This window comes from Hordeum vulgare, chromosome 7H (genome assembly GCF_904849725.1).
Source record: "Hordeum vulgare subsp. vulgare chromosome 7H, MorexV3_pseudomolecules_assembly, whole genome shotgun sequence".
NCBI lineage: Eukaryota > Viridiplantae > Streptophyta > Magnoliopsida > Poales > Poaceae > Hordeum > Hordeum vulgare.
The window spans coordinates 545626818-545698906 of NC_058524.1; the positions used below are offsets into that span (position 1 = coordinate 545626818).

General features: G+C 43.2%; 1 protein-coding gene across 1 annotated transcript; it reads left to right on the top strand.

The window, feature by feature from the left end:
- Positions 1-22069: 22069 nt before the first annotated feature.
- On the top strand, positions 22070-25172 carry LOC123409257 (uncharacterized protein DKFZp434B061-like). Its single transcript, XM_045102206.1, is given in 4 exon segments — positions 22070-22076; positions 23496-23575; positions 23577-24145; positions 25142-25172. Coding segments are annotated over 4 exon segments (687 nt in total).
- Positions 25173-72089: the final 46917 nt, after the last annotated feature.

A 72089-nucleotide genomic window follows, 5' to 3' on the forward strand; every position in this document is an offset into this window, starting at 1 on the left:
ACTTCGTATACCTCTGATATCTGTGGGGAAGGCATTTTTTCGATTGCATCAACCTTAGCCTTATCAACTTCAATGCCTCTTTCAGAAATTCTGTGTCCTAAGACGATATCTTCATTAACCATAAAGTGGCACTTCTCCCAGTTCAAGACGAGGTTGGTATCTTCGCATCTCTGTAAGACTCGATCAAGGTTGCTGAGGCAATCATCAAAGGAAGACCCGTAAATGGAGAAGTCATCCATGAAAACCTCGACAATCTTTTCACAAAAATCAGAGAATATAGCCATCATACATCTTTGAAAAGTGGCATGTGCATTGCATAAGCCAAAAGGCATACGTCTATAGGCAAAGGTACCAAAGGGGCAGGTGAAAGTGGTTTTCTCTTTATCAGATTGTGCAACACGTATTTGCGAGAAACCTGAATAGCCGTCTAGAAAGCAGATGTGTGTGTGCTTTGATAGCCTTTCTAGCATTTGGTCGATAAACGGCAAAGGATAATGAGCTTTCCTAGTTGCCTTGTTTAGTTTCCGGAAGTCTATCACCATCCTATAGCCGGTAATAATCCTTTGTGAGATTAGTTCATCCTTATCATTAGGAACGACGGTGATACCTCCCTTCTTAGGTACGCAATGTACTGGACTTACCCAATCACTATGAGGAACAGGATAAATGATTCCTGCTTCCATAAGCTTTAATATTCCCTTTCTTACGACCTTTTTCATCTTAGGATTTAATCTCCTTTGATGATCATCAACTGGTTTGAAGTCAGGATTAGTTTTAATCTTGTGCTGGCATAGAGTGGGACTAATACACTTAAGATCATCAAGTGTATTCCAATAGCAGCACAATGCTTCCTCAGAGTTCTTAGTAACTTCTTGTCTTCGTGCTCTTAGAGGAGAGCACTAATAATAACAGGATAAATCTCCTTCTCATCAAGATAGGCATACTTAAGAGTATGAGGCAACTATTTAAGCTCGAACACAGGATCACCCTTTGGTGGGGGAGGATCCCCAAGCAGTTCAACTGGCAGATTATTCTTGAGAATAGGATATTGTTCTAAGACAATTTTATCTATCTCATCTCTCTTCTCCATATGCATATCATTTTCATGCTCAAGCAGATATTGCTCTAAAGGATCCGTAGGAGGTACGGCAATAGAGGCAAGAGCAATGATTTCATCTCTACCAGACGACTCTCTTTCATGGGGTTGTCTTCCAAACTTGGAGAAGTTAAATTCATGAGACACACCCTCGAAACTAACAACGACGGTCTGCTTAATGCAATCAATGTGAGCATTGATAGTGTTGAGAAAGGGTGTACCAAATATGATGGAACAAAAGCTATCTTGTGCAGTACCAAGGACGAGGAAATCAGTAGGATACTTCGTCTTACCACATAGGACTTCTACGTCTCTCACAATTCCCAGAGGGCAGATAGTGTCTCTATTAGCTAGCGTAATAGTGACATCAATGGGTTCTAACTCAGCAGGTGCAATCTCATCTTTGATTTCATCATATAAGGAACGGGGTATTGCACTAATACTAGCTCCCTATCACATAAACCATGGTAACAATGATCTCCTATCTTGACAGAAACAACGGGCAGGCCAACTACAGGTCCGTATTTGTATTTCGCGTGAGATTTAGCAATTCTAGCAGAGTCCTCACATAATTTGATAACATGCCCGTCTACGTCTTTGGCTAAGAGACCTTTGATAATAGCAACACTAGGTTCAACTTTAATCTCCTCAGGGGGTGCAAGTGGTCTAATGTAACCCCTACGTATCATAGTTGGACCTTTAGAATAATCCTTTATCCTAGCAGGGTTTGGTGGTTTCTCAGTGTAAGCACAAGGAACAACAGGATCACTAAAAGCAATGACTTTCTCCTCAACTAGATTGGTTTTGGCTATGTTGCTTTCTACATGAGGATGATATTTAAACCACTTCTCTTTGGGAAGATCAACATGAGCAGCAAAAGATTCACATAGAGAAGCTACTATCTCAGAGTCAAGTCCATACTTAGCGCTAAAGTCTCTAAAAGTGTTTGTCTCAACAAAACATTTAACGCAATCAAACTGGAAATTCATACCTGACTCCTTACCTTGCTCCAGCTCCCAATCTTCAGAGTTGCGTTTGATTCTTTTCAATAAATTCCACTTGTGATCAATATCCTTCTTCATAAAAGAACCGGTACAAGAAGTGTCAAGCATGGTATGATCTTAATGAGAAAGTCGAGAATAAAAGTTTTGAGTGATGATTTCTCTCAAGAGCCCATGATTGGGGAATGAATATAGCATTGATTTAAGCCTCCCCCAAGCTTGAGCTATGCTTTCCCTGTCACGAGGCCAAAAGTTATAAATAAAGTTCCGATCACGATGTACTAAATGCATAGGATAAAACTTTTGATGAAATTCCAATTCTAACCGATTGTAGTCCCATGATCCAGGATCATCACATAGCCTATACCATGTCAATGCCTTATCCTTCAAAGATAAAGGAAAGACTTTCTTCTTTACCTCATCCTCGGGCAAACCTGCAAGCTTAAATAAACCACAAACTTCATCTACATAGATCAGATGCAAGTCTGGATGTGAAGATCCATCTCCTGTAAAAGGATTAGCTAGCAGTTTCTCAAGCATACCCGAAGGAATTTCATAAAAGATATTTTTAGTAGGTACCTCAGGTTGAGGAACAACTCCTCGTTCTCCCGTTCGCGGTGAAGATACCCCGAACAAACTCCCCAAAGGAACAGTTTCCATAGTGACAAGTGACAATAAATTTCAGCACAGTATAAAAGTGTTTCCTTACCAATTTCCACTTACCAAAGGCGCTTCACTCCCCGGCAACGGCGCCAGAAAAGAGTCTTGATGACCCACAAGTATAGGGGATCAATCGTAGTCCTTTCGATAAGTAAGAGTGTCGAACCCAACGAGGAGCAGAAGGCTTTGATAAACGGATTTCAGCAAGGTAATAACTGCAAGCACTGAAAGTAGCGGTAACAAGTGATGGTGTAGTGAGGTGAAATGTAGCAAGCGAAAAGTAACAAGTAACAAGTAGTAGCAATGGTGCAGCAAGTGGCCCAATCCCTTTTGTAGCAAGGGACAAGCCTGAATAGTGTCTTATAGGAGGAAAAACGCTCCCGAGGACACACGGGAATTTCTGTCATGCTAGTTTCATCATGTTCATATGATTCGCGTTCGTTACTTTGATAGTTTGATATGTGGGTGGACCGGCGCTTGGGTACTTCCCTTACTTGGACAAGCATCCCGATTATGATTAACCTCTATCGCAAGCATACACAACTACAAAAGAAGAATTAAGACAACGTCTAACCATAGCATTAAACTAGTGGATCCAAATCATCCCCTCACGAAGCAACGCATAGACTGGGGTTTAAGCTTTTGTCACTCCAGCAACCCATCATCTACTTACTACTCCCCAATGCCTTCCTCTAGGCCCAAATATGGTGAAGTTTTATGTAGTCGATGTTCACATAACACCACTAGAGGAAAAACAACATACAACATATCAAAATACCGAACGAATATCAAATTCACATGACTATTATCAGCATGACTTATCCCATGTCCTCCGGAACAAAAGTAACTACTCACAAAGCATAATCATAATCATGATCATAGGTGTAATGAATAGCATCAAGGATCTGAACATAGACTCTTCCACCAAGTAATCCAACTAGCTTCAACTACAAAGAGTAATCAACACTACTAGCAACCTTACAAGTACCAATCGGAGTCGTGAGACGGAGATTGGTTACAAGAGATGAACTAGGGATTGGAGAGGCGATGGTGCTGATGAAGATGTTGATGAAGATGCCTCCCCTCCGATGAGAGGAGTGTTGGTGATGAAAATGGCGACGATTTCCCCCTCCGGGAGGGAAGTTTCCCCGGCAGGATCGTCCTGCCGGAGCTCTAGATTGGCTCTGCTCAAGTTCCGCCTCGTGGTTGCGGCGAAACCAAGAAAAAGCTCCCGATTGATTTTTTCTGGAATGAAACCCTTCATACAGCAAAAGAGGGGAGCTAGTGGGCCGTCACGGAGCCCGCAAGCTTGCCCTCCGCCACCAGGGGGGTAGGGGGCAGTGGCAGGGCTTGTGGCGCCCTGGTGGCCCCCCTCTGGTACTTCTTTGACCCAATATTTTTTATATAATCCCAAAAAATTCCACGTAACTTTTCAGGGCATTTGGAGATGTGCAGAATAGTGGACTAAGATTTGCTCCTTTTCCAGTCCAGAATTCCAGCTACCTGAATTCTCCCTGTTCAAATGAACCTTGCAAAATAAGAGATAAAAGGCATAAATATGGTACCAAAAAGTAATATAACAGCCCATAAAGCAATAAATATCAACATGAAAGCATGATGCAAAATGGACGTATCAGGCCACACCACTTGGCTTGTCGCCTCCTCGTGCACGCTTCGGACTACTCTAAATTTTACTAATTTTTTAAATATTCCAAAACTGACAAAAACTGCCATTGAAAACATTTTGGAGTCGGTTTGCTTACCGTAGCACATACCTATTCCTTTTCGAGGTCCGAGACGTTCTCATAGGTCTCCCTAATGTACTCTTCCAGAGTTATGGTATTGATAATATTAGTTTCAACATTTATGGGAGTACATGAGATATAACGTTTGATTCATTGCCTATTTACCACGTTCGGATTTGTACCTTCAGCGTTGTTGATCTTGATGGCACCGGAACGATATAGTTCCTCAATAATGTAAGGACCTTCCCATTTAGAGAGAAGTTTTCATGCAAAAAATATTAAACGATAGTTGTATAGCAATACATGATCACCTACATTGAATTCACGCTTTTGTATCTTTCTATCGTGCCATCTCTTAAGCTTTCTTTAAACATCTTAGCATTCTCATAGGCCTGGGTTTTCCATTCATCAATTGAGCTAATGTCAAATAACCTCTTTTCACCAACAAGTTTGAAATCATAGTTAAGCTCTTTAATTGCCAAATAAGCTTTATGTTCTAACTCTAGAGGTAAGTGACATGCTTAATCATAACCATTTTATAAGGAGACGTACCCATAGGGTTTTTGTAAGCGTTTTTATAAGCCCATAATGCATCGTCAAGTTTCTTAGAACAATTCTCTCTAGATCTATTAACGGTCTTTTGCAAGATCAATTTAATTTCTCTATTGCTCAATTTTACTTGCCCACTAGATTGAGGATGATAAGGAGATGCAACTCTTTGATTAAAATCATACCTAGCAAGCAATTTACGGAAAGCACCATGAACAAAGTGTTAACCACCATAAGTCATTAAATATCTAGGGACTCCAAATCTAGGGAAAATAACTTCTTTCAGCATTTTAATAGAAGTCTTATGATCAACACTACTGGTTGGAATAGTTTCTACCCACTTAGTAACATAATCAACTGTTGGAAATATGCCCTAGAGGCAATAATAAAGTGGTTATTATTATATTTCCTAGTTCGTGATAATTTTCTATTATTCATGCTATAATTGTATTAACCGAAAACCGTAATACATGTGTGAATATATAGACCACAACACGTCCCTAGGGAGCCTCTAGTTGGCTAGCTCGTTGATCAATAAATGGTCATGGTTTCTTGATCATGGACATTGGATGTCATTGATAACGAGATCACATCATTAGGAGAATGATGTGATGGACAAGACCCAATCCTAAGCATAACAAAAGATTGTGTAGTTTGTCTGCTAATGCTTTTCTAATGTCAAGTATCATTTCCTTAGACCATGAGATTGTGCAACTCCGGGATACCGTAGGAGTGCTTTGGGTGTATCAAATGTCACAACATAACTGGGTGATTATAAAGGTACACTACAGGTATCTCCGAAAGTGTATGTTGGATTTGTGCGAATCAAGACTGGGATTTGTCACTCCGTGTGATGGAGAGGTATCTCCGGGCCCACTCGGTAATGCATCATCATAATGAGCTCAACGTGACTAAGTAGTTAGCCACGGGATAATATGTTACGGAACGAGTAGAGAGACTTTCCGGTAATGAGATTGAACAAGGTATAGGGATACCGACAATCGAATCTCGGGCAAGTTTCATACCGGTAGACAAAGGGAATTGCATACGGGATTGATTGAATCCCCGACATTGTCGTTCATCCAATGAGATCATTGTGCAACATGTGGGAGACAACATGGATATCTAGATCCCGCTGTTGATTATTGACCAGAGAGGTGTCTCGGTCGTGTCTGCATGGTTCCCGAACCCGTAGGGTCTACACACTTAAGGTTCAATGATACTAGAGTTGAAATGGGAATAGTATGTGGTTACTAAAAGTTGTTTGAAGCCCCGGATGAGATCCCAGACGTCACGAGGAGCTCCGGAATGGTCCGGAGGTAAAGATTCATATATAGGAAGTGGAGATTTGATTGTCGGAAATGTTTTGGGGGATCATCGGTATTGTACCGGGACCATCGAAAGGGTTCCGGGGGTCCACTAGGAGGGGCCACCAGCCCTGGAGGTTTGCGTGGGCCAAAAGTGGATGGTAACCAGCCCCTAGATGGGCTGGTGCGCCACCCACCAAGGCCCAAGGCTCCTAGGAAGCAAACCCTAGGGCATGATCGCTGCCTTGGGTGGCAAGCCACCCCCTAGGGCGCCGCCCCTCCTCATCTTGGCTGCGGCACCACATAGGGGAAACCCTAGGGTGGCCGGCCCTCCTCCTCCTCCTCCTCGTGTATATATGTAAGGGTTTGGGGCTGCAAGACACACAAGTTTCTTCCTCCCTCGGCGCAGCCCTGCTCTTCTTCCTCCTCCTCCTCCATTGCGCTTGGCGAAGCCTTGCTGGAGAATTGCATCGCTCCACCGTCACCAAGCCGTCGTGCTGTCGGAGCTCTCCCTCAACTTCTCCTCTCTCCTTGTTGGATCAAGGTGAAGGATACATCACTGGGCTGCATGTGTGTTGAACGCGGAGGCGCTATTGTTCGATGCTTAGATCGGAATCTTCCGCGATCTGAGTTGCTACGAGTATGACTCCATTAACTGCGTTCATAGTAACTCTTCCACTTAGCGATCTTCAAAGGTATGAAGATCCTCTACAACCTCTCTCGTTTCTGGTTTCTCCTAGATAGATCTTGGTATGATGTAGGGATTTTTTTTTGAATTACTACTACGTTACCCAATAGTGGCATCCGAGCAAGGTTCTATGCGTAGATTCTATGCACGAGTAGAACACGAGAGTTGTGGGCAATGATTTTGTCAATTGGTTGCCGTTACTAGTCCAAACTTTTTTCAGTGGTATTGTGGGATGAAGCGGCTCGGACCGACTTTACACGTATTCTTTCGTGAGACTGGTTCCACCGCCTGACATCCACTTGTTGCATATGGTGGCTAGCGGATGTCTGTCTCTCCCACTTTAGTTGAATTGGATTCGATGAAAAGGGTCCTTATGAAGGGTATAGTTTTGGCATATCAACATTTTGGCTATCACGTAGGTAAGAAGCATTCTTGCTAAAAACCCAAATCAGCCATGTAAAACTTGCAACAACAATTAGAGGACGTCTAACTTGCTTTTGCAGGGTATGCCATGTGATGTGATATGGCCAAAAGGATGTGATGATATATATGTGATGTATGAGATTGATCATGTTCTTGTAATAGGATTCACGACTTGTATGTCGATGAGTATGACAACTGACAGGAGCCATAGGAGTTGTCATAATTTATTGTATGAGATGCAACGCCATGTGATTACTTCATTTTATTGCTAACCGTTAGCCGTAGTAGTAGAAGTAATAGTTGGCGAGACGACTTCATGGAGACACAATGATGGAGATCATGGTGACATGCCGGTGACAATGATGATCATGCTGCACCCGAAGATGGATGATACATCTCCAACGTATCTATAATTTTTGATGGTTTCATGCTATTATCTTGTAAAACTTTGGATGTTTTGTATGCCTTATATATATTTTTTGGGACTAACCTATTAACTCAGTGCCAAGTGCCTGTTCCTGTTTTGCCATGTTTTTGACCCCATTCAGAGGAGGATTTTGAACGGAGTCCAAACGGAATAAAACTTCGGAAAAGATTTTTTCCGGAACAGAAGATCGGGAGACTTGAGAGCCAAGGCAGGGGGTCCTTAGGGACCCCACAAGCCCATATGGCGCGGCCAGGGGGGTGCCACCCAGGCTTGTGGGCTCCCTGGGCCACCTCTGCCCTAGGTTTTGCGCCTATATATTCCCTAAAATCCCAGAAAAAATCAAGAGATCATCGAAAGTACTTTTCCGCCGCCACAAGCTTCTGTCTCCGCAAGATCCCATATGGGCACGTTTTGGTGCCCTGCCGGAGGGGGAATTCGGACACGGAGGGCTTCTTCATCAACACCATGACCTCGCCGATGATGCGTGACTAGTTCACCATAGACCTACGGGTCCATAGCTAGTAGCTAGATGGCTTCTTCTCTCTCTTGGATCTTCAATACAAAGTTCTCCATGATCTTCATGGAGATATATCCAATGTAATCTTCTTTTGCGGTGTGTTTGTCGAGATCCGATGAATTGTGGATTTATGATCAGATTATCTATGAATCTTATTTGAGTTTCTTCTCATCTCTCTTATGCATGATTTCATATCCTTGTAATTCTCTTTGAGTTGTGGGTTTTGTCTGGCTAACTAGATCTATGATTCTTGCAATGGGAGAAGTGCTTGGTTTTGGGTTCATACCATGCGGTGAACTAACCCAGTGACAGAACTGGTAGTGAGGCACGCATCATGTTGTTGCCATCAAGGGTAAAAAGATGGGGTTTTCATCATTGGTTCGAGATTATCCCTCTACATCATGTCATCTTGCTTAAGGCGTTACTCTATTCATCATGAACTCAATACACTAGATGCATGCTGGATAGTGGTCGATTTGTGGAGTAATAGTAGTAGATGCAGAAAGTATTGGTCTACTTGTCTCGGACGTGATGCCTATATGTATTATCATTGCCTTAGATATCGTCATGACTTTGCGCGGTTCTATCAATTGCTCGACAGTAATTTGTTTACCCACCGTGATATTTGCTATTTTGAGAGAAGCCTCTAGTGAACACTATGCCCCCCGGGTCTACTCCACACCATATTTTCAGCCTTACACTTTTTACTTCGTTGCACTTTCCGCCTTCAGATCTCACTTTGCAATCAATCTTGAAGGGATTGACAACCCCTTTATAACGTTGGGTGCAAGCTCTTTTGTGTTTGCGCAGGTACTCTGGACTTGACGAGATTCTCCTACTGGATTGATACCATGGTTCTCAAACTGAGGGAAATACTTACTGCTCCTGTGCTGCATCACCCGTTCATCTTCAAGGGAAAAACGGACGCAAGCAAGAGAAGTAGCAAGAAGAATTCCTGGCGTTGCCGGGGAAGGACTTTTGTTGCTGTAGCAGAAGAATTTCTAGCGCTGTTGCCGGGGAGGATCAAGTCAAGAACTCATCCAAGTAGGTGTCACAAACTCATCTCTTGCATTTACTTTGTTTGCGAGTTGCCTCTCGTTTTACTCTCCCCCACTTCACCAATTTGCCTTTTTTGTTTGCCTTTTCGTTCGTCCTTTTTTCTCGCTCGCTTTTTGTCCGTCTGTGTGATATAGTCTACCTGTCCTCATGGCTAGATCCACCACTTCGAACGATACTCCCGAGAGCGAAGTCCTCAGTTTCAAACAAATTGAGGAAGAAAACTTAAAGGACGCTGGGTATAGGATTTGCAATGCTCAGAGTAGATCCACTCATAAGCAATCCACTACCGTCATGCTTCACAGTTTTTATGTGGGTGTTTCTCCTTGGAATAGGTATATTCTTGACACCATCTTAGGTGGAAATTTCTTGGGTAGCCATACCGTTGATTCTTATGAAGCTGTGATAAATTTGGTAGGCTCACCCCCACTCATGGTTAATGGAACTACCTTAACTCTGGAACATGTGATGCGTAGGCTCGACGTCATTGAAAATAAAGTTGCTAGGATCGTACTCATTGAGAATTTGGATAAAAAGATCCACAATCAAATCACTCAGTACGGATCCAAGGTGGGAATGGTTTTGAAAAATTTAAAGGCGAAGGAACCCACAGTTAAGGAAAAACTAGGTCATGATTCCGCTAGGATTGGCAAACTAGAGGATGTTATAACCAACTTGGGTTCCGCTTTTGCCGCTGTGCATAATACTCCAAATTTTGCCCACAATAAAATCACCAAGTCAGTTTTTGTTCCTAAAAGTAGTGATGAATCATCCAGCAAGAAAGATGAAAACCTTAAGATGATAGGTGATCATGCTACTTATGGTTTGAGCACCAAAGACGACGATACGTGATTCTATCGCTTTTATGCCTAGCTAGGGGCGTTAAACAATAGCGCTTGTTGGGAGGCAACCCAATGAATTTATATTTTTCTCTCTGTTTTGTTGCGTCCACACTTTCATAATTCTGTTGTGATTGTGTTTTTTGTGTTTCTTTTTGTGTTTGAGCCAAGCAAAACCTTTATGACTAGTCTTGGTAATGATTGTTTGATCGTGCTGGAAAAAGACAGAAACTTTTCGCTCACGAGATGATTTTTAATTTTTATTCAGAAAGAGATTTTGAGTTGACTCTTTTTGCTGCTGGTTGATATGCCTTTTTCCCAGGCATTCTTAATTGTTCAGAATTTTTGAGGTACCAGAAGTATATGAAGTATACAGATTGCTACAGACTGGTCTGTTTTTGACAGATTTTGTTTTTGTTGAGTTGGTTGCTTGTTTTGATGAAACTATGGTTAGTATCGGGGGGGTACTAGCCTTGGAAAAGTGAGAATACAGTAGCCCAACACCAATATAGATAGAATTCATGTTTGCTACAGTACCAAAAGAGGTGGTAGTTTGTTTTCTTGTGCTAATGTTATCACGAGTTTCTGTTTAAGTTTTGTGTTGTGAAGTTTTCAAGTTTTGGGTGATGTTCACATGGAAAAAGATATAAGGAGTGGAAAGAGCTCAAGCTTGGGGATGCCAAAGGCATCCCAAGCCAAATTCAAGGACACCAAAAGGCCTAAGCTTGGGGATCACCCGGGAAGGCATCCCCTTTTTCGTCTTCAATCCATCGGTAACATTACTCGGAGCTATATTTTTATTCACCACATGATATGTGTTTTGCTTGGAGCGTCTTGTATCGTAGGAGTCTTTTCTTTTTGTTGTGTCACAATAATCCTTACTGCACACCTTTTTGAGAGAGAGAGAGACATGCACTCATCGTGATTTTGCTAGAATGCTCATAGTGCTTCACTTATATCTTTTGAGCTAGATAATTTTGCTCTATGTGCTTCACTTAGATCTTTTAGAGCACGGCGGTGTGTGACTTGGTAGTTGGCTTATGCTATGAAAGTAGTCCCAAAGATGATAGGTACCCAAAGAGGATACAAAAACCTCCATCTTCATGTGCGTTGAGTAGAAAGAGAAGTTTTGATTCCTCTCAATTAGTTTTGATACGTGGATTTGGTAATATTAAGAGCTATGTTAGTAGGGTGTTGTGAATCTAGAAATACTTGTTTTGAAGTTAGTGATTCCCGTAATATGCACGTATGGTGAACTGCTATGTTAGGAAGTCTGAGCATAATAGATCTATTGATTGTCATCCTTTGTGTTGAGGTCGGGATCGCGCGATGGTTAACACCTACCAACCCTTCCCCTCGGAGTATGCGTTTAGCACTTTGTTTCGATTACTAATAAAAACTTTCGCAATAAGTATGTGAGTTCTTCATGACTAATGTGAGTCCGTGGTATAGATGCACTTTCACCTTTCACCATTGCTCGCCTCTCTAGTGCCGCGCAATTGTTTCCGGTACACAAACCCACCATATGCCTTCCTCAAAACAGCCACCATACCTACCTACTATGGCATTTTCATAGCCATTCCGAGATATATTGCCATGCAACTACCACCGTTCCATCTCATGACTTGTGCCGTCACTCTCATATTGCCATTGCATGATTGTAAGATAGCTAGCGAGATGTTTCAACGTCATATGCCAAGCTAAATCGTTGCGCATCCTGGTACACTGCCGGAGGCATTTCCTATAGAGTCATCATTGTTCTAAGCTTTGAGGTGTTAGTAAATAAAAGTGTGATGATCATCATTATTAGAGCATTGTCCCGTGTGAGTAATAAAAAAAATAGGCCAAAGAGCCCAAAAAAAGAGAAAAGAAAAAAAAAGAGGCCTAAGAGCCCAAATAAAAAAAGGAGAGAGAAAAGGAGAGAAGGGACAATGCTACTATCTTTTTCCACACTTGTGCTTCATAATAGCACCATGTTCTTCATGATTGAGAGCTTCTTTCTTTGTCACCACCATATTCTCGTGGGGATCTTTATCATATAACTTGGCTTGTATATTCCAATGATGGGCTTCCTCAAAATTGCCCTAGGTCTTCGTGAGCAAGCAAGTTGGATGCACACCCACTAGCTCTCCTTTTGAGCTTTCACACACTTATAGCTCTAGTGCATCCTTTGTATGGCAATCCCTACTCATTCACATTGATATCTATTAATGGGCATCTCCATAGCCTTTTGATACGCCGAGTCAATGTGACCATCTCCTCCTTTTTGTCTCACCACCACCACCACACTCTATTCCACCTATAGTGCTATATCCATGGCTCATGCTCATGTATTGCGTGATACTTATGGAAAGTTTGAGAAAGTAAGAGTGCGAAAACAATTACTTGGCTAATACCGGGGTTGTTCATGATTTACATTAGTTGTGTGAGGATGATGGAGCATAGCCAGACTCTATGATTTTGTAGGGATAACTTTCCTTGGCCTTGTTATTTTGAAAGTTCATGATTACCTTGCTAGTTTGCTTGAAGTATTATTGTTTTCATTTCAATAGCAAACTACTGTTTTGAATCTTACGGATCTAAACATTCATGTCACGTGAAAGAAGTTGCAAAGGACAACTATGCTAGGTAGCATTCCACATCAAAAATTCAGTCTTTATCACTTCCCTACTCGAGGACGAGTAGGAGTTAAGCTTGGGGATGCTTGATACGTCTCCAACGTATCTATAGTTTTTGATGGTTTCATGCTTTTATCTTGTCAAACTTTGGATGTTTTGTATGCTTTATATGTATTTTTTGGGACTAACCTATTAACTCGCTGCCAAGTGCCAGTTCATGTTTTTTCCATGTTTTTGACCCCTTTCAGAGGAGGATTTTGAACGGAGTCCAAACGGAATAAAACTTCCGAAAAGATTTTTTCCGGAACAGAAAAAGATCGGGAGACTTGAGATCCAAGGAAGGTGGTCCTCACGGACCCCACAAGCCCTCATGGCGCGGCCCGGGGGGGGGGTGGGTGGGCGCCACCCAGGCTTGTGGGATCCCTGGACCACCTCTGCCCTAGGTTTTGCGCCTATATATTCCCTAAAATCCCAGAAAAAATCAGGAGATCATCGAAAGTACTTTTCCGCCACCGCAAGCTTCTGTCTCCGCAAGATCCCATCTGGGGCATGTTCTGGTGCCCTGCCGTATGGGGGATTCGGACACGGAGGGCTTCTTCATCAACACCAGGACCTCTGTGATGATGCGTGAGTAGTTCACCATAGACATACGGGTCCATAGCTAGTAGTTAGATGGCTTCTGCTCTCTCTTGGATCTTCAATACGAAGTTCTCCATGATCTTCGTGGAGATCTATCCGATGTAATCTTCTTTTGCGGTGTGATTGTCGAGATCCGATGAATTGTGGATTTATGATTATATTATCTATGAGTCTTATTTGAGTTTCTTCTGATCTCTCTTATGCATGATTTCATATCCTTGTAATTATCTTCGAGTTGTGGGTTTTGTCTGGCCAACTAGATCTATGATTCTTGCAATGGGAGAAGTGCTTGGTTTTGGGTTCATACCATGCGGTGACCTCACCCAGTGACAGAAGGGGTAGCGAGGAATGTATCGTGTTGTTGCCATCAAGGTTAAAAAGATGGGGTTTTCATCATTGGTTTGATATTATCCCTCTACATCATGACATCTTGCTTCAGGCGTTACCCTGTTCGTCATGAACTCAATACACTAGATGCATGTTGGATAGCGGTCGATGTGTGGAGTAATAATAGTAGATGCAGAAAGTATCGGTCTACTTGTCTCGGACGTGATGCCTATATGTATGATGATTGCCTTAGATATTGTCTTGACTTTGCGCGATTCTATCAATTGCTCGACAGTAATTTGTTTACCCACCGTGATATTTGCTATTTTGAGAGAAGCCTCTAGTGAACACTATGGCCCCCGGGTCTACTCCACACCATATTTTCAGCCTTACACTTTTTACTTCGTTGCACTTTCCGCCTTCAGATCTCACTTTGCAATCAACCTTGAAGGGATTGACAACCCCTTTATAGCGTTGGGTGCAAGCTCTTTTGTGTTTGCGCAGGTACTCTCGACTTGACGAGATTCTCCTACTGGATTGATACCTTGGTTCTCAAATTGAGGGAAATACTTACTGCTCCTGTGCTGCATCACCCTTTCAACTTCAAGGGAAAAATCGACGCAAGCAAGAGAAGTAGCAAGAAGAATTCCTGGTGTTGCCGGGGAAGGATTTTTGTTGCCGTAGCAATGGAGATGAAAGGCGCAAGATGATAAGGGCCATATCATGTCACTATATGATTGCATGTGATGTTTATCATGTTTTTATATCTTATTTGCTTAGAACGACGGTAGTAAATAAGATGATCCCTTCACTAAGATTTCAGGAAAAGCGGTTCCCAGGATCGTTGTCTCGAAGCACCACGTGATGATCGGGTGTGATAGATTCTAACGTTTGCATACAATGGGTGTAAGCCAGATTTACACACGCAAAACACTTAGGTTGACTTGACGAGCCTAGCCTGTACAGACATGGCCTCGGAACACGAGAGACCAAAAGGTCGAACATGAGTTGTATGGAGATACGATCAACATGGAGATGTTCACCATTGGATACTAGTCCGTCTCACGTGATGATCGGACACGGGCTAGTCGATGTGGATCATGTATCACTTGGATGACTAGAGGGATGTCTATCTAAGTGGGAGTTCATTATGTAAATTTGATTAGATGAACTTAATTAGTATGAACTTAGTCTAAGAATGTGTTTACAAATATTGCAGATCCAATGGCCAACGCTCATGTCAACTTCAACTTCAACGCGTTCCTAGAGAAAACCAAGCTGAAACACGATGGTAGCAACTATGTGGACTGGGCTCATAATTTAAAGCTCATCCTCACTGCTTCCAAGAAGGCATATGTCCTTGATGCACCGCTAGGTGACCCTCCCGTTCCCACTGCAGCCTAGGACGTTATGAACGCCCGGCAGTCGCGTAGTGATGACTACTCTCTGGTTCAGTGCGGCATGCTTTACAGTTTAGAACCGGGGCTTCAAAGGTGTTTGGAGCAAAATGGAGCATATGAGATGTCCCAAGAGTTGAAACTTGTTTTCCAATCTCATGCCCGGGTCGAGAGATAGGAGGTCTCTCACAAGTTCTTCAGCTGTAAGATGAAGGAAAATAGTTCTGTCAGTGAGCACATACTCAGAATGTCTGGGTTGCACAACCGCTTGTCTTAGCTAGGAGTTGAACTTCCGGATGACGCGGTTATTGACAGAGTCCTCGAGTCGCTTCCACCTAGCTATAAGGGCTTTGTGATGAACTACAACATGCAAGGGATGGAGAAGGCCATTCCCAAGTTGTATTCAATGCTGAAATCAGCAGAGGTGGAAATCAAGAAAGAACATCAAGTGTTGATGGTGAATAAGACCACCAGTTTCAAGAAGGGCAAGGATAAAAAAAACTTCAAGAAGGACATCAAAGCAGTTGCCTCGCCTGGTAAACCAGTTTCCAGGAAGAAGGCAAAGAGAGGACCCAAGCATGAGACCGGGTGCTATTATTGTAAGGGAACCGGTCACTTGAAGCGGAACTGCCCCCAGTACTTGGCAGATAAGAAGGCCGACAACGTCCAAGGTATATATGATATACATGTTATTTATGTGTACCTTAACATCGCTTGTAGTAGCTCTTGGCTATTTGATACCGGTGCTGTCGCTCACATTTGCAACTCGAAACAGGAACTATGGAATAAGCGGAGAGTGGCCAAGGACGAGGTGACGATGCGCGTCGGGAATGGTTCCAAGGTCGATGTGATCGTCGTCGGCATGCTACCTCTACATATACCTTCGGGATTAGTTTTAAACCTTAATAATTATTACTTAGTACCAGCTTTGAGCATGAACATTGTGTCTGGATCTCGTTTAATGCGAGATGGCTACTCATTTAAATATGAGAATAATGGTTGTTCCATTTATATGAGTAATATGTTTTATGGTCATGCCCCGCTGGTCAATGTTTTATTCTTAATGAATCCAAACGTGATGTTACACATATTCATAGTGTGAGTACCAATAGATGTAAGGTTGATAATGATAGTCCCACATACTTGTGGCACTGCCGCCTTGGTCATATCAGTGTAAAACACATGAAGAAACTACATACAGATGTACTTTTGGAGTCTCTTGATTTTGAATCATTTGATACATGCGAACCGTGCCTCATGGGCAAGATGACAAAGACTCCGTTCTCCGGAACAATGGAGCGAGCAACCAACTTGTTGGAAATAATACATACCGATGTATGCGGTCCAATGAGTGTTGAGGCTCGTGGTGGCTATCTTTATGTTCTCACCCTCACTGATGACTTAAGAAGATAAGGGTATGTCTACTAAATGAAACCCAAGTTTGAAACCTTTGAAAGGTTTAAGGAATTTCAGAGTGAGGTAGAGAATCAACGTAAAAAGAAAATAAAGTTCCTATGATCTGATCGTGGAGGAGAATATTTGAGTCACGAGTTTGGCACGCACTTAAGAAAATGTGGAATTGTTTCACAACTCACGTCGTGTGGCACACCTCAGCGTAATGGTGTGTCTGAACGTCGTAATCACACTCTATTGGATATGGTGCGATCCATGATGTCTCTTACAGATTTACCGCTATCATTTTGGGGATATGCATTGGAAACTGCCGCATTCACTTTAAATAGGGCACCGTCTAAATCCTTTGAGACGACACCGTATGAATTATGGTTTGGAAAGAAACCTAAGAAGTCGTTTCTGAAAGTTTGGGGCTGCGATGCTTATGTGAAGAAACTTCAACCAGAGAAGCTTGAACCCAAAGCGGAAAAATGCGTCTTCATAGGATACCCCAAGGAAACTATTGGGTATACCTTCTATCTTAGATCCGAAGGCAAAATCTTTGTTGCCAAGAACGGATCCTTTCTAGACAAAGAGTTTCTCTTGAAAGAAGTAAGTGGGAGGAGAGTAGAACTTGATGAGGTAATTGTACCTCCTCTCGAACTGGAGAGTAGCGCTGAGCAGGAAAATGTTTCTATGGTGCCTACACCGACTAGAGAGGAAGTTAACGATGAGGATCATGAAACTTCGGATCAAGTTGCTCCTGAACCTCGAAGGTCCACAAGGACACGTTACGCACCAGAGTGGTACGACAACCCTGTCTTGGAAATCATGTTGTTGGACAAGAGTGAGCTTTGAACTATGAAGAAGCAATGGCGGGCCCATATTCCAACAAATGGCTTGAAGCCATGAAATCCGAGATATGATCCATGTATGAAAACAAAGTATGGAGTTCGGTGGACTTGCCCGATGATGGGCGAGCCATAGAAAATAAATGGATCTTTAAGAAGAAGACTGACGCGGATGGTAATGTGATCATCTATAAGGCTCGACTTGTCGCTAAGGGTTATCTATAAGTTCAAGGAATTGACTACGATGAGACTTTCTCACCCGTAGCAATGCTGAAGTCGGTCCGAATCATGTTAGCAGTTGCCACATTTTATGATTATGAGATCTAGCAAATGGACGTCAAAATGACATTCCTTCACGACTTTCTTAAGGAAGAATTGTATATGATACAACCAGAAGGTTTTGTCGATCCTAATAATGCTGACATGGTATGCAAGCTCCAGTGCTCCATTTATGGGCTGGTGCAAGAATCTCGGAGTTGGAACATTTGCTTTGATGAGGTGATCATAGCGTTTGGGTTTGTACAGACTTACGGAGAAGCCTGTATTTACAAGAAAGTGAGTGGGAGCTCTGTAGCATTTCTCATATTATATGTGGATGACATATTGTTGATGGGAAATGATATAGAAATTTTGGAAAGCACTAAGGCCTATTTGAATAAGTTTTTTTCAATGAAGGACCTTGGAGAAGCTTCCTACATATTAGGCATCAAGATATATAGAGATAGATCGAGATGGCTCATTGGTCTTTCACAAAGCACATACCTTGACAAGACATTGAAGAAGTTCAATATGGATAAGGCCAAGAAGGGGTTCTTGCCTGTATTACAAGGTGTGAGGTTGAGCATAGCCCAACGACCGACCATGGCAGAAGATAGAGAAAAGATGAGTACCGTCCCCTATGCTTCAGCCATAGGCTCTATTATGTATGACATGTTGTATACCAGACCTGATGTGAACCTTGCCATAAGTTTGGTAGGGAGGTACCAAAGTGATCCAGTAGTGGATCACTGCACAGCGGTCAAGAATATCCTTACGTACCTGAAAAGGACTATAGATATGTTTCTCATTTATGGAGGTGCCGAAGAGCTCATCGTAAAGGGTTACATCGATGCTAGCTTCGACACAGATCCGGATGACTCCAAGTCACAAACTGGATACGTGTATGTTTTGAATGGTGGGACAGTCAGCTGGTGCAGTTGCAAGCAAAGTGTCATGGCGGCATCTACATGTGAAGCGGGGTACATAGATGCTTCAGAAGCAACACACGAAGGAGTCTGGATGATGGAGTTCATCACTGACCTAGCAGTGATTCCCAGTGCGTCGGGCCTGATGACTCTCTTCTATGACAACAGTGGAGCCATTGCCAATGCCAAGGAGCCCGGGTTTCACAAGAAGACCAAGCACATCAAGCACCACTTCAACTCTATTTGTGGATACATCCAGGATGGAGATATAGATATTTGTAAAGTACATACGGATCTAAATATCACAGATCCATTGACTAAAGTTCTTCCACGAGCGAAGCATTATCAACACTAGAACTCTATGCGTGTTCGATATATCACAATGTAACTAGATTATTGACTCTAGTGCAAGTGGGAGACTGCTGGAAATATGCCCTAGAGGCAATAATAAATTGGTTATTATTATATTTCCTAGTTCATGATAATTGTCTATTATTCATGCTATAATAGTATTAACCGGAAACTGTATTACATGTGTGAATATATAGACCACAACATGTCCCTAGTGAGCCTTTTGCTAGCTCGATGATCAATAGATGGTCATGGTTTCCTGATCATGGACATTGGATGTCATTGATAATGGGATCACATCATTAGGAGAATGATGTGATGGACAAGACCCAATCCTAAACATAACACAAGATCGTGTAGTTCGTCTGCTAAAGCTTTTCTAATGTTAAGTATCATTTCCTTAGACCATGAGATTGCGCAACTCCCGGATACCGTAGGAGTGCATTGGGTGCATAAAACGTCACAAATTAACTAGGTGATTATAAAGGTACACTACAGGTATCTCCGAAAGTGTTTGTTGGGTTGGTACGAATCGAGACTGGGATTTGTCACTCCGTGTGACGAAGAGGTGTCTTTGGGACCACTCGGTAATGCATCATCATAATGAGCTCAATGTGACTAGGGAGTTAGCAACGGGATGATGTGTTACGGAACGAGTAAAGAGACTTGCCGGTAAAGAGATTGAACATGGTATAGGGATACCGACGATCGAATCTCGGGCAAGTTTCATACCGATAGACAAAGGGAATTGCATACAGTACAAGAAATATGTCAACTAACGACCTTATGGCAGTGACCCTCGCAGAAATGGTCGTAAATCTACGACCATTTGAGACCAGTTGGTCGTAAGATGTCCGGAGGGGTCCTAACCCTGAAATTTAACGACCATTTTCATCAGCAAGGTCGTACCTTCCATACTGGAAATGGTCATAAAGAGGATAGCCCTGGACCGCTGCCTAATTTGTAGCTAATTACGACCAATATAGATGGTCATAGCTATGACTAGGTGCCACATCATTAGTTTTGCCTACGTGTCATGTCCATGTGTCAATTTTTGCCCTAGTTTGTGAAGCAACCTACAATTCTGTCATTCCAAAAATTCTCGAAAAATTCTCATAAATACTTTGGATCATATATTCCTCAAATATGTGAAAACTCTTCCTTCCATAGTTCGAAAATAATTCAGCAATATTCATTTTCCTATTCTGTTCAGAATAGCACATTGTGAAGGAAGTGCTATTTCTAGTTTTTTGATTGCCCTGAAAAGTTTTGGACACTCTTGACTATCCAAATCATTGCCTCATGAAAATATTCATATCCATTTGCCTAGTAAATCTTCCTGAGCAAATTTCCAAAGTTTGTGTTCAGCTAACAACTTTGTGAAGGAAGTATTAGCTAGGTATATCCTGATGAGTTGAATTTTTCCACATCTTCTATATGCCAAAACCATAGCTCTCCACAAAATTTCAGCCTCATCTAACAATCCATGTGAGCTCATCATCCAATCTTTGTTTCTGGTAATATTTTCAGTTTGTGAAGCAGGTACATTTTATATTGCTTTATAGTTGATGAAAATTTACCACCAAATTAAATTGACCATATAACCTCACTCCACCAAATTTTAGCTTATTTAATTCAGCCAGTTTCCCTCAATATTTTTCCCAATATTCTGTTCAGTAGAGAGAATTGTGAAGGAATTACAATTTTTGTTAATCCTAATTTTATGAATTTTTACTGTGCCTTAATGTGCCCAAATTATCATCCTCCTCCAAATTTCAGCTCAATCCAATCATCTATGTGAGCCCAGTTTAAATTACCATTTTCTCTCCAGATTAGCACATTGTGAAGGAAGTGTCACTTTGGCATGTCCAAATGGTATAAATTTTTTATAGTGCCTTCATATGCCCAAATTAACATCATACACCAAATTTCAGCTCAATAAATTCATTCATTTGAGCCCAGCTTCAACATTCATATTTCTATACAGTGTGGTACTTTGCAGAGCAAGTGCCACCTAGGTTCATCCATTTGAGCTAAAAATTTGCCAAGAGAGTCTCCTTAGTAGATGATAATCGCCAACCAAAATTTAGGCCCATTGTCTATGTGCATTACCCGCGCGGCTAATCAAACACCTGGCTGCTAATTCATGTTTGAGCTTAGGTGAGTCTCCTCGTCAGATTCTTCTATTGTATTCTTCTTCCTAACATCTACCGAGGGATTGTCCAATCCACGAGACAGGCCTATTCCACCCAGAACACGTGACCACGCAACGGTCACACAGTGACCATGCGGCTGACATGCAAGTTTACGTGCTCTAGAGTTGGGGCCCTCGACCACCATACAAACCTCGATGTCAAGCCACCACACCATGTATTTCTGATTAAATAGATACTTATGTACCTATAAATCATTTTTTGGAAAAATAAAGAGCAAACTATAATGCAGCCGCAGTTCAAATTTAACCCGCTTCCAACTGAATCGATATAAATTTGTCTTTTTCACGAGAAGTGTATAAAAGCTTTAACATCCAACCATTTCGTCAATTGTACATTAAATATGGCCTAGTATTTTAGAAAGATGATTTGGTACAATTTTGAAACAAATATATGGTAGGTCCTTCACAAAAAAACTCATTTTGGACATTTGAAAAATGGAAAATGATTTTTTCATACAAGGAAAATAAAAACTTCCTTAATCAACATTATTTCCCATTCCAATATGTACCCTTGTGCATAATATTAGATCATTTCAATAAACTATGTCATGAATGTCGCGATACGATTGATCATTTGGCTTGAAAACCATGAATCTTCACACATGATAGCCCATTTTTTAGAACACTTTTTAAAAATAATTTCCGTATTACAAGTTTATTATTACTTTTTAAAAATAATTTCCGTATTACACTTTTTAAAAATAATTTCGTATTACATATAATGACACAATGCAAATCTTTTCCAATTTTTTTTGAATTTTTCATGGCCATTTCTAAATGCGGTCAAATGGCGGGTATGACCGTTCCTACCTAGTGGTTGAGACCTGGAAAACTTTTGATGTTTCCGTGATTACATAGATACTTGTGTACCTAAAAATCATTTTTGGGAAAAATAATAAGCAAATTATAATGGAGCTGCAGTTCAAATTTAACCCGCTTCCAACTGAATCGATATAAATTTGTCTTTTTCATGAGAGGTGGATCAAAACTTTCTACACCCAACCATTTGGTGAATTGTACATTAAATATGGCCTAGTATTTTAGAAAAATGATTTGGTACAATTTTGAAACAAATATATGGTAGGTCCTTCACAAAAAAACTCATTTGGGATATTTGAAAAATAGAAAATGTTTTTTTCATACAAGGAAATTGAAAACTTCCTTAATCAACATTATTTTCCATTCCAATATGCACGCTTGTGCATAATATTAGATCATTCAAACAAACTAATGCAGGTGCAGTTCAAATTTGACCCGCTTCCAGCTGATTCAATGAAAATTTGTCTTTTTCACGAGATGTGGATCAAAGTTTTCTACACCCAACCATTTGGTGAATTGTACATTAAATGTGGCCTAGTATTTTAGAAAATTGGGTTGGTCCAATTTTGCAACAAATATATGGTAGGTCCTTTACAAAAAAAAACTCATTTTGGGTACTTGAAAAATGGAAAATGAATTTTCCGTCCAAAGAAAATGGAAAATGAATTTTCCGTCCAAAGAAAATGGAAAATGAATTTTCTGTCCAAAGAATATGAGATCATTTGAACAAACTATTCCATGAATTTGGCCATAAGATTGATCATTTTTGGGCACCCGAAAAATTGAAAATGATTTTTTTTCAAAAGAAAATGAAAACTCACTTTTGACATGTAACCATTTGCCCAATTGCGCATAAATTATGGTCTAATATTTTTGAAAAATGGTGTGGTTCAAATTTGTAAGGAAGATTTGGTAGGTTCTTCACAAAAAGTTGAATTTTGGCACTTCAAAAATAGAAAGTGAGCTTTATATGCAAAGAAAATGAAAATATTCCAAATCACATTGTTTGTCATCCCAAAGTAGACACATATGCATAATATTGGTTAATTCTGACAAACTGTATGTTTACGGCAAATAAGAGGGTGAACAATATAAGAGAAACAAAAGGAAAAGAGAAAATTACACAAGCTTAAGTGTGAATGGTGGAATGAGTTTTGGCATGGGTCGCTGACATGGCAAACATCCGCCCATCCATCAATCCATCCATCCACCCGCAACGAACCTCACCCAACCCATCGTGCCCTCCTCTTCCTCTGTCTGCACGAACCCTAGCCGCCGCCTCCCTCTCTCTCCCGATCTAGATCGACAGGTCCGTATACAGCCGCCCCTTCGCCCCTTCATTCCCTCTGCATGCGGCCACTCACCCTCTGCCATCTGCTTACCTCCCACCCGAGACGGATCGCCCAACGCATCCATCTCTCCTCTCCTGCAACCCCTCGCTTTCTCCACGCTCTTCACATCGACATAAAGCACTCCCAGATCCATCCGGATGCTGGACATGGAGGAGTCCGCGCAGCCCAAGACCGCCGACCCCTCTGACCCGGAGCTCCCCAACGACACCGAGGATTTGGACGAGCCAGAGCCAGCGGAAGAGGAGGATGTGGCTATTGAAGAGGTCCAATGAGACCGGACCCGCCCAAGGGCGCGGGGACGAACGCGGACGGCTCGCGCCCCTACATCAAGGGGGAGCCGCTCGGGAAGGCCGCCCAGGCCACTGCTGGGAGATCCAACTTCGCCGAGAATGGGGCACAAGGCCTGGCTGGACCACGCGGAGCCCATGTGGCCGGACAACAAGCCGCATCCATGGGAACCGCCGCTCACCGACGCGGGCGTCCTCTGGGCCTGGACTGTCGGCAAGCGCATCCGGGCGCAGGCCGTTGCTGACGGCTACACGCTCCATCGCATCCTCATCTCCACCTTCCACCGCTGCCTCCAGACCGACGCCCAGGCCACCACCGCGCTCTGCGCCGTCCCCGATGATGCAGCGCTCTGCATCATCCTCGACTCCAGCGCCAATGTGCCCCTCGACACCTCCCGCGTCAAGGTCTGATCCCTTACTCCCTCCCTTCATTGTTTTGTGTTTGATTCATTCATCATGCTTGTTGCTCATGCGAGTTCATATTGATTGGATCAGTTGGCAGAGATCAAATATGTGCTTGGAATAAATTGGAGTTTTGAACTGACGGATAGGTCGAAACTACTGCTAAGTGTTGTTACTTTCTAAATTTATTCTTGTGGACGAAGACTGTGAAGGCCATGGATGTCGACAATTAGTGGGTATTGAGAACGTTGGATGCGCCCAATCATCTTCTTCTTTGTCCCCTGCTCTTGTTGTTTTTCCGTTGGTCATAACAGCGAGAGAATTGGTCAAGGCCTTAACACATCAGTGGCGACCCTTCAGTGATGTCCACTCTGAAAACGCTCCAACGAGTAACTCTCAACCAAATGGAAGGTTTCACAATGACGCTCCTAATTTAGTTTGATGACTACATACTGTTTAGTATATCCCATCTTGTACAAGTAACTGCAGGTTCAGTTTTCATTTTTTAAGTTACTTTAGTTTTCTGACGAACGAGCATTGTGGAGGTAGTATTGTTGTAAAGTGTAAACACCCCCACAGTAACCAGCTTCATCTTTTACTCGTTTCTTCCTTGGTGATGGTGAGAGGTTTGGTTGAGGCCTTGACGCTTCGGTGATGCCGGCCATACAGAAATGTTTCTTTCTTGATGAGACTCCCACGTCCTACACTTGCTTTGATGCCAATATTTGGCTATGCTCCTATTCATTTCTAGCTCCATTAATTCATATTCCCTGAGAAACTGAACTAGTGTAAATCTGATTCACAATTAGTAGTAACACTAGGTTTAGTATTGAATTTTTTCAGTTACTTTGGCTGAAACAACTAAGTAAATCAATAAATCAGGGACCTAGCACACTGTACTTTGAACCACCATGAGGATAATGTATTTGATCTACTTGATTACATGCCTTGTATGTTAAATTAATATCTGCATGCCATATCTTCGGGTGTTTTTTGCAGGTTTGTAAAGAGGGACAATCTCATTTTCTGAAGGAAGTGGCTGCTACCTCTTGAGCTTGTGTTGGTTTTTCCCTTGAAAAGGAAAGGGTGATGCAACACAGTAGCAGTAAGTATTTCCCTCAGTTTGAGAACCAAGGTATCAATCCAGTAGGAGTATCAAGACAAGTCACCAATGTACCTGCGCAAAAACAAACAAACTTGCACCCAACGCTATAAAGGGGTTCTCAATCCCTTCACGATTAATTGGAAGGTGAGATCTGAAGGTGGAAAGTGTAACAAAGTAAAAGTGTAGAGCTGAAAATATGATGTGAAGTAGACCCGGGGGCCATAGTGTTCACTAGAGGCTTCTCTCATGATAGCAAGTATTAAAGTGGGTGAGCGAATTACTGTCGAGCAATTCATAGACCCGTGCAAAGTCATGATGATATCTAAGGCAATGATCATACATATAGGCATCACGTCCGAGACAAGTAGACTGATACTGTCTGCATCTACTACTATTACTACACATCGACCGTTATCCAGCATGCATCTAGTGTATTGAGTACATAACAAACAGAGTAACGCCATAAGCAAGATGAAATGATGTAGAGGGATAAATTCATGCAATAGATATAAACCCATATTTTTACCCTTGATGGCAACAACACGATGCGTGCCTTGCTACCCCTTTTGTCATTGGGTGAGGACACCGCACGGTATGAACCCAAAACCAAGCACTTCTCCCATTGCAAGAATTATAGATCAAGTTGGCCAAACGAAACCCACAATTCGAAGAGAATTACAAGGATACGAAATCATGCATATAAGAGATCATCTGATCATAAATCCACAAGTCATCGGAGCTCGACAAACACATCGCAAAAGAAGGTTACATCAGATAGATCTCCATGAAGATCATGGAGAACTTTGTATTGAAGATCCAAGAGAGAGAAGAAGCCATCTAGCTACTAGCTATGGACCCGAAGGTCTATGGTGAACTACTCACACATCATCGAAGAGGCAATGGTGTTGATGAAGAAGCCCTCCGTGTCCAAATCCCCCTCCGGCAGGGCACCAGAATGGTCCCCAGATGGGATCTTGCGGAGACAGAAGCTTGCATCAGCGGAAAAGTATTTTCGTGGCTCTCTCTGGCAGTTTTGGATTTTTAGGGAATTTATAGGCGCAAGAAGTAGGGCAAAGGAGCCACGTGGGGCCCACAAGCCTAGTAGGCGCGGCCCCCCAGGCCGCAGCTAGGGGGGCTTGTGACCTCCCCCGGGGTCCTTTGCCTTGGTTCTCAAGTTCCCTGCATATCTTCTGTTACGGAAAAAACTTTCCGAAGGTTTTATTCCGTTTGGACTCCGTTTAATATTCTCCTTTGAAAAGGGTCAAAAACACGGAAAAAACAGGAACTGACACTTGGCACTGAGTTAATAGGTTAGTCCCAAAAAAGATATAAAATAGCATAATCATGCATACAAAACATCCAAAGTTGATAAGATAATAGCATGGAACCATCAAAAATTATAGATACGTTGGAGACGTATCAAGCATCCCCAAGCTTAACTCCTGCTCGTCCTCGAGTAGGGAAGTCATAAAGACTGAATTTTTTATGTGGAATGCTACCTAACATATTTGTCCTTTGTAACTTCTTTCATGTGGCATGAATGTTCAGATCCGTGAGATTCAAAACAAAAGTTTACTATTGACATGAAAACAATAATACTTCAAGCAAACTAGCAAGGCAATCATGAACTTTTGAAATAACAAGGCCAAAGAAAGTTATCCCTACAAAATCATATAGTCTAGCTATGCTCCATCATCCCCACACAACAAATTTAAATCATGCACAACCCCGGTATTGGCCAAGTAATTGTTTTTTCACTCTTACTTTCTCAAACCTTTTCAACTCTTACACAATACATGAGCGTGAGCCATGGATATAGCACTATAGGTGGAATAGAGTGTGGTGGAGGTTAAGAGGCAAAAAGGAGGAGATGGTCACATTGACTCGACATATCAACGGGCCATGGAGATGACCTTCAATAGATATCAATGTGAATGAGTAGGGATTACCATGCAACGGATGCACTTAGAGCTATAAGTGTGTGAAAGCTCAAAAGGAGAACAAGTGGGTGTGCACCCAACTTGCTTGCTCACGAAGACCTAGGGCAATTTTGAGGAAGCCCATCATTGGAATATACAAGCCAAGTTATATAATGAAGATTTCCACTAGTATATGGAGGTGTCAAAACGAGAGACTCTCTATCATGAAGAATATGGTGCTATTTTGAAGCACAAGTGTGGAAAAAGATAGTAGCATTGTCCCTTCTCTCTTTTTCTCTCATTTTTTTTGTTTGGGATCTTTGGCCTCCTTTTTTCTCATTTTTTGGTGGGAATCTTTGGCCTCTTTTTTTATTTCCTCACATGGGACAATGCTCTAATAATGATGATCATCACACTTTTATTTACTCACAACTCAACACTTAGAGCGATGATGACTCTCTAGGAAATGCCTCGGGCAGTGTACCGGGATGTGCAACGATCTAGCTTAGCGTATGACGTTGAAACATCTCGCTAGCTATCTTACAATCATGCAATGGCAATATGAAAGTGACGACACAAGTCATGAGACGGACGGTGGAAGTTGCATGACAATATATCTCAGAATGGCTATGAAAATGCATAATAGGTAGGTATGGTGGCTGTTTTGAGGAAGGTATATGGTGGGTTTGTGCACCAGCGAAAGTTGCGGGGCACTAGAGAGGCTAGCAATGGTGGAAGGTGAAAGTGCATCTATACCATGGACTCGCATTAGTCATGAAGAACTCATATACTTATTGCGAAAGTTTTGTTAGTAATCGAAACAAAGTGCTAAACGCATACTCTAGGGGAAGGGTTGGTAGGTGTTAACCATCTGCGCGATCCCGACCACCACACAAAGGATGACAATCAATAAATCAATTATGCTCCGACTTCCTAACATAGCAGTTCACCATACGTGCATGCTACGGGAATCACTAACTTCAACACAAGTATTTCTAGATTCACAACACCCTACTAACATGACTCTCATATTACCATATCCATATCTCAAAACTAATTGAGAGGAATCAAACTTCTCTTTACTAATCAATGCACATGAATATGGAAGTTTTCATTATATCCTCTTTGGATGCCTATCATCTTTAGGACTACTTTCATAGCACACGCCAATCACCAAGTTACTTAGAGAGAGCACTCTCAAAAAGATATAAGTGAAGATCGAGAGTTCTTATTTCTCCAAAATATGACACCGCTGTGCTATAAAAATATCTAAGTGAAGCACTAGAGCAAAGTTATCTAGCTAAAAAGATATAAGGGAAGCACATGCGAGCTAAATTGCCTAACTCAAAAGATATAATTGAAGCTCAATGAGTATTCTAGCAAATTCACGATGAGTGCATGTCCCTCTCAAAAAGGTGTGCAGCAAGGATGATTGTGACAAAACAAAAAGAAAGGACTCCTATAATACACGACGCTCCAAGCAAAACACATATCATGTGGTGAATAAAAATATAGCTCCAAGTAACGTTACGGATGGATTGAAGACGAAAGAGGGGATGCCTTCCCGGGGCATCCCCAAGCTTAGTCTTTTTGGTGCCCTTGAATTTGGCTTGGGATGCCTTGGGCATCCCCAAGCTTGAGCTCTTTCCACTCTTTATCCCATTGTCCATGAGAACATCACCCAAAACATGAAAACTTCACAACACAAAACTTAAACAGAAACTCGTGATACCATTAGCACAAGAAAACAAAACACCACTCTTTAGGTACTGTAGTAATCTTGATTCCTATTTAGATTGGTGTTATATTACTGTATTCTCGCTTTTCCATGGCTAGTACCCCCCGATACTATCCATAGTTTCATCAAGATAAGCAATCAACACAACTAAAACAGAATCTGTCAAAAACAGACCAGTCTGTAGCAATCTGTATACTTCATATACTTCTGGTATCTCAAAAATTCTGAAAAATTATGAAAATTAGGGCAATTGCATATAAAACAGCAGAAAAAATAATTAACTCATAAGCTCTTTCTGGATAGGAATGCAAAATAATTTCATGAGCGCAAAGTTTCTGTCTTTTCCAGCACGATCAAACGACCATAGCCAAAACTAGTCATAAAGGTTTTACTTGGCTCAAACACAAAAAGAAACACAAAAAACACAATCATAACAGAATTATGATTGTGTGGACACATAAAAACTGAAAGGAAAAAATCAAAGATAAATTCATTGGGTTGCCTCCCAACAAGCGCTATTGTTTAACGCCCTTAGCTAGGCATAAGGCGATAGAATCAAGTATCGTCGGCTTTGGTGCTCAAACCATAAGTAGGGTGAACACTCAACATTTTAAGATCTTCATCTCTCTTACTAGATGGTTCACCACTGTTTTTAGGAACAAAAACAAACTTGGTGGCCTTATTGTGGGCAAAATTTGGAGTGTTCTGAACAGCGGCAAAAGCGGAACCCAAGTTGGTTATGACATCCTCTAGTTTGCCAATTCTAGCGGAATCATGACCTAGTATTTCGTTAACTGTGGGTTCCCTCTCCTGTAAATTTTTCAAAGTCATTCCCACCTTGGATCCATACTGAGTGATTTGATTGTGGATCTTTTTATCCAAATTTTCAATGAGTTCAATCGTAGCAACTTTATTTTCAATGATATCCAGCCTACGCATCACATGTTCCAAAGTTAAGGTAGTTCCATTAACCATGAGTGGGGGTGAGACTACCAAATTTATTAAGGCACCGTAAGAATCAATGGTATGGCTACCCGAGAAATTTCCACCTACGATTGTGTCAAGAACATACCTATTCCAAGGGGAAATACCCACATAAAAGTTGCGAAGCAGAACGGTAGTAGATTGCTTACGAGCAGATCTATTCTGAGGATTGCAATGAAAGTAAATGCAAGAGATGAGTTTTCTCCCTCATTCTGTTTGAAATTAAGAACTTCGCTCTCGGGAGTATCGTTCAAAGAGATAGGACTAGCCATAAGGATAGGTAGACTATCCCGCACAAGAAAAGGGCGAACGAAAAAGGCAAATATTTTTGTAAATTTTTGTTTTTCAGAAGTGGGGGAGAGAAAAACGAGAGGCAAAAGGCAAAAAAAGTAAATGCAAGAGATGAGTTTGCGATAGTTACTTGGATAAGCTTCACTTAGAATAGTCCCCAACGCTAGAAATTGACACGTTGAAGGGAGACTATTCTTGACTTGATACTCCCCGGCAATGGCAGGTTTCATAATGACGCTCCTAATTTAGTTTGATGAGGACGTGCTGTTTAGTATATCCCATCTTGTACAACTAATTGTAGGTTCAATTTTCATTTTTTAAGTTACTTTAGTTTTCTGACGGACGAGCATTGTGGAGGTAGTATTGTTGTAAAGTGTAAACACCCCCACAGTAACCAGCTTCATCTTTTACACGTTTCTTCCTTGGTGATGGTGAGAGGTTTGGTTGAGGCCTTGACGCTTCGGTGATGCCGGCCATAAATAAATGTTTCTTTCTTGATGAGGCATCCACGTCCTACACTTGCTTTGATTCCACTATTTGGCTATGCTCCTATTCATTTCTAGCTCCATTAATTCATATTCCCTCAAAAACTGAACTAGTGTAAATCTAATTCACAATTAGTAGTAAAAGTAGGTTTAATATTATTTTTTTCAGTTACTTTGGCTGAAACAACTAAATAAATCAATAAATCAGGGACCTAACACACTGTAGTTTGAACCACCGTGAGGATAATGTATTTTATCTACTTGATTACATGCCTTGTATGTTAAATTAATATCTGCATGCCATATCTTCGGGTGTTTTTTGCAGGTTTGTAAAGAGGGACAATCTCATTTTCTGAAGGAAGGGGCTGCTACCTCTTGATCTTGCGTTGGTTTTTCCCTTGAAGAGGAAAGGGTGATGGATCACAGTAGCAGTAAGTATTTCCCTTAGTTTGAGAACCAATGTATCAATCCAGTAGGAGTATCAAGACAAGTCACCAATGTACCTGCGCAAAAACAAACAAACTTGCACCCAACGCTATAAAGGGGTTGTCAATCCCTTCACGATTAATTGCAAGGTGAGATCTGAAGGTGGAAAGTGCAACAAAGTAAAAGTGTAGAGCTGAAAATATGATGTGAAGTAGACCTGGGGCCCATAGTGTTCACTAGAGGCTTCTCTCATGATAGCAAGTATTAAGGTTGGTGAACGAATTACTGTCGAGAAATTGATAGAACCGCGCAAAGTCATGATGATATCTAAGGCAATGATCATACATATAGGCATCACGTCCGAGACAAGTAGACCGATACTGTCTGCATCGACTACTATTACTCTACACATTGACCGTTATCTAGCATGCATCTAGTGTATTGAGTTCATAACAAATAGAGTAACGCCTCAAACAAGATGACATGATGTAGAGGGATAAATTCATGCAATAGATATAAACCCCATCTTTTTACCCTTGATGGCAACAACACGATGTGTGCCTCGCTACCCCTTCTGTCACTGGGTGAGGATACCGCACGGTATGAACCGAAAACCAAGAACTTCTCCCATTGCAAAAATTATAGATCAAGTTGGCCAAACAAAACCCACAACTCGAAGAGAATTGCAAGGATACGAAATCATGCATATAAGAGACCAGAGGAGACTCAAATAATAATCATAGATAATCTGATCATAAATCCACAATTTATCGGATCTCGATAAACACACCGCAAAAGAAGGTTACATCGGAAAGATCTCCATGAAGATCATGGAGAAATTTGTATTGAAGATCCAAGAGAGAGAAGAAGCCATCTAGCTACTAGCTATGGACCCGAAGGTCTATGGTGAACTACTCACGCATCATCGGAGAGGCAATGGTGTTGATGAAGAAGCCCTCCGTGTCCAAATCCCCCTCCGGCAGGGCACCAGAACGGTCCCCATATGGGATCTTGGAGAGACAGAAGCTTGCGGCGGCGGAAAAGTATTTTCGTGGCTCTCTGTGGCAGTTTTGGATTTTTAGGGAATTTATAAGCGGAAGAAGTAGGGCAAAGGAGCCACGTGGGGTCCACAAGCCTGGTAGGCGCGGTCGCCCCCAGGTCGTGGCTAGGGGGCTTGTGACCTCCCCGGGGTCCTTTGCCTTGGTTCTCAAGTTCCGTGCGTATCTTCTGTTACGGAAAAAATCTTTCCGAAGGTTTTATTCCATTTGGACTCCGTTTAATATTTATCCTCCGAAAAGGGTCAAAAACACGGAAAAAACAGGAACTGGCACTTGGCACTGAGTTAATAGGTTAGTCCGAAAAAAGATATAAAATAGCATAATCATGCATACAAAACATCCAAAGTTGACAAGATAATAGCATGGAACCATCAAAAATTATAGATATGTTGGAGACGTATCAGGGGCCGACCATGGAGAAGATCTTGTGGGCATCATATTGTCCATGGTGGCCTAGGAAGATCTTGCTCCTCCCCATCTATTCTCTTCTTCTTCTCCATCTCTCATCTAGTATATCTAGTTTTTTGCAGGTTGCTCCGATGTAGTTGTGTGAAGGGGAACTAGCAAGGCCAATGTAATGCTGCTGATGTGCTCCCCTTGAACGATCTAGTGAAGGACAAGGTGGTCCATAGGTCCTCCTCCCCTACTATCTCTCTCTACTGCATAGGTAGGTTCGGTTTTCTTTTCTTCTCATTCTAGTTTAAACATTAGAAGATTCCAGTAAGTGTCTATGTATGTGGATCATAAGTCGGAACATTTTAGTTTTTCCTCATTCTAATGTGTATTGTCCACGCGTGTGGTTATATAATCTTGTTTGTGTTTTGTGTCTATGCTGTTTAGATACATGATAGCATTGTCTGGTGTATCAATTTGTTGTTAATGGAAATGTTAAGAAAGCATGAAATTTCTGTCCATGGAGAATGCTTCATATGTAGTATGAATGTTTTGTCCACTAATTTACTTTAAGCCACTATACAAATTTTCTATTTTAGTGTCAGCCTTGTAACTGTATCTTTGTGGTTTCTAACATGATTGTTGTAGGCTACAAGATATATTTCTGCCGGTTCATCTTGTTGTAGAATATGCCCCTGTTCATTCGTTTATGTGTATTGCTTTTTGTCTCTGGTGAGATGTGAGAGACACTCATCTATATGTTTATATTTTGAGCAGCTGGGTACAACTACAGTTGCAAAATCATCCACCAAATTTTGGGAGGATGGCATAAGAGATTACATAACCCATGCTTTTGAAATCATAGTAAGCTTCACAAGCTTGTAAGGTGTTTTCTGTTTTCAAGCGACTTTACATCAAGTTACCGTTTCTCAATAGAAATTTTAGACTGTATAACTCTTTATTGTTCTCTCCACTTTTTTTTACAGCCATGGATGCTTACTTAACTGTACACTACAAGAAATATGTCAACTAACGACCTTCAATATTGGTCACTGAATGGTCATTGATTTCCATTTGTGACCTTTTTATGACTAAGAACAGAAGGTCTAAAGTTGAGGGTCTTTAGTGAACTATAACAACTTTTTTTTCTGGATTGGTCGTAAGATTTTATGACCAAACAGAAAGTCATAGGTTTAACGACCAAATGATTTGGTCACTAGCAATCTGCCCGCACCACGTCAGATCCACCGTGGCAGCCTGACGTGGTAGAATTATGACCAAATGAAAAGGTCGTAAATAAGATTCAGCCCGGTCCATTCCGATCGTCTACATGGGCCGGGCCCAATAATTTGGCCTTTTATTTTCTGGGATAGAATCTTTTACTGAGCAGGTTTTTTATTAGTCCACTTTTATTTTGGGCCTTGGCCTACTCTTTTTTTAGGCCCAAGCCTTCTTAGTCTATTTCTTGTTTGGGCCTCGGCCTTTTTGTTGTCCAAACTAACTTTAGTGCCCAAACAAAATGGTCCAAACAAAACTTAAATAATTGACAACTTCATAGGTGCACATCTTCACAAAATAGAGCAAGACATTGTTTGATCACTAGAATGACCAATCAAGTGGGCTAACTACATCAGGTTCTTGAGAAGTTAGCCCACTTCACTGTTTCTAGGACAGGTTCTACGACAGGTTCAACTTCTACAATGCTTTAGCGCCAAAGAGAGCCATCAAGTGGGCTATCTTCTCTTCCTGTTCCCAAGACTTCTTGCGCAACAGCTCAAGTTCCTTGTCGCGTGCAGCTTCATATTCTTCCGCCTTTAGCTTGATTGCTGCCATTTCTTCTTGCATCACTTCAGCTTGAAGCTCCGACCTCTCCAGCTTCTGCTGAAGATCACGAACATGAGCAGGCACAACAGCAGTTCCTTTGCTAGAGTTCTTACTAGATGACTTGAGCCCAACATTCCTGAGGAATGTGCTTTGGTTGACTTCGGTCTTGAGCACTTCTTCAACAATCTCAGCATCAGACTTTGCTTCTTCACCTTCTGGTATCGGCGCGTCCTTCATTTTTTCCATCTCTAGCTAGCATAAGGAGGAAAATGATAGACATTAGTGGCAGATCTATTTCACATTCTGCAAGAGAAACCAAACAAGAATGCCACCAAACCAGACCAAGAAATGGATTATTTGAAGTAATCAAACCAGCACACAAAATCTATATGTAGATATTTTACTCAAACTCAAACAGAAGTAGATGATAACTACTAAACTTAAAGCATTATTTGAATCTGGCTACAGTAAGTGTACACACTTATGTGATCTAGAGACATGCAATCGGAACAATATGGTGGTTCTATATAATATGGCTTCTTTGTTGAGAACTAACATTCAGATCAATTTTCATCATATCATAAAAATGCAACAAATAGCTACAGCAAATTCTCATATCTTTGTTGAGAACTGTACAACAAATTTCGATATCTTTGTTGAGATACCAAACCTATCTTAGGCTCTAGCAAACAACATCAAATCATGGAACATAGTGTGTGTTCTTGCTGGCTGTGAATCAAACAGGGCTGAGGTCTATAGACAAAAGTTTGAACTAGCTGGACAAAAGCATGGAGTGACTTACTATAGCAATCTTGACTGGCTCCGAAAACCCGTGCTTCTTGCTGTTGTGGGTGGCCTTGAACAAGTCAATGGCAGACAGCTCCTCACCCTTACGCTCTTCTTTCTGAAATGTTTTTCAACAAAAATCGAAATGTTATTCAGCAAGAATAAAAAATGATATTCAATGAGGATCAAACGGTAAGGTCTTTAGAAAAAGGTACTCACAGTGGCAAAAATGTGTGCGGTGTAGTGCCTGGAACCAGTTCTCTGTTCGTACACGACCTTTTCCCGATTAATCTTGTTCGACACACAGGTTTCCTACAAAAACGCATAATGTTATTTGCCAAGTTGAAAGAAAGTGGAATAGGCAGTAGTATAGTAGGACAATACGAGTCTGAGCATATTTGATTTGGAAATATTTCAGTTATTGTACACTAGCACAAGTAGATGAACAACTAGTACATTATAAGAGTCAGTGTATTACATATGGTGTTGATTTTGAAAGTTGATGCTCTCTATTGTTCCTACTCTGATCAGAAACATGGAAGAGGAAGAAGGGGACCATGGCCCATTCCCATCCGGATGTGCAGAACATAAATCAGCAAACAGAGCATATACATACCTTGTGTCTTGGGGTAGACCACATCTGCACCAGAGCTTGCCATTCACCGTCCGTCAGATCTGGCACCGGAGACTTGGTGCTCACTTTGTTTGCTGCTACGGTATCAAAATACTTCTTCTTGATATTATGGCGTCGATTCTTTGAACTTTTCTGCAGAACATCTTTGCACGCGTACTTGATGGTCTCCGGGTCTGTGTTTATCTCAAAATTTGCCTACCAAGACAGCAAACAAGGAAGGAACAACATTAGTGATCATTAACTACATAACAGAAAATAGAGTAGAACATTAACTATAAAACAAGTAGCTTACAACAACTTTCCCAATGTAGTCCTCCACTAGAGTAGCATTATTTTTGTATTCCTTGAAGTGAGGAAGAACCGGCAGATGGCTTCTTGCAACGAGTCCATACTCAGAGGCAAACTTTGCTGCTTGTAGAGGCTTCTCTGGACGCTTCATCCCTTGGGCAATTTAGATAGGCAACTTTTTGCCAAGCGCCTTGGTGATTCTCTCTAGCCCTTTGCCCTTTCTAAGTCTATTCTTGTTAGTCATTGCATCTGAAAATGAAATTGAACTCATAAATTAGAAGAGAAATCGACAAATGCAGGAATGGTTCTGCTAAACAGGTAAGCATACATGATCACTTCCATTTGCAAAATGCACTAGTAAAAGAGAAGGTGAACTTGCCTGGTTGAAGCACAAGCTGTTGTTCTTTTTCACTGACGACATCATTCCTGTCAATAGAAGGTGCACCACGCCTGAGGGGTACGCACACAGTGCCGCTTTCATCCATGGAGAGAGTGGTTTCTTCGTCCATCGGCGAAAACTCATCACGCATTTCCACCGAGCTCTCAAAGTCCATGCCCAGCGGACTTTCCTGATGGTCTGTCGCAGCCGCCATAGTTGCTTTCTGCCGTGTGACTCTATCAGGTTCATCAGGTTCTAGGATCCTCTTTGTTTGTCCTGGAGGTGGGGCCATCACCCTTCGTGGAGGCATTGCAGCACATGCTTCTGAGCTCTTCCTATTCTTGCTGGTTGTCTTCTTAACACCAGGCCTCTTTGTTCTAGATTCCTTCAGTGCCTTGTATAAATAGCACAGAAAAAAAATTAGATCACAACATAAATATGTGAGCAAAAGGAAACACAGAGCATACAAGAACCTGAACCCTCCAAGCAAGATAGAGTTTGCACCTTAACAGTCTTGTGCACTACAACTTCATCCTCGTTAGGATTGTACTCTGGGTCATCACTGATAACTCCACTACCTTCTTGAACCCCATTAGTTGTACCTTGTTGTACATCATTTGTTTTCCTAATCATTGACGCTATTGCATCAATGCCAAGGGACTGGAATATCCGATTGTTCCTCATCATATTTCTAGCCCTAACCTTCTCGTACTCGGTGAGAGGAGGCTCATCTTTGCAAGGCAAAGGAAACATAATTATTAGGTTAATTGTTGGAATGCATGGACAGACAGCCAAACATATCTTATGATATTTTATTATCATTTAATCCTACTTATTCAGCTAAGGAAGAGTAACAGCACACATGCACAGCTAAGACAGCAAATTCAGATTACAACAATACATTTGCATAATAAAATCTGATAGTATTTTACATCACCAGCCTCCAAGATATTTATAAATCTGACAGTATAACCACAAGGAGCAACTTGCATACCACTGGTTGGCCTCGGGTTTGACCTTGTCATCCTTGACATGGATGATCTTGAGGTGGTGCTTGCAAAATAGAAGAAACAACAATCAGATACAACAGGGATAAAGTAAAATGATGCACTTATATCAATAAAGGAAAGCATTTAGACCAGCATTCATCAATACTAATACATGTAAAACACTTGGACCAGCATGCACCTACACGTGTAGCAATGCACATACAGTTAATGCATCAGTACTAAACTGACAGTTGAAGCAAGCAACTAAATTGAAGCACTTGCACTAGCATGCACATACAAGTGTAGCAATGCATGGAAACTCTAATTAACCATGTATGCTAGCAAGCAAGCAAGCCATAGTAGTTAAGCAACATGAACCCTAACCCTATGAACCACGTCAGCGGACATATTTACCCCATGAACCCTAACCCTAACCCCATGAATGTACCGAACCATCCCCATTGATCTAGCCCCATGAACCCTACAAGAACACATGAGGGGGATCTATCAAACCCTAGAAGATCTACTAGAAGAACACATGAGGGGATCTATCAACGGGAGATGGGTCGACGGGAGAGGTACTGTCGTCGTCGATGTAGTCGTAGCGGTCGACGTCAATGTAGATGTAGCCGTCGTCGTCGATGTAGATGTAGCCATCGATGTCGTCGATGTAGTCGTTGTCGATGTAGATGTAGCCGTCGACGTCATCGATGTAGTCGTCGTCGGGGAGAGGGGAGAGGGGCGGAGGGGCGGCACGGAGCAGGGGAGTGGCGGCGGAGTGGGGAGTGGGGAGTGGGTAGTGGGGAGTGGAATGGAGAGGGGAGTGGTGGGTTCCGCGTGATAGTGGGAGAGGGAGTGGAGGGAAATTTGGTTGGGTGAGAGGGAAAATTTGGTGGGGTGGGAGGGAAAATTTTCACTAGTTTTTTGGGGTTTGGAGGCAGACTTTTTCTTTTTCTTTTTTTATAAACATTTAAGAAATAATGGTTAAAATCATACCGAATAGTTCAAGAAGACATCGGTACTCAAATTTATACATCTTTTGTAGTTGGCAGGTCACATTTGATGATGCGACACGAAGGTTTCCCATTTTTTGGATTTTTTTTGAATTTTTCATGGCCATTTCAAAATGCGTCGAAACGGCGGGCATGACCATTCCTACCTAGTGGTTGTATCTTGGAAACCTTTTGGTGTTTCTATAATTAAGTAGATACTTGTGTAACTAGAAATGATTTTTGGAAAAAAATAAAGAGCAAACTATAAGGCAGTCGCACTTCAAATTTGACCCGCTTCCAGCGGATTCGACATAGATTTGTCTTTTTCACGAGAGATGGATAAAAGCTTTTGACACCCAACCATTTTGTCAATTGTACATTAAATATGGCCTAGTATGTTACAAAAATGATTAGGACGAATTTTGAAACAAATATATGGTAGGTCCTTCACAAAAAAACTCATTTCGGGCACTTGAAAAATGGAAAATGATTTTTTCATACAAGGAAGTTGAAAACTTCCTTAATCAACATTGTTTGTGAGTCCAACATACACCATTATGCAAAATATGAGACCATTTCAACAAACTATGTCATGAATATGGCCATGAGATTGATCATGTGGCTTGAAATCCATGCATCTTCACACATGATAGCTCATTTGTGTGAACACTTTTTAAAAATAATTTTCGTATTACAAGTTTACAATTTTACATGGTAACTTTATCACATATGATGACATAATGCAAAGGTTTCCCATTTTTTTTTAATTTTTTTGAATTTTTCATGGCCGTTTCAAAATGCGGTTGAAACGAGGCTCATGACCGTTCCTACCTAGTGGTTGAATCTTGGAAACCTTTTGGTGTTTCTATGATTAAGTAGATACTTGTGTACCTAGAAATGATTTTTGGAAAAAATAAAGAGCAAACTATAAGGCAGCCGCAGTTCAAATTTGACCCGGTTCCAACTGATTCGACATAGATTTGTCTTTTTCACGAGAGATGGATAAAACCTTTTGACACACAACCATTTTGTCAATTGTACGTTAAATATGTCCTAGTATGTTAGAAAAATGATTTGGACCAATTTTGAAACAAATATATGGTAGGTCCTTCAGAAAAAACTCATTTCGGGCACTTGAAAAATGAAAAATGAAATTTTCATATAAGGAAGATGAAAACTTCCTTAATCAACATTGTTTGTCATTCCAACATGCACCATTATGCAAAATATGAGACCATTTCAACAAACTATGCCATGAATATGGCCATGAGATTGATCATGTGGCTTGAAAGCCATGCAACTTCACACATGATAGCTCATTTGTGTGAACACTTTTTAAAACTAATTGTCGTATTAGAAGTTTATTATTTTACATGGTAACTTTATCACATATGATGACATAATGCAAAGTTTTCCCATTTATTTTATTTTTTTGAATTTTTCATGGCCGTTTCAAAATGCGGTTGAAACGGCGGGCATGACCGTTCCTACCTAGTGGTTAAATCTTGGAAACCTTTTGGTGTTTCTATGATTAAGTAGATACTTGTGTACCTAGAAATGATTTTTGAAAAAAATAAAGAGCAAACTATAAGGCAGCCGCAATTCAAATTTGACCCGCTTCCAACTTATTCGACATAGATTTGTCTTTTTCACGAGAGATGGATAAAAGCTTTTGACACCAAAACATTTTGTCAATTGTACATTAAATATGGCCTAGTATGTTAGAAAAATGAATTGGACCAATTTTGAAACAAATATATGGTAGGTCCTTCACAAAAAAACTCATTTTAGGCACTTGAAAAATGAAAAATGAATTTTAGATACAAGGAAGATGAAAACTTCCTTAATCAACATTGTTTGTCATTCCAACATGCACCATTATGCAAAATATGATACCATTTCAACAAACAATGCCATTAATATGGCCATGAGATTGATCATGTGGTTTGAAAGCCATGCATCTTAAGACATGACAGCTCATTTGTGTGAACACTTTTTAAAAATAATTATCGTATTACAAGTTTATTATTTAAATGGTAACTTTATCACATATGATGACATAATGCAAAGGTTTCCCATTTTTTTGAATTTTTCTTGGCCGTTTCAAAATGCGGTCGAAACGGCGGGCATGACCGTTCCTACCTAGTGGTTGAATCTTGGAAACCTTTTTGTGTTTCTATGATTAATTAGATACTTGTGTACCTATAAATGATTTTTGGAAAAAATAAAGAGCAAACTATAAGGCAGCTGCAGTTCAAATTTGACCCACTTCCAACCGATTCGACATAGATTTGTCTTTTTCACGAGAGATGGATAAAAGCTTTTGACAACCAACCATTTTGTCAATTGTACATTAAATATGGCCTAGTATGTTAGAGAAATGATTTGGACCAATTTTCAAACAAATATATGGTAGGTCCTTCACAAAAAACTCATTTCGGGCACTTGAAAAATGAAAAATGAATTTTTCATATAAGGAAGATGAAAACTTCCTTAATCAACATTGTTTGTCATTCCAACATGCACCATTATGCAAAATATGAGACCATTTCAACAAACTATGACATGAATATGGCCATGAGATTGATCATGTGGCTTGAAAGCCACGCATCTTCACACATGATAGCTCATTTGTGTGAACACTTTTTAAAACTAATTGTCGTATTAGAAGTTTATTATTTTACATGGTAACTTTATCACATATGATGACATAATGCAAAGGTTTCCCATTTTTTGTTTTTTTTTGAATTTTTCATGGCCGTTTCAAAATGCGGTTGAAACGGCGGGCATGACCGTTCCTACCTAGTGGTTGAATCTTGGAAACCTTTTGGTGTTTCTATGATTAAGTAGATACTTGTGTACCTAGAAATGATTTTTGAAAAAAATAAAGAGCAAACTATAAGGCAGCCGCAATTCAAATTTGACCCGCTTCCAACTTATTCGACATAGATTTGTCTTTTTCACGAGAGATGGATAAAAGCTTTTGACACCAAAACATTTTGTCAATTGTACATTAAATATGGCCTAGTATGTTAGAAAAATAAATTGGACCAATTTTGAAACAAATATATGGTAGGTCCTTCACAAAAAAACTCATTTTAGGCACTTGAAAAATGAAAAATTAATTTTTCATACAAGGAAGATGAAAACTTCCTTAATCAACATTGTTTGTCATTCCAACATGCACCATTATGCAAAATATGATACCATTTCAACAAACTATGCCATGAATATGGCCATGAGATTGATCATGTGGCTTGAAAGCCATGCATCTTAAGACATGATAGCTCATTTGTGTGAACACTTCTTAAAAATAATTATCGTATTACAAGTTTATTATTTAAATGGTAACTTTATCACATATGATGACATAATGCAAAGGTTTCCCATTTTTTTGAATTTTTCTTGGCCGTTTCAAAATGCGGTCGAAACGGCGGGCATGACGATCCTACCTAGTGGTTGAATCTTGGAAACCTTTTGGTGTTTCTATGATTAAGTAGATACTTGTGTACCTAGAAATGATTTTTGGAAAAAATAAAGAGCAAACTATAAGGCAGCTGCAGTTCAAATTTGACCTACTTCCAACCGATTCGACATAGATTTGTCTTTTTCACGAGAGATGGATAAAAGCTTTTGACACCCAACCATTTTGTCAATTGTACACTAAATATGGCCTAGTATGTTAGAAAAATGATTTGGACCAATTTTCAAACAAATATATGGTAGGTCCTTCACAAAAAACTCATTTCGGGCACTTGAAAAATGAAAAATGAATTTTTCATATAAGGAAGATGAAAACTTCCTTAATCAACATTGTTTGTCATTACAACATGCACCATTATGCAAAATATGAGACCATTTCAACAAACTATGCCATGAATATGGCCATGAGATTGATCATGTGGCTTGAAAGCCATGCATCTTCACACATGATAGCTCATTTGTGTGAACACTTTTTAAAACTAATTGTCGTATTAGAAGTTTATTATTTTACATGGTAACTTTATCACATATGATGACATAATGCAAAGGTTTCCCATTTTTTGTTTTTTTTTGAATTTTTCATGGCCGTTTCAAAATGCGATTGAAACGGCGGGCATGACCGTTCCTACCTAGTGGTTGAATCTTCGAAACCTTTTGGTGTTTCTATGATTAAGTAGATACTTGTGTACCTAGAAAGGATTTTTGAAAAAAATAAAGAGCAAATTATAAGGCAGCCGCAATTCAAATTTGACCCGCTTCCAACTTATTCGACATAGATTTGTCTTTTTCACGAGAGATGGATAAAAGCTTTTGACACCAAAACATTTTGTCAATTGTACATTAAATATGGCCTAGTATGTTAGAAAAATGAATTGGACCAATTTTGAAACAAATATATGGTAGGTCCTTCACAAAAAAACTCATTTTAGGCACTTGAAAAATGAAAAATGAATTTTTCATACAAGGAAGATGAAAACTTCCTTAATCAACATTGTTTGTCATTCCAACATGCACCATTATGCAAAATATGATACCATTTCAACAAACTATGCCATGAATATGGCCATGAGATTGATCATGTGGCTTGAAAGCCATGCATCTTAAGACATGATAGCTCATTTGTGTGAACACTTTTTAAAAATAATTATCGTATTACAAGTTTATTATTTAAATGGTAACTTTATCACATATGATGACATAATGCAAAGGTTTCCCATTTTTTTGAATTTTTCTTGGCCGTTTCAAAATGCGGTCGAAACGGCGGGCATGACCGTTCCTACCTAGTGGTTGAATCTTGGAAACCTTTTGGTGTTTCTATGATTAAGTAGATACTTGTGTACCTAGAAATGATTTTTGGAAAAAATAAAGAGCAAACTATAAGGCAGTTGCAGTTCAAATTTGACCCACTTCCAACCGATTCGACATAGATTTGTCTTTTTCACGAGAGATGGATAAAAGCTTTTGACACCCAACCATTTTGTCAATTGTACATTAAATATGGCCTAGTATGTTAGAGAAATGATTTGGACCAATTTTCAAACAAATATATGGTAAGTCCTTCACAAGAAAACTCATTTTGGACACTTGAAAAATGAAAAATGAATTGTTTATACAAGGAAGATGAAAACTTCCTTAATCAACATTGTTTGTCATTCCAACATGCACCATTATGCAAAATATGAGACCATTTCAACAAACTATGCCATGAATATGGCCATGAGATTGATCATGTGGCTTGAAAGCCATGCATCTTCACACATGATAGCTCATTTGTATGAACACTTTTTAAAAATAATTGTCGTATTACAAGTTTATTATTTTACATGGTAACTTTATCACATATGATGACATAATGCAAAGGTTTCCCATTTTTTTGTTTTTTTTGAATTTTTCATGGTCGTTTCAAAATGCGGTTGAAACGGCGGGCATGACCGTTCCTACCTAGTGGTTGAATCTTGGAAACCTTTTGGTGTTTCTATGATTAAGTAGATACTTGTGTACCTAGAAATGATTTTTGCAAAAAATAAAGAGCAAACTATAAGGCAGTCGCACTTCAAATTTGACCCGCTTCCAGCTGATTCGACATTAATTTGTCTTTTTCACGAGAGATGGATAAAAGCTTTTGACACCCAACCATTTTGTCAATTGTACATTAAATATGGCCTAGTATGTTAGAAAAATGATTTGGACCAATTTTGAAACAAATATATGGTAGGTCCTTCACAAAAAAACTCATTTTGGGCAATTGAAAAATGAAAAATGAATTTTTCATACAAGGAAGATGAAAACTTCCTTAATCAACATTGTTTGTCATTCCAACATGCACCATGATGCAAAATATGAGACCATTTCAACAAACTATGCCATGAATATGGCCATGAGATTGATCATGTGGCTTGAAAGCCATGCATCTTCACACATGATAACTCATTTGTGTGAACACTTTTTAAAAATAATTGTTGTATTACAAGTTTATTATTTTACATGGTTACTTTATCATATATGATGACATAATGCAAAGGTTTCCCATTTTTTGATTTTTTTGAATTCTTCATGGCCGTTTCAAAATGCGGTCGAAACGGCGGGCATGCCCGTTCCTACCTAGTGGTTGACCGTTCCTACCTAGCGGTCAAAATGCGGTCGAAACGGCGGGCATGACATAATGCAAAGGTTTCCTAGTTGTGAAAACAACAACAACATGCAACATCTCAATTCAGTTCTCTGATGTAGATAACAACAGCTCTCTGATGTAGTTCTGAAAATAGCTCTGAAAACAACATCTCAATTCAATTCAAAAAAACTTCAGGAACATCACAACCAACAGTTTGCAATATTTTGCACTACAACACAACAGTTTGAATCAGGATCAAATCACAACCAACAGTTCTCACCAAAACTAAGAAAATGGAATCATTTCTGAATACAACATTTTGCCTCTCCAACCATCATGATCACCAAAACTACATCATTTTGCCTCTCCAGCCATCATGATCTTCACCATCTGCCTCTCCATCACTACAACCATTAGTGTCATGCATTTTGCTACCTGGAGAGAATTGTAGTACAAAAACTACATCAGGATCACAACAACAAAAACTATAGAGAAGGTTGATACCAAAACGTTCACTTCTATTTTCCAAGGAGACAATATTTACCTTCATGTCTATTCGCTACTCATCATCGTCGATACCAAAACCAGGAACTCTATGCCCACTTATGTTTTCCTCATCGTCACTACAGTATTGCAGCATAGTATGATCAGTCATGTTTTCCTCATCCTCGCTCTCATGTCCATCCGCTACCACCTTTCTTCTTTTCTTGATGCCTTCAACTGTTGCAGCATCAATGAGCACACGTTCCCGATCCCTACGCACTCTGCTTTGCACCGGAACTTCCATAGAGTCATCACGAGCTTGCACCGGAACTTTCGTACAGTCATCATCCTGATATGTTAGGCCAGTACCACCGGGGCCCTTTTCCACTTCAGTTTCAGTTCCAGTCACACTCCACAAGTGTTTGTGCTCAAAGTTTTGCACAACTCGCCATTTTCCGTGCAAAAGAGTGTCTGGCAGGTAAAACACCATTGTTGCTTGTGCTGTTAGAATAAAGGGATCACTCTTATACCAGCACCTTGAAGGGTTGATGCTTTTGAAGTGGCCATCATACTTGACACAAGATTTTCTCTTCTTCTTGTTACCAAGATCAAACCAGTCACAGCGAAATAAGACAACCGAGCGATGGATGCCTCCACTAGAGTTGTACTGCAACTCTATGATGCTTCTCAGCTAACCATAGAAGTCAATGTTGTCACGAGTATGTGACCCCTCAGTGACGATTCCACTATTTTGTGTCTTCCTTTTTTCCTCACGATCAACGGTGTGGTACCGGACACCATCAGCAATGCATGCTGAATACACTTGCACTCGCTTATCCGGTAAGCATGCCAAAGGAAATAGATCATCATTGACTTTCTTCTCCTCATGCGACTTTCCAACATGATTCATCAACAATTTAGCAAATCCCTTGGCAACCCTTGTATCAACATTGATCAGGCTTTCTTCCTGATTTAACTCTTCCTTGCATTTCCTGCAATGCCAACAAAACATGTGAATTAAAATATTAGGCTGGTGCCAACAACCCAAGCAAAAGTAAATAAATAACGAGTGCACAAGATATAACGTACTCGATATATGGTATAACCTCGGCACAATTGCTGAGCACATACCAAACCATCTTGTCATACTCATCACCAGCCTCCAAGTATCGCGAGGCTCCAAGAAAGTTCACACCATGGTTGAAAACCGAGACATCACCAATATGCGAATCAGACCGCTCTCTATTTCTGCCCGGTCGGTTCCATCTTGTTTCCACATCGCCAAAGTATCTAGAGCAAAAAGTCAAGCACTCGTCAACGACATATGCTTCAGCAATCGAACCTTCAGGTCTTGCCGTGTTTTGCACATGACGCTTACAAGTAAGCAGCCTTCTTTCGATAGGGTACATCCAACCGTATGGCACAGGGCCTCTAAGCATTGCCTCTTTTGGTAAGTGCAACGCCAAATGGACCATCACAGTGAAGAAAGCTGGAGGGAAAATCTTCTCAAGCTTGCAAAGAATAATTGGGATTTCTTTTTCAAGTCTTTCTAGAATAGTTAACTTGAGTGTTTTGCAGCACATTTCTCTAAAGAAATTTCCCAGCTCAGCAACCGCTTCATATATATCATTGTCCATGATTCCACGGAGGCCAGCCGGTAAAATCCTTTGGAGGAGGATGTGACAATCATGGGTTTTCAGTACTGAAAGCTTGAATCCATCAGAAGTAACACACTTTGCTACGTTAGAAGCATAACCATCTGGAAATCTTACCGCTCTTATGAATTCACAGAAGGCTAGCTTTTGTTCTTTACTCATTGTATACCATGCTCGTGGCATTTCAAATGTATGTTCAGCTTCAGCATGTTGTAGATGCAAATCTTCTCTTATGCCCATGTCCTCCAAATCAAGCCTAGAACTAACCGTGTCCTTTGTCTTCCCTTCAATGTTCAAAACGTCCCTAGCAGATTCTCACATATGTTTTTCTCAATGTGCATTACATCGGGATTATGCCTAAATTTCAGACCAGCTCAGTATGGTAGGTCCCACAAACAAGACCTCCGGTCCCAAGATTGACCTTCCGCGCGCTTTCTTTTCTTTGCAAGCTTTCCTCATCTCACATCCTTCACCTTCTCAAGTTGCTGCTCCAGCTCTTCCTTAGTGAATTTAGCTGGCTTGTCACGGGTTTATTCTCACCATTAAAATCTTTGCTTCTTCTCCAGCGACGGTTTCGGGGAAGAAAGCGGCGGTGCCCAATATAGCAGATCTTGCTCCTTATTCTCTTTGAGCAAGGGTCTTTGTCACAATGGACACATGCCTGATAACCCGCTGTGATCCTCCCAGACAGAGTGTGCAGTGCCGGGAAATCATGGATGGACCATATGACTACAACACGTAGATTGAACTTTTCTTCCGGACTAGAGGCATCGTATGTACGTACACCAGCCCAGAGCTGGAGCAGTTCTTCTACGAGGGGCTCCATAAAGACATCAAAATCCTTTCCTGGAGACTCTGGACCAGGGATAAGCAGTGACATCATGAAGTAGGACTGATCCATGCATGCCCATGGTGGCAGGTTGTACGGCACCACAAAAACGGGCCACATGCTATAAGACGTGTTCATGTTGCCAAACGAATTAAAGCCATCTGTGGCAATGCCGAGTTTTATATTCCTTGGATCTGTAGAAAAATCTCCATGTTCACGGTCAAATTCTTTCCATGCCTCTCCGTCCGCTGGATGGCTCAGCTCATTGTCCACAGGTTGCCGCTGAAGCTTGTGCCATTGTACCTCCAACGATGATTTCTTCGAGATAAACATCCGCTGCAGCCTTGGTATCAACGAAAAGTGCCTTAGTACCTTCTCTGGTATTGACTTCTTCCCATCAACATCTTTCCACCTTGAGGCATTGCATTTTGGACAGTTGTCATGCTTCGCAAAATCCTTCCGAAACAAGACACAGTTATTTGGGCACACATGTATTGAAACATAACCTAGCCCCAGCCTGCGGATTATGCTCAATGCTTCATCATAAGACCTGGGAACACAGCTATCAGGGAATTGCAAGGTCAAAAGGCGGAGTATTGCGTTGAATGCATCATTTCTAATCTGGTAGAAAGACTTGATGTGGAGTAACTTCACGGTGAAGGTAAATCTTGAAAATTTACCCCCTTCATGAGCTGCGCGCTTAGCCTCCTCCAACACCTCAGCAAACATCGACTTCTGCCCATCAGCACGATCTTCAGCATCGTACAGATCCTTCAATAGGTCAGGAATCCTATCATCTTCATGCCCATCCTATTCATCCAAACCAGCATTCTCTCGCAAAATATTTTCCACAAAATTAATGCCAGCATCACCACCACCCATCATATGAGGGGCTTGTGTATCAGCTTCAATATGTTGAGGTATTCCGGCTAAAGGTTCTCCATGATATATCCATCTATCATATGTGTTGGCCATCCCATTAAGAAGAAAATGATCTTCCACTACTCCTTGAGCTTTTCTCGAACGGTTGAGGCAATTACAGCATGGGCAAACAATGACAACATCCTTGGAAAAAATTTCCCGAACAAATTGCATGAATTCATCAACTCCTTTCAAATGTTCTTTCGAAAACCTTCTAACTACTTTTCTAATCCATCTTCTGTCCGGCGGCGGCAGCGAGTCCCCCATGCTCGGCGGTGAGTCCCTCATGCTCGGCGGCGGCACCACCACCACTACCAGTGGGCGAGGTGGCTGAGGCGAGCGGCACCACCACCGCTACCTCCACTAGCCGGGCGAGGTCGTCGTGGCCGAGGCGTGGCCGAGGTGGCCGTGGCGTCGGCACCACCACCACTGCCAATGGGTGAGGTGGCCGTGGCGTCAGCACCACCACCGCTGGTCACCGCCCCTGTCGGTCGCCGCCCCATCCCCGTCGGTCGCCGCCGCCCCCATCCCCGTCGATCTCCACCGCCCCGTCCCCGTCGGTCGCTGCCGCCCCCGAGAACTAGATTTGATCGTCCCTTGTCGGAAATTGGCTAAGTGTTGGCCCCTGTCGGAAATTGGACAAGTGTTGGCTGTCCCCGTCGGTCCCACTTGTCAATGATATGAGAGACCCGCGATTTAATATAATATACCCCCAAATACTGATACCTGAGCAACAGTCCCTCTCTAGCCCAGCGGTAGCAAACACTTATAAACTTATAAGCGCTCGGTCGTGGGTTCGAGTCCCCGCTCGCGCATGTTTTTTCAGGAATTAAGCGAGGCTCTCGCATTTCCCCGCTCGGTCGCCGACCCCTCACCTGCCTGTCAAATGGGTCCTACCTCAGTGACAAGTAAGCGAGGCTGCTGAGGTGGCTGCGTAACCAGCCTAGTGCATTCGAACTATTTAGTAACGACCATTCATATTGGTCATTATCACCTAGAAATAAGGCAGTGCCAGGTGTTGTCCGCTTTATGAAAATGGTCGTTGGTTTTTGGGGTTAGGACCCCTCCAGACAGCTTACGACCAAATGATGTCAAATGGTCATAGATTTATGACCATTCCTTCCAGGGTCACTGACAAAAGTTCGTTAGTTGACATATTTCTTGTAGTGGTATAGCTCTTTATTGTTCTTTTCCAGGTATTCTATTTGTGATCTATCCCAAAATCTATTGTGCATTGCCAAGTCCATGAGGCGAAGCACTCACTGCTCGACCATTTCTTTACTGAACTGGGAGCAACAAACGCAAGATATACTAAACAAGCTGAAGTACTTTTGATTCTTGATTTCTAGCATACACATGCAACCTGATTGGTAATGTTACTGTAGATATGATGAAGGTTCAGTACTTACTATTTCTTGATGTGCTGCATGGTACCTTTGTTTCTGTCTATGCCTTTTCTAGTGTTTTGCCAGCTAACAAGTCTATTGGGAGTTTCGAAATATGAAGATGCATGTAAGCACTGTTGCTGGCAATCAGGAATATCATATCAGTAGGAGGGGGCATAATGATACAATGCAGATTTTGCGTTGTACGAACTTATAACAATTATGGTACATTGTAGTGTTTTCTGCATGTTATTGTATCACTAGTTCCATGATGCCTTCACATTAGAGTCTATTACCCCCTCTGTCCAAGTGCATTAAACGCCTAATGAAATTTACAAATTCCTGATGTATTAGTTGCCAAAATTAACTAGTGTGTTGTACCATAATTAATTTTATGGGCAAGAACGAGGCACTTGCGGCCAATCGCTAGTGGCATCCACATGGCTGCACTTAATTAGCACATCTCCATGCGAATGGCCTAGTATGATGGTTGGCTGCCTTTGTGCGACGACCCAAAAATTTCAATAAATATGCATACAAACATATGTTGATTAATATTTTATAGCCCAATACATACATGTCTAGATTACGATGCATCTTCTTAGACACCCTATGCACCCGGATGGAGGAAGTACTTGTTTTTGTTTTTATCCTTGATTAGTATCAATTGTTGTATTGTAGACTTAAAATTGTTGTGGTTCCTCTTCTACAGAAGCTCAAGTGTGAAGTCTGAAGACGTGAAGTGTGAAGCCAAGTGTGAAGCCACGAAGTCCTACTCAGTGAAGAGTAGCATATTGTAGCATATATGTGTTGTAAAGATTGTAATAGAATTATTTAGTGGTATATTTGATGAATTTGTTGTGTTCTTTGTTTTATTTGAAATATTGATTATGTGAAAATTTATGAAATGGAAACCTGACGAGTGGAGTAACTTATGAAAATAATCTGTCAATTTTTTACATTTCTGACATGTGGGACCAATTTGAGAGATGAACATATGACAAGTGGGACCCATTTGACTAGTGGGACAAGATTGAATATATAATGGATGAAAATAGAAAATCAATAAACTATAAAAGGCCACGGTCTAGAAAATAAAAAGCCCGAATTGCTGGACCAGGCCCATCTAGCTAGCAAAAATTAACAGGAAAAATATATATTAAAAATGCTGAATTAATGGGTCGGCCCATATATATACCAAATTGGACCGGGCTGATTCTTATCAATGACCAATCGAATTGGTCGTAACTTTGCCACGTCAGCTTGCCATGTTGGATCCGACGTGGTGTGGGCAGACTTCTAACGACCAAACTGAGTGGTCGTAGAACCTACGATCTTTTGTTTGGTCGTAAAAGTCGACGACCAATCCAGAAGAAAGGTCATTATAGTTCATTAGAGACCCTCAACTTTTGACCGTTTGTTTTTGGTCGTAAAAAGGTCGCAAATGGAAATCAACGACCATTCGATGACCAATATTGAAGGTCGCAAGTTAGCATATTTCTTGTAGTGATACGGGATTGATTGAATCCCCGACATCGTGGTTCATCCGATGAGGTCATCATGGAACATGTGGGAGCCAACATGGATATCCACACCCTATTGTTGGTTATTGACCGGAGAGATGTCTCGGTCATGTCTGCATGGTTCCCGAACCCGTAGGGTCCACACACTTAAGGTTCGATGACGCTAGAGTTGTAATGGGAATAGTATGTGGTTACCAAAAGTTGTTCGGAGCCCCGGATGAGATCCCGGACATCACGAGAAGCTCCAGAATGGTCAGGAGGTAAAGATTCATATATAGGAAGTGGAGATTTGATCGCCTGAAATGTTTTGGGGATCATCGATATTGTACTGGGACCACCGGAAGGGCTCCGGGGTCTACCGGGAGGGGCCACTAGCCCCGAAGGGCCACGTGGGCCAAAAGTGGAAGGGAACCATGTTGGAAATATGCCCTAGAGGCAATGATAAATAGTTATTATTATATTTCCTGTTTAAAGATAATCGTTTATTATCCATGCTATAATTGTATTGAATGAAAACATAGATACATGTGTGGATACATAGAGAAAACAATGTCCCTAGCAAGCCTCTAGTTGGCTAGCGAGTTGATCAATGATAGTCAAGGTTTTCTGACTATGTGCAAGTGTTGTCACTTGATAACTGGATCACATCATTAGGAGAATCATGTGATGGACTAGAGCCAAACTATGAACATAGCATATTGATCATGTCGTTTTATTGCTATTGTTTTATACGTGTCAAGTATTAGTTCCTGTGACCATGAGATCATATAAGTCACTGGCACCGGAGGAATACCTTGTGTGCATCAAACGTCACAACGTAACTGGGTGACTATAAAGGTGCTCTACAGGTATCTCCGAAGGTGTACGTTGAGTTAGTATGGATCAAGACTGGGATTTGTCACTCCATGTGACGGAGAGATATCTCGGGGCCCACTCGGTAATACAACATCACACACACACACACTTCCTCTTCTGACTCTAGTGACTGTGAACCTGATGACTCTCAAAAACGCAGTTACTGCCTAATATGGCGACGCCCACTTCCCACCACCCACCTCGGCGGTCTCATGGCGATCTGGACTTCTAGCCGGCATTGATCCTCGCTCTCCGCTCATCCTCTCACGTGAACTCTCACGATCTCTTACGTGGTCGTGCATGGCTCGCATGGATGGTTCCATGTTGGATCTGGTTTTTTTCCCGGTTTGGCCTTCACAGATGAGGTTTTTCAACACTCTAGTTTTCCGGTACATCCACTGAATCATCACCGCCCGTTCATTATGGTGGTGTCCTTTGGACGTCAAGCTTTCCGTCTCTCTGCGGATTCAGTCGCCGCTGCGCTTGAATCTGCCATTGGAGGTTCAGTCATTGAGCTGCGGGTTTCTCAAGTCACAGACTCAGTTTTCTCCTTCAAGGTCTCTTGCAAGCAAGTTGGTTTTCACATTTTGGCCTTACGTTCTTACAAGTGTTCGAGCTTTAAGTGATTTTTTCATGTATGGGGCAATGGTGGTCCTAATTGGCGTCGGGAATTTTCATTATGGAAGAAACAATGTGATGCAGAATGGATCATTGTGAGCCCGTCCAAAAGAAGAGCGGCTCTAGGTCTGATGGCAATGCATTCCAGACCTCTTAAGTCATCTTTTAAGTCGTGATCTTCTGCTTGCAAGAAATTATCTTTCGCAACCCTCCAGCAGTACGAGGTTTGCAAATGCTATCAATGCCCCGTCTCTAATGACGAACTTTTCACGCTCACACAAGCTGGTTATTATGTCCCTCCGCAGGAGCGTGTCATCATTAGTGCACCGCCGCCAGCTGAACTCCGGTAGACGTCGACATCGCTGCACATTACTTTTGGAACAGTTTGTCGGCAGGTGTCACCTTCCGGATCCTCCGGTACACAAATTGACACGAGCGATATCAGCGGGATTTCTTCCTCTTGCGTGGATTCGGCTAATCCCTCCACGTTAGGCGGGATTTGAAATACTTTCAAAATCGCATTGTTGGAAGGTTCAGACAATGGGCCTTTTTCTGATCCCATTAATGGGTCTTTGTTGACTGCATCTTCAACTGGGCCAGATATTTCTTTACAGCCGGATATTCCTTCCACACAAGAGGCCCACCGGCTCTTTGACGAGTTGATTAATGGCATGGTTCAGGAGATTTTTTCTTGCACGATTTGCTCTTCTCGCGGGCATCTAGCTTCCAACTACACGGCTTCGCCGATTTTCTCTACGTGCGGCGGCGTGGGCCATACAAAATCTATATGTGCTTCCTTTATGCACGATAATTGTTTTACTTGGAAACGCAAGAGTCCCACCACCTCTCCTATCACTGATATCTCGGGAACCTCTGCTAATCTTGGGGAAACTGCAAAGCCTGCCGAGCAGTTCCTCCCTGTCTCGTCACCCCCATCGTCTCCCAGGACTCCTTCTGAGCCGCCGCCACTGACGCCACCTCCTCCTGCTACGCCTCCCGAGATGGCAAACTTTGAGCTCAACCCTATGCGCTTCATCCTGCATGGGACATAACATCATCGATGGAGGCCCTGATCGCCTCCCACGGACCTTCATCACGCCAGCCATCCCCATTACACGCAGGCATGAACAGTACATCATCGCCGAAGTGATGCCAGCCCCTCCTGCTGAGCTGGTCGCCCAGGTACGGCAAGAGGTTGTCGCCCTTCTGCTTAATTGAGGGGGTTGGGTTTTTTGAACTCCGGGATGCTGCGGAAAGTTTTGCTGCTGTTCAGATGGTTACCCAAGACCTGGGGAACGACACTTTTTTATACATGAGGCACAATGACGGCGCAGGTTTTCTAGGTCAAGCTGGTTATCGTTAGGGCTGCCTCATGCTTTTGGGGGTCCCTTTGGACTTCCGCAACACAAATGATCTCCGAGCAGCGGTCAACACATTCGGTGAGTTCCACCATTGGGTCAGTGATGATCCATATTTGGTTCGCTCCATTGTCTTCGCATACTTTCCAGATGATATGCTGGTTCCGCGGAGCGTCACTTTCTCAGAATATGCCGCCTGGGGAGGTGCAAAGGTCTCTTGGCTAGCGCATGTGTACATCTTGGGAGCAACATTTGCCGAGCAGATGCCCAACGACGAAGACCATATGCCTCTCAATGGCAATCCCCATCCGCTTCCTGGGCAACTCGTCAACGATAATTTGATGTTTGCATTCCCGCCATACCCTGCTCTTGGGTGGAATGCGGTGCCACCACCACCCCCGGAGCCAGAGCCTCAAGTTCAGGATGCAGGAGGATGGGGTTGGGAACCTCATGCTCCGGAAGCTCAACCTGCTGCACCAGAACAAGATCAGGAATCTATGGTCATCGACCGGCCAACTTCCTCTGACTCCGTCCAGGAGCTGGTGGCCGTGGATCCTCAGCCTCCTCTAGCTGGGGCCGCTACTGTGGAGGTGGCTGCTATTGACCCTGCCCCCCCCCAATGGTGGCGATGCGGTGGTAGAAGGCAATGCTAAAGAAGAAGTGCCAGAAGAAGCAGAGCATGCTGCGGAGGAGGCTCCTGTTTTCAATCCCCTAGCGATTGTCCCCTATTAGCGGCCCCCAGTCCAACCAACTAACCTGATTGTTGGTGCGGCCAGGGTTTTTTATGGTCCTCCACCGCCGCCTGTGATCTCCTGGTCAAGGTGTTTCAAAGCACTTATGGGCGTGGCATGTACTATGCATGTCCCTCGCCACCTCCAGATACCCACGGCGTTGCCGATCATGATCCCCAAGTGCTCATGGTCCTCTGCTTTTGATGATGATACTACGAGGCCAAGCTTGGTCTCCATGGATAGCACCCCTGCTCCTTCCCAGAATTAACTCCTGCTAGCACACTTCCATCAACTAAGGAGATTTTCTCTTTTGAATTGCCTGCAGTCACGAAGAAGGGGCCCCGCAAGCAAGCCACGCCCATTGTTGACTCCTTAGTTCGTCGCTGCATGAGGGGTTCCATCAAGTGACATGGTTTCAAGCATGTGCTGCAGGAACTCCCAATGCACGTACCTAAGCGGAGGAAGCCAAAGGCCAAGCCCATGTAGGTTCCAGTGGAAGAACCAACATCTCAGGAGGAGGTCTCTCCAGCAACGCCAATCCGTGTGATTCAAGTAGTTGGCCAGCAGGTTGGGATTGCCACTAAGAAGCTTTCTGTGGATCGACTTATGGAAGATCCCGCTGTCTCCAAGCCCCCGTCTATTGATGTTTAATTTAATCTTGTTATTGCTCTGCTTTGCTGGTTGTTCCGTTCGTCAGACTACTTCTCGTTGTCTTTTACAACTTTCTGAACCTTGGTTGCGTGGGTTATTATGTAACTCCGCTTTTGCTATCACTCATAGTTGTTATGGATAGTAGATCCATGACAAGTTGGTGCGTACTCTGCTGGAATGTAAGTGGTTTAAATTCAGATCATAGGCAACGAGCAATTCATAACAAAATTGATGAGAGATTGGCCTCAGTGGTTTGCTTATAGGAAACCAAAATGCAGTCCATTGATTTTCGGTCAGCCTGAAGCTTTTACCCTAAAAGATTCGACCAATTTGCATACTCCCCCTCTCGTGGTGCCTCTGGTGGGCTTATAACTTTATGGAACTCCTCTGTTCTTACTGGAACCATAGTTGAGTGCCAACCCTTTGGTCTAATTATATATTTTACCTCGAATCATACTGCTGAATCTTGGACAGTAGTCAATGTCTACGGTCCTAGTCAGGGGGAGGCTAGAGACCGTTTTGTCAGCTGGCTCTACAATCTCAACATCCCTGCCGATGCTAATTGGATGTTGCTTGGAGATTTTAACTTTATTCAATCACCATCTAACCGAAACCTCCTTGGGGCTGATGTGAATGATATGTTCATCTTTAATGAGATTATTGGTCACCTAGGACTGTTAGAATTACCTATTAAGGCAGATCTTTTACCTTGTCCAATATGCAAGATTCACCACTGCTGGAACTATTGGATTGGTTCTTCACTTCTGCTAATTGGATTTCATCATATCCTCTTACATAGGTTCTACCTTTAGCCAAAATTGCATCTGACCATGTCCCCTATGTAGTAATAGTCAACACTTCCATCCCAAAATGCAATCTATTTCGGTTTGAAAACTATTGGGTGGAGATGGATGGTTTCATGGACTGTGTTAAGGATTCTTGGAAGATTCCCTCTAAGAAAGGCCACATCACTGCTATCATCATGGACAAGTTGAAACACTTGAGACAGACCCTAAAGAAATGGCAAACAAACCTCTCTCAGCTCAAACTACTCATTACTAGATGCAACCAAGTAGTGCTTTGCCTTGATGATCTTGAAGAGCTTAGACCTCTGTCCAGACCCAAAGCTAACTTCAGGGTAATTGTAAAACTCCACCTAGATCATCTTTTGCATCTATAGTTCCTCTACTAGAAAAAAGAGCCACCATCAGATTCATCAAGGTTGGAGAAGAGAACACTAAGTTCTTCCATGCCATGTCAACTGAAAGATATAGAAGAAATTCTATTTCATCTCTTAAGATGAATGATGGATCCATCATCTCTGATCATGAGCAGATTGCTGGGTGATTCTGGGCTTCTTTCAAGGACAGGATGGGATCCTCTCAAGGTATTAACATGGCATTTAACCTTCAGTCCCTCATTCATAAGTTGGATGGACTTGATGTTCTCACACAGCCATTTTCCAAGATGGAAATGGATAAGACTGTGCAAGAAATGCCCATTGACAAAGCCCCTGGTCCAGATGGTTTCAATGGTCTCTTCTTGAAGAAATGCTGGGCTATTATTTGCTCTGAATTTTATCAACTTGCTGCTGATTTCCATGCTGGCACTGCAAAGCTGGAAAATATGAACTCATCCTATATTACTTTGATACCCAAGAAGAGTTCACTTGAGCAAGTTGGTGACTTCAGACCTATCTCTCTAACTGGGATGGGGCTTAAGTTCTTATTGAAAATGGTGGCCAACAGACTATAGTTACAATTATGAAGTGCATCCACAAAAACCAATATGGCTTTATCAAGTCTAACCATACAAGATTGTGTGGGCTGGACCCTGGAGTATCTGCACCAATGTCATCAATCCAAAAAGCCCATTGTCATCCTCAAACTGGATTTTGAGAAGGTGTTTGACTCTGTGGAGCATGAGTTCATCTTTCAGGTCCTCAGACACAAAGGTTTTAATGATAGATGGATACTATGGGTGCAACAGTTACTCACCTCTGGCTCTTCCTCGGTCCTTCTAAATGGAGTTCCTGGTAGAAAGTTCATGTGCAAGAAAGGGGTCGGGCAGGGGGTTGCCATGTCCCCTCTTCTTTTTGCAATTGCTGCACACTTCCTTCAAACCTTGGTTAATAAACTTTTGGAGGACGGCCTAATCCAGCTGCCAATTCCTTGTCATGACAAAGATTTCCCCATAGTACAATATGCTGATGACACTCTCATCATTTTGCCTGCAGTGGAATCTCAGTTGCTTGAATTCAAACGGATGCTACTTCTCTTCTCCCAATCCACTGGTCTCCAAGTGAACTACACAAATCTGCCTTGCTACCCATAAACATTGATCAAGGGCAACTCCAGATGCTAGCTGACTCCATTGGTTGCAAGGTAGGCTCCTTGCCCTTCACATATCTTGGCTTGCCCGTTGGAACAACCAAACCAAGGATCATTGACCTCATGCCCTTGGTGGATCATATGGAAAGAAGACTCAGTGCTAGCTCCTCCTTCCTAGCTCAGGGGGCCGTTTACAATATTTAAATTAAGCTCTGTCCTCGGTACCAATCTTCTTCCTCTGCAGCTTAGATATTCCACCAGGGATTCTCAAACAGCTTGAAAGGATTCAAAGGCAATGTTTCTGGAGAAAGAATGGCCAGGATCATGCCCCCTCTCTTGCTGCCTGGGACCTTCTGTGCAGACCTAAGATGAAAGGTGGTTTGGGGATCATGAATCTTGTTGTCCAGAATGAAGCTCTGTTACTCAAACATGTGGACAAATTCCTGAACAAAGCTGATATACCCAGGGTTAAGTTAATTTGGGACACATACTACCACAACACAGTTCCCCAGGGTACCTCACTCTATGGATCTTTTTGGTGGAAGGACATCTGCAAGAGACTGGATAATTTCAGGGCTGTTACCTATGTTCAGCCCAACAGAGGTGATACTTTTTTGTTTTGGACTGATTCCTCGTTGATTGGGGATTCCACCAGGCCTCTAGCTTCCAGGTTCCAAAGGTTGTTCTATTTTGTCATTGACTCTTTCTGCACTGCTGAGGAGGTGTTCCATGCTTTCCAAGAGAACAGTATGCTCTCGATGTTCCACTTGCCTCTCTCTGGCCAGGCCTATCATGAATTAAGCTATGTCAACACTCTGCTCCAGAATCTTGCTTTAGACCCTTCTGCTACTAATATCTGGCTCTGGAGTAAAGATTCTATAGCTTACACTGCTAAGAAATACTATATCCATATCCACCAGCCTATCATTCCAAACCCTCTGCTCAGTTGGATCTGGAAGAGTTGTTGTACCATGAAAATCAGGATGTTTGCCTGGTTGCTCATCATGGATAGGTAAAAGAGGATAGGGATCATGTGTTCTTCAACTGTCTTTTCAGTACCAGGGTCCGGAATTACCTTCAGATATCATGGCAGGGACACTCTATGTGGTCTACTTCATTGGCTGTAAGGAAAGACTTTCAACACCCCATCTTATCGGAAGTAGTCTTTACTGCTTGTTGGAACATCTGGACAGCGAGAAATGCAAAAGTTTTCAACCATGAGCAGCCCAAGTTCAGAAAATGGAGATCTAGTTTTATTCATGATATCTTCCTTTTAGCTCACATGATTAAAGCTAGTTTTAGGGATGATCTCCTTAAATGGATCTCCTTTTTGCCTCCTTGAGGTTTGAATCTCAACCACCCTCTCTCTACTTTTGTACATTCTAATCCTCTCTTGTACATACAACCTCTTTTTATGGGAATAAAAGAAAAGGCTGTGGGGTGATTCCCTACAGTAGCAGGTCAAAAAGAATACAACATCACACACAAGCCTTGCAAGCAATGTGACTAAGTGGAAGTCACGGGATCTTGTATTACGGAACGAGTAAAGAGACTTGCCGGTAAGGAGATTGAAATAGGTATGCGGATACCGACGATCGAATCTAGGGCAAGTAACATACCGAAGGACAAAGGGAATGACATACGGGATTATATGAATCCTTGACACTGAGGTTCAACCGATAAGATCTTCGGAGAATATGTAGGATCCAATATGGGCATCTAGGTCCCGCTATTGGATATTGACCGAGGAGTGCCTCGAGGCATGTCTACATAGTTCACGAGCCCGCAGGGTCAGCACACTTAAGGTTCGATGATGTTTTAGTATAGTTGAGTTATATGTGTTGTTACCGAATGTTGTTTGGAGTCCCGTATGAGATCATGGACGCCACGAGGGTTTCCGGAATGGTCGGGAAACAAAGATTGACATATAGGATGACTTCATTTGGTTACCGGAAGGTTTTCAGGCATTACCGGGATTGTACCGGGAATGACGAATGGGTTTCGAAAGTTCACCGAGAGGGGGGCAACTCACTCGGGGGAAGCCCAATGGCCCTAGGGGTGGCGCACCAGCCCTTAGTGGGCTCGTGGGACAGCCCAAGAGGGCCTATGCGCCAAGGAAAGAACACCAAAGAAAAAGAAAAAAAAGAGAGCTGGGAAGGAAGAGAAGGACTCCACTTCCCAATCCTAGTTGGACTAGGATTGGAGTAGGACTCCTCCTCTCCCTTGGCTAGCGCACCCTTGAGGGCTTGGCCCTCAAGGCAAGCCTCCTCCCCTCCCTCCTATATATAGTGGTGATTTAGGGCTGATTTGAGACAACTTTTGCCACGTGCAACTCAGATCTAGACACCATAATTTTACCTCTAGATCGTATTTCTACGGAGCTCGGGGGGAGCCCTGCAGGAGTATATCCTCACCACTACCGGAGCACCGTCACGCTGCCGGAGTACTCATCTACTTCTCTGTATTGCTTGCTGGATCAAGAAGGCCGAGATCATTGTCGAGCTGTACGTGTGCTGAACGCAGAGGTGCCGTTCATTCGACACTAGATCGGAACGGGTCGTGGGACGGATCGCGGGACGCTTCGTTGGACGGTTCGTGGGGCTGATCGAGGGACGCGAAGATGTTCCACTACATCAACCGCGTTTCTTAACGCTTCCTGCTGTGCGATCTACAAGGGCACGTAGATCCAAATCTCCTCTCGTAGATGGACATCACCATGATAGGTCTTCGTGTGCGTAGGAAAATATTTGTTTCCCATGCAATGTTCCCCAACAAACCAGCCCCTAGATGGGCTGGTGCGCCACCCACCAAGTCCCAAGGTGCCTAGGGTAGCAAACCCTAGGGTGTGATGGCTGCCTTGGGTGGCAAGCCACCCCCTAGGGCGCCGCCCCTCCTCCTCTTGGTCGTCGCACCACCTAGGGGAAACACTAGGGTGGCCGGCCCTCCTCCTCCTCCTATATATATGGAAGGGTTTGGGGCTGCAAGACACACAAGTTTCTTTCTCCCTCGGTTCAGCCCTGCTCTTCCTCCTCCGTAGCGCTTGGTGAAGCCTTGCCGGAGAACTGCATAGCTCCACCGTCACCACGTTGTCGTGCTGCCAGAGCTCTCTCTTAACTTCTCCTCTCTCCTTGCTGGATCAAGGTGAAGGAGACGTCACCGGGCTGCACGTGTGTTGAACGCGGAGCGCCATTGTTCGGTGCTTTGATCGGAATCTTCCGCGATCTGAATCGCTATGAGTACGACTCCATCAACCGCGTTCATAGTAACGCTTCCGCTTAGCGATCTTCAAAGGAATTAAGATGCTCTACAACCTCTCTCGTTGTTGGTTTCTCCTACATAGGTCTTGGTATGACGTAGGATTTTTTTTTGAATTGCTACTCTGTTACCCAACATCAACAACAACTAGAAATAGATTATACCCATTGGATTTTGGAAAAGGTCATATATAATCAAAACCCAAAACATAAAATGGTTCAATAACTAGAGAGTAATTCATTGGCATTTCCTGACATCTACTAATATTACAAATTCTTTGACATCCATTACAAGACAAGACGAATTTACGAGCATCCTTGAAGAGAGTAGGCCAATAAAAACCATATTGTAATACCTTCTGTGCAGTTCTATGTCCAGCGTGATGTCCTCCGTAGGCCTAGGAGTGACACTTGTATAGGATCCGTCCCTATTCATGCTCAGGTACAGAACGTCTAATAATTCCATCTACTCCTTCTTCATAAAGGTGTGGATCGTTCCAAAAGTAATGTCTTAAATCATAGAAGAACTTTTTCTTTTGTTGTTATGCGAAACTAGGCGGTATAAATTTAGCAACGATGTAATTAGCATAATCAGCATACCAAGGAGCATTGCGTGAAGCATTTATGACAGCTAATTGTTCATCAGGAAAGCTATCATCAATAGGTAGTGGGTTGATGGCGAGATGATCCATATACTTCTCGCTCCTCGTTGGTTACCCCTAGTGGATGCTTGAGATGTAGTCAACAACAAGTTTTCCCTCACACGGATACTGTGAGGTTATCGAACCAAGAGGACTCCTAGGACCAACAAGTAGGTGTCTTCCACCCTGGCGCTAGCAGAAGACGCGGACCTGCACACACAACAAATAACTTTGCTCCCAACGAGTACAGAGAGGTTGTCAATCTCTCTGGCCTTGTAGTTTGCAAAGGATCAAAACACAAGCGGGAAGGTAATAGTAATTGCAACGGAAAACTAAATGAAAGCAGTAAATGATGGAGGTGTAAACAATGATGGTGATATGGACCGGAGTCACATGATGTTCACTAGTGATGTCTCTCTCCTAAAATACTATAAATAATTATGCTTGGGTAAACAAATCACAGTTGGGCAATTGACTGAATTATGAACGCACCGCAATGCTAATTATGCTACTTGATAGTTAGATGTTCAATAGTAATGGGCAGTATGCCAAGACAAGTAGACCGTTTATTCATCAGCATCTACTTACTAATCATCCACCTTGAGATCTCTATCTAGAACATCTCGCCGGTATTAAGTTGCGAGCCCACCCAAAGTGCAAACTCAAAGCAACGGAAAACTGCTTTAACGAACTATGTGTAAGGTAAACAATCCTTGCAACCGTGGTCACAAGCACAGTTGTTTCTCCCTGGTGGCAACAGCACATCCCCTAGTCTCATGTTTCTATCACTCAAGCTACACATCGAGGGGCATGAACCCACAATCATGCATAACACTCCCTCTTGGAGTTACAATCTACTACTTGGCCAAAGCAATAAATAGCAATGGAGAACGTGCATGAATCACTAAGGAACATAATATAAAAGGATAATGAAATATATAACTCATAACAATCTGAACATAATCTCATAATCCATCGGATCCCAACAAACCGAGCATAGCAATAGCAAGAGAATTACATAGATGCCTTGATCATGTAGGGCAGCTCACAAGGAGTAACCATTGAAGCACAAGCTTGGAGAGAAGACATCACATAGCTACTGGTCATGGACTCATGGTCCAAGGAGGACTACTCACGACATGTCCGGGAAGCGTCCATGGTGGTGGAGAACCTCTCGGAGGTCAATCCTCCCTACGGCAGGGTGCCGGGAAGAGGTCTCCTGACGATCCCGATCTCGGAAGTACTGCGGTGGCGGAAGATGGAGAAATTCGCAATTCTGGAAGTTGTGGAAGGGTTTCTTCTCGGGAGTCTAAATATATGCCAAAGGAGGGCACGAGAGGAGCTGGGGCCCACCCAAGCAGCCTCCTGGAGCAGCCTAGGGCCTGGCCACGCCAGCAGGTCGCCTGGGCAGCCCCTGGGGCCCCTCTGGCCCATCTTTGGTGATCTAGAAGCTTCTGTTTCGCTGATCATTTATATATTTTCCTGGAATTTTTCAGGCTTCGAAAAATTGGGTAAAAGCCCATGCAAAATAGACATTAATAGATAGAAACTGGCAATGGGTGCACTGAGTTAATAGGTTAGTCCAAATATGTTTAAAATGATATAAAAGTGTAGCAAAACATATAACAAAGTCACCCAAAAGATCATGGAACAAGCAAAAATTATAGATACATTTGGGACGTATCATGGGTCATCAAGAACATTCTCTAATCTAGACAAGTTATCTGCTACGGGGTTATCAGCGCCCTTTCTATCCATAATATGCAAATCAAATTCTTGTAGGAGAAGAACGCATCTAATAAGGCTAGGTTTAGCATCTTTATTTTCCATAAGGTACTTAATAGCAACGTGATCAATGTGAACATTTACTTTAGAATCAACAATATAATGTCTAAACTTATGCAAGCAAACACAACTGCTAAAAATTCCTTTTCAATGGTAGCGTAGTTTCTTTGAGCATTGTCTAGAGTTTTACTAGTGTAATGGATGACATTTAATTTCTTATAAACACTTTCTCCTAGAACATCACCAACAACATAATCACTAGTATCACACATAATTTCAAAGGGTAGGTTCCAATCAGATGGTTGAACAAGAGGTGCAGTTATCAAGGCTTTCTTAGGAATTTCAAATGCTTCTACACAATCATCATCAAAAACGAAGAAATCATCCTTTTGCAAAAGATTAGTGAGAGGCTTAGAAATTTTAGAGAAGTCTTTAATAAATCTCCTATGGAAACCAGCATGACCAAGGAAACTTCTTATACCTTTAATATCTGTTGGACACGAAATGTTTTCAATAGCATGAACTTTAGCTTTATCAACTTCAATACCTCTTTCGGAGATTTTGTGTCCCAATACAATGCCTTCATTAACCATAAAGTGGCACTTCTCCCAATTCAAGACAATATTAGTTTCTTCACATCTCTGCAAAACTGGATCAAGGTTGCTCAAGCAATCATCAAAAGAAGTTTTGTGATGGGGTTATAGTCCTAGGGTAGGGTCATAGGCCTGCCCTATGGCTCCTACCCAAGGACTACCCTTCATAAGGGATAAGGCCCTTAGTCAGTTCTGACTGAATTAAGGACTTCCCATCATCCAGTCGGTGACGATTCCTCCATCATCCAGTCGGAGATGAGCATTCGGAGCGTATCAAACTTACCGACTGGATTCCACTCTATACATCGTAACCCCCCTGGAGGGCAACGGTCGTACGTTTCCATGTACCTTTATTCGCATTTAAGACATATGTTACCTGTAACGTATGCAGTTATTCGCCACTACTCCACCCCTGTGCACCGAACCGTTGTGAAGGGTAGCGCACTCTATATAAGCCGCCCTTCCCCACTGGTGCAGGGGTTAGCAATTCACTGTAATCCATATTCCACTCGACACTAAGCTCCCAAGAGCACTGAGACGTAGGGCTTTTACCTCCACCGTAGAGGGGCCTGAACTCATACAACCTCGCCGTAGCTAAGGCTCTGCCCATCCTTTCGTACCCTACACATCTACTGTCAGACTTATACCCACGACAGTTGGCGCCCATCGTGGGGCAGGCGTCTAAGCGACTTCCGGCGAGTTTGCGACTACCTATTTTCATCATGTCATCCGGTGGAGATTTGAGCATGGGTCACGAGATCCTCTTTGGCGCTCTCTCCTTCATCGTCGACCATTCGGCATGGCTTCGGGATGCCCCTCTCGACGTCGATGCGCTCCCCAGTCGCGGGGCTACGAACTTCCGTGCCGGCACCCGCGGTATCCTTCTTCTCCAGCAGTCGGCTCCGGTGTCGACCTACGCCGCCGTCGCGCGCTTCAACAAGCGGTCTCGCTGTCCTCGGCTCCAGCGTTGGGTGCAACACGCCCAGGCGCGCCAGAACGCGTCCTCACAAGTGGCGGTCCTAGAGTCGGTTGTGGTTGCGCCGCCGTCCGAGTGCTCGGGCTTAGTTCCGACTCAGTTTCCTTCCGAGTACTTGGGTCGCGGACCTGTAGCCGAAGTGCACATGGCCAACTCCCATGAAAGTCCCCGCCAAACCGGCCGGAACGAGCACGAGGTCGGCGAAACATCCGGCACTCGCCATCAGCCACGCCGTTCTGCCAGTCGGCACACTCGTCGGAGCAACGTGGAGGTGTTCCGCACACCCGTCCTCACCCTGGCTACCGCTGCCAAAATAGCCGATTCCCTCCAGCCGACTGATTCAGAGGCTGGCAGAGGGATCGAGCAGATCCGTGCCCTGCTGCACACGGCGCAGGAACAAAATTCGGCGGTCTCCCAGTCGCACAACAAGATCCACAATAGTTATGTTCACGCGAACACGCATCGGTCAGTTCACATCCCCGGTTCTCATCAGCGACACAGGGGAGGCAGCCGTTCCATGAATCCCGAAGATCGTCGCCGTTCACGCACCCCTCCGCGGGGTGGGCCCTACGGGCCCCGACATCATGATGATCGGCGTTCAGTCGGTGACACTTATGATCCAAGGCCCGACGCGAGAGGGCATATCGCCTAGAGGAGGGTCGACAGGGGCCGGGCCCACCGCGATGGTCACGATATGGACCGTCCGAGTGGAAGCAGGACCATCGTCTCTGGTCCCGAGTGTTTCAGTCGAGCCATCCGTTCGGCTGACATCCCTCCCAACTTCCGATTGGCGACGGGGATCAGCAAGTTTACAGGAGAATCCAAGCCAGAAACTTGGCTGGACGACTACCGAGTGGCAGTCTAGATCGGAGGAGGGGACGACCACGTCGCCATGAAACACCTCCCCCTGATGCTCGACGGCTCGGCATGAGCGTGGCTGAACCAGTTGGCTCCCTCAAGCATCTACAGCTGGGCAGATCTGGCCCGAGTCTTCATCAGGTCCTTCGTAGGGACGTGCAAATGCCCTGCTGGTCTCGTGGAGCTCCAGCACTATGTCCAGAAGCAGAATGAGCCCCTGCGCGATTTCATTCAGCGTTGGACGACCCTCTACCACACGGTGGAGAACGTCACAGAGCACCAAGCAGTCTGCACCTTCAAGGCAGGTGTGCGGTACAGAGATCTGTACCTGAAGTTCGGTCGAACAGGCGACATCTCCATGAGTAAGATGATGGAGATAGCGGCATTCTATGCAAATGGCGAAGAAGAGGACCGCATTCGTAGCGGCAAGCACAAAGCAGTCGCCGATGGAGATGGGAACAACACTCGGAAGCAGAAGCAGAAAGCTCCGTCCACTCCGCAAGCAGAGGCCGCACCCGTTACGAATGCCAAGTTCAAGGGCAAGGGGAAGGCTCAATTCACCCCCAAGAAGAAGCAGTTCGGAAACCAGATCCTGGACCAGCCATGTCCAATTCACACGAAGATGGATGAAGAGGGCAACGCCATATTTCCGAAGCATACCACTCGGCAATGTCGCCTCCTGATCCAGGGGTTCGGTGAAGGGAAACCGAGTGAAAAGGACAATGAACAGGATGAGGAGGACAAGGAGGATCCGTTCCCCCAAGTCCATGCAGCACTGATGATTTTTGCTGACATTGAGAGCAAGAGTCGACTGAAGCTGGTGAACAGGGAGGTGAACATGGCCACGCCGACCAACCCCACGTTCCTCAAATGGTCTCAGACTGCGATCACCTTTGACCAGTCGGATCATCCAGCGCACGTACCCACCCCAGGGAGGCAGGCTCTGGTCATCGACCCGGTGGTGGAAGGAGCCCGACTGTGCAAAGTCCTCATGGACGGCGGCAGTGGCTTGAACATCATGTACGCTGACACTCTCAAGGGGATGGGCATTCCGATGTCCAAACTTAGCGAGAGCAGCATGCAGTTCCATGGAGTCGTCCCTGGACGAAAGGCCAAGTCACTCGGCCAGATCGCGTTGGACGTCGTCTTCGGCTCCGACAAGAACTTCCGCAAGGAAAAGCTGACGTTCGAGGTGGTGGACTTCCAGAGTGCGTACCACGCAATTCTGGGCCGCCCGGCGTATGCGCGTTTCATGGCCCGTCCATGTTACGTGTACCTGAAGCTGAAGATGCCAGGCCCAAAAGGTGTGATCACTATCACAGGCAATCAGCAGCAGGCCGAGGAGTGTCTGCAGCAGGGATCGAGGATCTCCGATCAGCAGATGGCTGTCCTCGAGCTTGACAAGTACAAGAAGACAGTCGACCCCGCTAACTTGATGCGTTCGAAGAAGCCAGCTTTGGAGTCCGCATTCCAGTCGGCGGGAGAGACAAAGAAGGTCAGCATCCACCCGACGGACGACACCGCTGCCCCGACGAACATCTCCACCACCCTCGATCCTAAATAGGAAGCCGAGCTCATCCAATTCCTCCGTGAGAACTGGGACATCTTCGCATGGAAGCCCGCTGACATGCCAGGTGTACCCAGGGAGTTGGCTAAGCACTGACTGCATGTGGATCCCGCCGCTCAGCCTGTCCGAGAAAGCCCGCGTCAGTCCGCCGCGCACAAGAGAAAGGCAATCGGAGAAGAGGTGGCTAAGATTTTGGCAGCCAACTTCATTCGCGAGGTACACCACTCCGAGTGGCTCGCCAATGTTGTCATGGTGCCCAAGAAGGACAAGTCGCTCCGAATTTGCATCGACTTCAAGCATCTCAATAAGGTCTGCCCGAAAGACCATTTTCCGCTCCCCCGCATCGATCAAATTGTCGATTCAACTGCGGGTTGCGAGCGCTTGTCATTCCTTGATGCCTACTCGGGCTATCATCAGATCCGTCTGTATGGCCGCGATGAATTAAAAACAGCCTTCATCACCCCATTCGGGTGCTTCTGCTACATCACTATGCCATTTGGTTTGAAGAATGCAGGAGCAACCTTTATGCGCATGATCCAAAAATGCCTCCTTGACCAGATCGGTCAGAATGTGGAGGCGTATATGGATGATATCATAGTCAAGTCATGCAAAGGTTCCGACCTGCTAACTGACTTGGCAGAAACGTTCGCTAACCTTCGTAGGTACGGTATCAAGCTCAACCCAGCCAAGTGTTCATTTGGTGTTCCCAGCGGAAAGTTACTCGGTTTCTTCGTTTCCGAACGAGGGATCGATGTCAACCCCAAAAAGATCGGGACCATCGTCCGAATGGAGCGGCCGGTCTGAATACACGATGTTCAAAGTCTCACAGGTTGCCTAGTGGCTTTGAGCAGGTTTATCAGTCGACTCGGCGAGAAGGCACTTCCTCTGCATCGACTCATGAAGAAATCAGATACTTTCGAGTGGACAGACGAAGCCCAAATCGCATTCGACGACCTCAAAGTCCTACTTTCCACCCAGCCGGTTCTTACTGCTCCGCTCAGTAAAGAACCCCTTCTTCTGTACATCGCGGCTACAAATCAAGTTGTCAGCACTGTTCTTACAGTCGAACGGGAAGAAGAAGGCAAAGCATACAAGGTTCAGCGGCCAGTGTATTATGTCTCTGAAGTCCTGACTCCTTCCAAGCAGAGGTATCCCCACTATTAAAAACTTATCTACGAGATTTACATGACTGCGAAGAAGGTGGCTCATTATTTCCAAGACCACTCGGTGTCTGTCATTTCTGATGCTCCGTTGTCGGAAATCCTACACAATCGGGACGCATCGGGCCGAGTGGCAAAGTGGGCAATGGAGATGTTATACTGCGACTTCAAGTTCGAGGCCAAGAAAGCTATAAAGTCTCAAGCTCTGGCTGACTTCATAACAGAATGGGTAGAACAACAGCAACCGACCCACATCTACTCGGCTCATTGGACAATGTTCTTCGATGGGTCCAAGATGTTGAATGGCTCCAACGCTGGCGTTGTGATCATATCACCAAAAGGTGACAAACTCAAGTATGTGTTGCAGATACACTTTGATTCCTCCAACAACGAGGCAGAGTATGAAGCTCTCCTTTATGGACTGCGCATGGCCATCGCAATCGGCGTCCGTCGCCTGATGGTCTATGGCGACTCGGATTTGGTGGTTAATCAAGTGATGAAGGAGTGGGACGTCAGGAACCCCACCATGACCACATACTGCAATGCGGTGAGGAAGCTCGAGAAAAAGTTTGAAGGTCTGGAAGTCCACCATGTTCCGCGACTGAAAAACCAAGCAGCTGATGAATTGGCAAAACTCGGATCCACTCGGAGACCAGTCCCGAGTGACGTCTGCCTCGAGCACCTTCACCTTCCCTCAGTTAAAGAAGATCCTTTCACAGAGGAACCAGTACAACCAAAGAGCTCGACAGATCCGACTGAAGTCGAGGTCCCTGCTGTGGTTGATTTGATCATGGAGATTCTTGCTAACATCCCCGATTGGACTGTGCCGTTCATTGCATACATCATGAGGCAAGAATTACCAGAAGACGAAGTCCAAGCCAGGCAGATCGTCCGCAGGTCAAAGTCGATCACTGTCATTGATGGCCACTTGTACAAGGAAAGCGTTTCAGGCGTCCTTCAACGATGCATCTCCCCCGAGGAGGGACAGTTAATCCTTGAAGAAATTCACTCGGAAACCTGCGGTCATCACGCCTCCTCAAGAGCAATCGTCGCCAAAGCATTCAGAGCTGGCTTCTTCTGGCTGCAGGCAAATGAAATGGCGAAGGATATGGTCGACCGATGCGAAGGGTGTCAGTTCTACTCTAACAAGTCCCACAAGCCAACATCTGCGTTGAAGACAATCCCTCTTGTTTGGCCGTTTGCAGTGTGGGGATTAGATACAGTCGGTCCATTCAGGACAGGCCAAGGGGGTTTCACACATCTGTTGGTGGCAGTCGACAAGTTCACAAAGTGGATTGAAGCCAAGCCCATCAAGAAGCTCGACGCCCTTACGGCCATCAAGTTTGTGAGGGACAACATCTCCAGATTCGGGGTACCTCACAGGACAATCACTGACAATGGAACAAACTTTGACTCGGACAGATTCAAAGGTTTCTGTAGAGGCCAAGGTATCTGAGTGGATTTTGCATCTGTGGCGCATCCCCAAACAAACGGGCAAGCACAGAGGGCGAATGGACTTATTCTGCAAGGTTTGAAGCCTCGACTCCTGCGAGAAGTGGGACATGCCACCGGCGCATGGGTCACCGAGCTGCCTTCGGTGCTTTGGGGTCTCCGCACAACCCCAAATAGATCTACAGGGCGATCCCCATTCTTCCTCGTTTACGGAGCAGAGGCAGTCCTTTCGAGTGACTTGCTTCACAACGCTCCACGAGTTGAACTCTTCTCCGAAGCTGAAGCAGAGCAAGCAAGGCAAGACGGAGTGGATCTTCTAGAGGAGGAGCGCGAGATGGCACTGACTCGCTCAACCATTTATCAACAAGATCCGTGGCGCTTTCACGCGTGACATGTCAGGAGTCGTACATTCCAAGCAGGCGACCTGGTGATCCGAGTGGATCAGCAGAGACCTCACAAGTCGGCTCCCGCCTGGGAAGGACCCTTCATCATCTCCAAGGTGCTGAACAACGGAGCATATCGACTCTACAACCTCGACAGGGAAACGGATGAGCCGCGAGCATGGAACGGAGATCTCCTGAAGCGCTTCTACACGTGACCGTGGACTGAAGCAATGTAAAGAACAAGTATCATTGAAGTAATACAAAGCAGATTGAGTTTTTGCTGATTCAAAATTCTTCCACGTTCGCAGAGTACGATCTCAAAAAAAAAGAAAAAAAACTTAGCTGCGAACCAGAATCGCCTAAGTACAAACTTTCTCCGAGTGTGCACTAAACGTCGCACTCGGGGACTTAGCTGCGATCCAGAATCGCCTAAGTACTAACTTTCTCCGAGTGTGCACTAAACGTCGCACTCGGGGACTTAGCTGCGATCCAGAATCACCTAAGTACAAACTTTCTCCGAGTGTGCACTAAACTTCGCACTTGGGGACTTAGGTGTGATCAAGAATCGCCTAAGTACAAACTTGCTCCGAGTGTGCGCTAAACGTCGCACTCGGGGACTTAGCTGCGATCCAGAATCGCCTAAGTACAAACTTTCTCCGAGTGTGCACTAAACGTCGCACTCGTGGACTTAGCTGCGATCCAGAATCGCCTAAGTACTAACTTTCTCCGAGTGTGCACTAAACGTCGCACTCGGGGACTTAGCTGCGATCCAGAATCGCCGAAGTACTAACTTTCTCTGAGTGTGCACAAAACGTCGCACTCGGGGACTTAGCTGTGATCAAGAATCGCCTAAGTACAAACTTTCTCCGAGTGTGCGCTAAACGTCGCACTCGGGGACTTAGCTGTGGTTCAGAATCGCCTAAGTACAAACTTTCTTCGAGTGTGCGCTAAACATCACACTCGGAGACTTAGCTGCGATCAAGAATCGCCTAAGTACTAACTTTCTCCGAGTGTGCGCTAAACGTCGCACTCGGGGACTTAGGTGCGATCCAGAATCGTCTAAGTACAAACTTTCTTCGAGTGTGCGCTAAACGTCACACTCGGAGACTTAGCTGCGATCTAGAATCGCCTAAGTACAAACTTTTTCCAAGTGTGCGCTAAACGTCGCACTCGGGGACTTAGATGCGATCAAGAATCGCCTAAGTATTAACTTTCTTCGAGTGTGCACTAAACGTCGCACTAGGGGACTTAACCGCGATCCAGAATCGCCTAAGTTCTAACTTTCTCCGAGTGTGCACTAAACGTCGCACTCGGGGACTTGTCTGCGACCAAGAATCGCGTAAGTAGAAAGCTTCCTTCGAGTGTATCTTACAGATCCACTCGGAGGCTTAGCAGACCCTCATTGAGACTCATGTAGATGTCAAGACAACTGACAATTACATGAGTACCATGAACCTCATTGAGGCTCATGTAGATGTCAAGACAACTAACAATTACATGAGTAGCAGAACCTCATTGAGGCTCATGTAGATGTCAAGACAACTGACAATTATA